The sequence below is a fragment of the Electrophorus electricus genome, chromosome 2 (assembly GCF_013358815.1).
Source record: "Electrophorus electricus isolate fEleEle1 chromosome 2, fEleEle1.pri, whole genome shotgun sequence".
NCBI lineage: Eukaryota > Metazoa > Chordata > Actinopteri > Gymnotiformes > Gymnotidae > Electrophorus > Electrophorus electricus.
Window position 1 is genome coordinate 35,738,090 of NC_049536.1, and position 69,910 is coordinate 35,807,999.

At 40.1% G+C, this 69,910-nt stretch overlaps 4 protein-coding genes across 5 annotated transcripts in view; all 4 read left to right on the plus strand.

The window, feature by feature from the left end:
* Positions 1-6,946: 6,946 nt before the first annotated feature.
* On the plus strand, positions 6,947-16,425 carry rbm44 (RNA binding motif protein 44). The gene is made up of 20 exons (XM_035535812.1): positions 6,947-7,085; positions 7,268-7,322; positions 7,463-7,569; positions 7,717-7,791; positions 7,899-7,959; positions 8,059-8,189; positions 8,314-9,000; positions 9,162-9,460; positions 9,544-9,567; positions 10,142-10,302; positions 10,419-10,584; positions 10,677-10,723; positions 10,816-10,924; positions 11,246-11,285; positions 12,042-12,182; positions 12,274-12,344; positions 12,496-12,566; positions 12,754-12,991; positions 13,285-13,553; positions 16,314-16,425. The coding sequence occupies exons 1-20, from the start codon at positions 6,947-6,949 to the stop codon at positions 16,333-16,335; spliced, it is 2,913 nt and encodes a 970-aa protein (XP_035391705.1). The 3' UTR covers positions 16,336-16,425.
* Positions 16,426-16,913: 488 nt separating this feature from the next.
* itgb5 (integrin, beta 5) lies at positions 16,914-42,676 on the plus strand. Its single transcript, XM_027009591.2, has 15 exons — positions 16,914-17,591; positions 17,815-17,900; positions 18,189-18,396; positions 18,572-18,821; positions 19,496-19,664; positions 20,438-20,599; positions 21,341-21,436; positions 21,549-21,638; positions 22,798-22,932; positions 26,210-26,639; positions 36,403-36,625; positions 37,195-37,295; positions 39,760-39,879; positions 40,150-40,316; positions 41,384-42,676. The coding sequence occupies exons 1-15, from the start codon at positions 17,519-17,521 to the stop codon at positions 41,477-41,479; spliced, it is 2,406 nt and encodes an 801-aa protein (XP_026865392.1). The 5' UTR covers positions 16,914-17,518; the 3' UTR covers positions 41,480-42,676.
* Positions 42,677-49,617: 6,941 nt separating this feature from the next.
* tnfaip6 (tumor necrosis factor, alpha-induced protein 6) lies at positions 49,618-55,222 on the plus strand. The gene is made up of 6 exons (XM_027009585.2): positions 49,618-49,819; positions 51,000-51,137; positions 52,209-52,370; positions 53,370-53,598; positions 53,748-53,788; positions 54,773-55,222. Exons 1-6 carry the CDS (start codon positions 49,720-49,722, stop codon positions 54,892-54,894), a joined length of 792 nt encoding a protein of 263 aa, XP_026865386.2. The 5' UTR covers positions 49,618-49,719; the 3' UTR covers positions 54,895-55,222.
* A 298-nt stretch (positions 55,223-55,520) lies between these two features.
* Positions 55,521-69,910, plus strand: part of rif1 (replication timing regulatory factor 1) — a 15,494-nt gene continuing 1,104 nt past the window's right edge. Inside the window, exons 1-33 of one of the 2 annotated variants that reach the window (XM_027009571.2) lie at positions 55,521-55,674; positions 56,997-57,118; positions 57,269-57,347; positions 57,471-57,567; positions 57,684-57,814; positions 57,907-57,998; positions 58,219-58,408; positions 58,680-58,772; positions 58,866-59,004; positions 59,218-59,369; positions 59,477-59,594; positions 60,010-60,192; positions 60,341-60,451; positions 61,639-61,701; positions 61,810-61,913; positions 62,171-62,257; positions 62,373-62,446; positions 62,710-62,890; positions 63,003-63,110; positions 63,499-63,648; positions 63,767-63,866; positions 63,952-64,219; positions 64,330-64,369; positions 64,647-64,849; positions 65,046-65,139; positions 65,248-65,379; positions 65,469-65,611; positions 65,793-65,882; positions 65,972-66,032; positions 66,144-69,122; positions 69,207-69,326; positions 69,406-69,492; positions 69,681-69,796. In XM_027009571.2, the coding sequence (XP_026865372.2) occupies positions 57,006-57,118; positions 57,269-57,347; positions 57,471-57,567; positions 57,684-57,814; positions 57,907-57,998; positions 58,219-58,408; positions 58,680-58,772; positions 58,866-59,004; positions 59,218-59,369; positions 59,477-59,594; positions 60,010-60,192; positions 60,341-60,451; positions 61,639-61,701; positions 61,810-61,913; positions 62,171-62,257; positions 62,373-62,446; positions 62,710-62,890; positions 63,003-63,110; positions 63,499-63,648; positions 63,767-63,866; positions 63,952-64,219; positions 64,330-64,369; positions 64,647-64,849; positions 65,046-65,139; positions 65,248-65,379; positions 65,469-65,611; positions 65,793-65,882; positions 65,972-66,032; positions 66,144-69,122; positions 69,207-69,326; positions 69,406-69,492; positions 69,681-69,796 (6,698 nt within the window). In that variant the 5' untranslated portion in view covers positions 55,521-55,674; positions 56,997-57,005. The remainder of the gene's footprint in view (positions 55,675-56,996; positions 57,119-57,268; positions 57,348-57,470; positions 57,568-57,683; positions 57,815-57,906; positions 57,999-58,218; positions 58,409-58,679; positions 58,773-58,865; positions 59,005-59,217; positions 59,370-59,476; positions 59,595-60,009; positions 60,193-60,340; positions 60,452-61,638; positions 61,702-61,809; positions 61,914-62,170; positions 62,258-62,372; positions 62,447-62,709; positions 62,891-63,002; positions 63,111-63,498; positions 63,649-63,766; positions 63,867-63,951; positions 64,220-64,329; positions 64,370-64,646; positions 64,850-65,045; positions 65,140-65,247; positions 65,380-65,468; positions 65,612-65,792; positions 65,883-65,971; positions 66,033-66,143; positions 69,123-69,206; positions 69,327-69,405; positions 69,493-69,680; positions 69,797-69,910) is intronic. The other variant, XM_027009572.2, reaches the window with a different exon arrangement.

The following is a 69,910-nucleotide window of genomic DNA, read 5'->3' on the forward strand; positions in this document are numbered from 1 at the left end:
GATGTTAGGGATCTAATATTTAGTAATCTTAGCTTTCGATCAAAGGTACTGGTAATGTTCTGTGAATCATTTACTTTAATACTAATTGTATAATTAGTACTAAATTAAAATTACATTAGTACCAATATGTAATTAGTACTAATTTTATATAATTGTTTTGTTGTTCTTCTGTCTATCCCAGGGAACAGACAGTGTCAATATGGAGAAACTTGGGGGTGTCTCATAGCAATCAGCAAACAGTTGGTTTAGCCTCTGTCTGCTGCCTGGCCACCTCTCTAGATTGTTATTAACTATGCTACAGGAAAGGAGAGCAGCACCCTCCCGAGAAGGACAGAAAGCATCCTGTTAGAATTTCCCACAATGCGAATCCTTTTTCTTTACGGTAAACAAGACTTTTCTATCAAGATTATTAAAGATCTATCATGTTAGCATGTGTATTTTTAGATATATGAAAGGCTATGTAAACTATGGTCTGAGCTAATGACAGACAGCTGTCTCATTTTTGATACTGCATATTCAAGTCTGAACATGTTGCACTTGCTAGATCATTTACATATTTCCTCATACACATCTGCTTAGCCATCTATATATTTACTCATCTATCTCTGAATAAAGTGTGCATGCCTCTCAGCATCTCTGACTCAGTGTCACTCATTCTGAGAAACATGCCCCAGGGCCCTGAGGAAGGACAACCAGGCCAGGTGAGGCAGACAGTGGGACCAGTGGGACAGGTTAAGGAAAATAGGGACATTTTCCTTGCACATCCTGTCCTAAAAACACCGGGCATGTCTTCAAAGGTAGCCCAATTATCTATGGACCTCTCATTGTTTTGTGAGCACCACTTGGATATCCAACAGTTCACAGATGATACCCGGCTACATGTTATATCACTATGCTGCATTGGAATGGGCCCAGAGCATCCTACAGCATCCGATTAGTCTCTGACAAAGAGAATACCAAGTGTTCAGGGATTCTGATCTGGGTGGAGCTTTGGGGACGCTTGTATGGCAGACAAAGGCTTTACTATAGAGGACATGCATGAGAATGTGGTAGCCAGACTGAACATCCCTCCCCTTCAAAAGAGCAGCAGAAGTCTCAAAAGCAGAGACAAAATGCACACAACCAATAGCTCATCTCAGGATTGTGATGGACAGAACCTCTGACAAGATCTGGGCAAACGGCTGTTTAATGGAGAACTATCAAGGATCTATAAGATGAGGTTCTAGTTTAAAATATTTTGAGTCTCTGTCAGAAACTCATCAACCAGTTATTTTACTTTTGTAATGAGTATTTTCAAGAATGCGTTCAAGTAAGAATAAAACATTAATTTGAATAGTGTTAAATTGAATGATTTGTTGAATGCAATGTTACATATGCAAAATATTAAAGATTATTTTATATTTATCACTGTCAGAATTTGTTCAAGCATACATCTCTTACATTCATCCTATTTCAAACTAATACCATATGTAAAAATATCATTTGCATACTCATGACTAAATACACAAACATGTAAAAGTTATAACCATGTCATTTCCATTTTAATAGATCTAATCTTAGAGCCAAGATAGACAGTCATATTAATATTAAATTAAAGAATATCCAGTTATTTCATCATTAGGGTAATCAAGCACTAATCTCCTCTGACGTGCTCAATGGTGAGAACAGTTTTGGTGTGTTATGAAATTGCATCAACTTAGACTTGTTAGTGCCAGCAGACCCTAAACTTGCCAGTAGTCCTTGTTGTGCTTGTTTAAGTTGTGCCTGGCAATTACCTGAGAGTTGTCCACGTCAGGCACTTAACTTTTTCCAGTCCAAAGTTTTCAGCAGGTTCATAGACTCTGCCATCAGGGCTCATGGCAATGTATGCCACATGATTAATAACAAATTCACATGGAAAGAAATTCAGATTTGTCATGTCTGAGTACTGGAGCAGAACATTCTGGTTCCAGATTCAGTCCAAACTTTATGGCTGAAGTCTGATGAACCCCTTTTAGAAGATGGATTCTCCTCTCACATAACATGCCTCACAGAACCTACTTGCAGTCAGCCATGACTTCCGCATTTGGCTACACAGGGCACACTGTGCTAATGTGACTAATCTGTAGTGCCTTCATCTAATTCTATGCTGAGATTATGGATAACAGCCAAGCTTTTATGGAAGTGGAGCTCATGAAAGTTAGACAAGATGTCATTTTTGTCCACTTTGAAGCCATTTAGTTGTAGCTTAGAGAAGGGAGACACATCTATATGTTTAATGACATACCTCGACACAACAGTTGGGCACCAGTCCAAACCTTCACTCCACTAAGTTCATTTCTGACATGCCATGTAGGATCTTGAAAATCAGTGTATATAGTCTGATGCTCCTCAATGAATCAGCTGAAGACAGCATAAAGGGTCAGGAAGTGGCCCCACTATAAATAAAATAAACAAAAGCTCAGCCTTTTTACCTTATGTGAACACACTCCATTTCTGGTAGACAGGTTTGGCTTTTTCACCCTGAACTGCTGAGAGTTGCTTCTTCTGGATGGATTCCCTGTAATCACAACTTTAATAAGGTGAGAAATGAGGACTTAACTTCCCTATGTATAACTGACTGCTAAAATCACATACAGATTATTTGCAAAACCTGCCCTTGGCCTGTGCCGGGTTTGCAAAACACTTGTGTTGGGTAGCTCTGGTGGTACTACAGAGTGAATTATGAAACAGCAAGCCCACCAAATTATGTGACAGCAGTCTGTTTACATTACCACATTGTTCAGTTCCATTTTTTTGCCTATCATGACCTGTATCTTTTAATGTAAAAGCATTTGTCCTCCCAGCAACATGCATGCACACTTTCATTTTTGCCCAAGTCACCTGCGTCATCACTACCAAAAAAACATAATTGTGAGATGGCTATTAAAACAAAATTAAGGTGCTAGTAGCTCATATATGCAATGCATTTTACTGTGGGGTATGGCCAACAGTTTATCATCTTTAGCCTACATGATCAGGTCTAGAAGCTGAAAAAGGCCAGATGGCTAGGTTTTTGTTTTTGCAGCTGCTGCTTCCATTCTCCATTGTTGTTTTGAGAACAACTGTGCTAGTGCATGAATTTCAAACTGACCGTTCTCAATCAAGTGACATGACCATGAATCAGTTACAGATCCAGTCCAGGACTTAAGTTACTCAAATATGATTTGAAACATGTGTTTACACATTCCTGAAAAAGACAGATTTGAGTAACAAAGAAAAGTTGGATCTGAGTCATTTCAGTAACATAGCCACTGGGAATAAAGCTTAAATCACTGATAAATAGGCACATAAATTCTGTGGTTAAGGTACCTGACTTGTAATCGGATGGTTGCTAGTTCAAGCCCCATTGCCAGGTTGCCACTGTTGGGCCCCCTGAGCAAGACCCTTAACCCTCAATTGCTCAATCTGTAGGCAGTCATAATTGTAAGTTGCTTTAAATAACAGCATCAGCTAAATGCCATAAAATATAAATGTCACAAAGAAGATTTACAAATGTCCCAAGTCCAAGCCCCCAGTGAGCAAGCCAAGGGTGACAGTGGCAAGGAAGAAACCCTAGAGCATGAGGAAGAAACCTTGAGAGGAACCAAGACTCAAGGGGGGGGGGGGGGGTGCATCCTTCTCTGGCTGACAATGGTCACCACAATAATAACAGTTTATAGAGAAAAAAAATGAAATAAGCAATTAATATTTAGTCCAACTTTCTAGAGGTACTAGTCTTGTCCTGAGGTGTGCATGTGTGTGAGACCCAACCTGCAAGAGAGTGTCCATTAAGGGCAACAGAGAGTAGTTGGCTGGGGTGGAGGTGTGGTGCGCTGCAGCAGGGGACATCAGGGGGTGGTAGGAGTAGCCAAGGCAGCTGTGATGGGATGAGGTTCAATTTCATCACAACATCAGGGGTAGGTGTACCTTGGCAGAAAGAGAGGCTAGATTAGGCATGTCCAGGTATGAGGGTGTGTAAATTAGGGAACTATAATGTGCAATGATGGACTCCGGCAGATCTAGCTATGGCAGCACAGCTAAAAGGAAAGAACAAGAAGGAAACACAAGCATGAGGGAATCTCCACTGCTCTCTCTCTCTCTCAATCAACAAACTTCATAACTCTCAATGCCCATGGACCCCCAGATTTACATCTTTACCTAAGATGGGAAGTAGTTAATAAAATGCCTGACTACAGATAGGTTTTCAGCCTAGCCTTAAATATTGAGACAGTGTCTGAATCTAGAACATTTACAGGAAGGTTATTCCATAGTGTGGGAACTTTATAGGAAAAAGCTCTGCCCCCTGTGGTAGATTTTCTTATTCTTGGTCCTAGTAAAGAGCCTTCACCTTTTGATCTAAGCAGACGTGGCGGATCGTAATGCACTAAGAGTTCTCTAAGGTACTGTGGGGCAAGAGGTAATTAAAGGTATTTTATAATCAATACAAAACTGGGAGCCATTGTAAAGTAGTTAAGATAGCAGTGATGTGATCGATTTTTCTAGCTCTAGTAAGCACTCTGGCTGCTGGATTTTGAACTAGCTGGAGCTTGTTTAGGCACTTAGTTGTGCAGTCTGATAGTAGGGCATTACAGTAGTCTAGTCTTGAAGTAATAAATGCATGGACTAGCTTTTCTGCATCATGTGAAGAGAGCATGTTTCTAATCATTGGAATGTTCCTAAGGTGGAGAAAGGCAGTCCTAGAAATATTATTTATATGAGCTTTGAATGAGAGACTGGGAACCAGAATAACTCCAAGATCTTTAACTATTAGGTAAGATGTGATTGTGTTACCACTAAGGTTCATTGAGTAATTAGAGCGTGAGGACCTAGCTGTCTCTGGGCCTAATAGAAGCACCTCTGTTTTGTCACTATTAAGTGAGAGAAAGTTCCTAAACATCCAGTGTCTGATGTACTTTATGAATTCGTCAACAGTACTAAGCTGAAACATGTCCTCTGGTTTTGCTGAGACATATAGCTGAATGTCTTCAGCATAGCAGTGGAAACTAGCACAGTGTTTATGTATAATGTCACGTAGAACTAGCATATATACAGAAAAAAGCAAAGGCCCTAGAACATATCCTTATGGGACACCATAGCTTGTTGTATGCTGAGAAGTCTCTGTTTACATCAACAAACTGGTAGTGAACAGCTAGGTAAGATTTAAACCAGGAAATAGCTGTTCCCCTGGTCAGAAGTCAACAACAGGTCATTAACTACTTTAATTAGTGTTTTTTTTCCCTCCAAACTGTGATTAGGTCTAAAACCTGAATGAAAGTCTTCATGTATCTGGTTCCGATTCAGATATGAGCTTAGCTGCTGAGCTACAGCTTCTTCTAGGATCTTGGAAATAAGTGGAAGGTTTGAGATCGGCCTGTATCTTGACAGCTGACATGGGTCGAGGTTAGATTTTTTGATAAGTCGTCTGATTACTGCTAATTTGAACGATTTAGGAACGTTCAAGGAGGAGTTAACTGAATTTAGTAAAAGTTAAATTATTTCAGATAGGACTTCCTTAAGAAAGTGTGTGGGCAGTGGATCTAGTAAAAAAAAGTGTAGGATTTTGAGTATAGTTCTTTATTATAGATCAGTGACCTCTTTTCTATTTTTGTTTCATTAGGATTTCATATTGTTTGGCAAAGAAACTAAACAACTCACTTTTGATTATTTATCATCATCATTATGACAGTAAAAACTACTTGTTTTTCTGGTTCTTTCTAGACATTGGAACGGTAATTAAATAACATCCACGGTTTGTTTTTTTGTTTGGGTTTTTTTTTTTAATTTTTTTTATTTTATTTTTTTTTACTTTTTGAAGCGGAAGTAGAATAACCAAAAAGCACCCGGTCCCGCTAAGAAGACGTTTAGACTTAGAAACGAAAAAAACAATTAATGACAGGATCACAGACCATATATGGAGGGGTAACCGATAAAGTTATCAATATTTCACTTCCTCTAAGGCATCTGAACTTCAACTTGTGAAATATAGTTGAGGTTTAGCTATATTTTGGTGGTAATAGTTCCTTCTAGCGGCAACATTTTACTATTGCATCATGACGAATGAATAATTCTGGACATTTTAAAATCAATCAAACAGCTGCCGTTACCAAAGAGTGGCAATCTGGTTCAGCAGTAAGAAAGTGAACAACTTCGGTAATTAGGTTATGTGTCGCTTCGTGTTATATTTTGTACTGATCTGAAACAACATAACAAAAACGGCTTTAAAACGTTATGCTGACTCTTTTAGTGTGGTCGATAAATTCTTACAATTGGTTAAGATGCTATTCAACTTTACACTGTTTGGACGTTAGATGATTTAGTTTTTCTATTTACGATACAAGTTTTTTTTAAATAAAAATGCTTCCTCAGGATTAGCAAAATAAGAAATAATAACCAAAATATTTAACCTGACCAAGTATCAAAAGCGTTGTTTCAATAATCTGGCTAGCTAGCTAACTATGTTAACGTTAGTTTAAAAATGCACAGCTAAGCTAGTAGGCTGATTATCGTAGCTATCGCTAGCCAGCTAGCTTCCTTGTTTGGTTCTTAGCCTGTACTAACCTTAACGTCACGTTTTAGGACCGAGCCTCGGATGATTCTCGTAACCGTTTTTGAAAGGTTCGGGAATTATGGCTGTTGATTTATAAGTGGACATTCATATTAAATATGTTTTGAATTGGCTGCTTAATTGATAGAAAAATCTTATTGGTGATTGGTTAAAGCCATTTGCACGTGCACACTGTGTTGGCTCGCGCGCAGTTTTTGGAGATGCGTAAACCACGGTAAAATAAAACCTTTCATTTGTAGCTATATAACTAGTAAGTTAATGGAGTCCGCAATACAGCCAGTGGGTCCGTTGCATTTCTTAAATGAAGTTGATTCATTTAGAACCGCATGTATTTTCACAATCTGGTTTCCAAATAGTTGTATGTCCAACGTTTTGCAGAACATGTGGTACCCACCTCCCGCCTTGGTACCGTTTTACTTTGAGCCAAACTCGCGCAGCTCTTCAAACGTGTATACCACCATGATGTGGCAAATGATACAATTTGACCAACAAGTGTGCCTTGCTATGAACGAGGTGGTCGGTAAGTTTATTACCACATTAATTCAGAGTCAGCATGCTTTTAGTCATCGGCCACCTGGTTTCAGGAGCGGCTTAGGTGTGTTTTTAACTTGTGTCGTAAAGATGGGGACTGTCTAGCGAAGGTTTCTTGATATGCAAGTTATGAGTTTTCAGATAATAATGATGTGTTGCATATATTCCAAGGCGATCTGGGTCATTCCTTGTCTGTCGATGATGGAAGACAATTCCTACTAAATAAGTAGGTTATTCACACATACAAGATTCAGGGGAAACGATTTTTGGGACCCTTTTTAGAAATGAATGAATAACTGCAAATTTATACACAGTAATATGTGTACATTAACGTTCTAATTGCGGGCGGAATTATGATTCTTTCAGATCTGTGTTTGATCTTGTTGGAGTCAGTCATTTTCTGGAGTTAAGTGATCCAAAGTTGCTTAGTTGGTATCTCTCCTTACCAGTAGAAGATAGGCAACTGATAGAAGGTAAGACTGATATGTTGGATGCTGCACATAGTGATATTGGTGTAAAAACCAGAGTTGTCTTTTTTACTTTGGATTAAAATTCTTAATCGACTAACTGTTCCTGGCCTGGAATATGAGCATAACTGAATAGCACCGTATTGTCTGCAGAACAAGGGGGGTTTCTTCACTTTCTACAGAGACATCCTGCTCTTGAAGTGTCTAGCCATATTGTTCGTTTGAAACGTAAGTTGAATTGCTCAAGTTTCACTTACGGTGATTCTAGATTTTTCATAAATCGTCTCCATGACTATTGAAGCACACAATTTTATGTTCTTTTAATACCCTTTTAGAACAGATTGTAGGAAACTGCCTTCCCCTTCCAGGAACAGATATGTCATCAAAGCTGAACATGTATGATTTAATTTCATGCCCTAATACACTGGATGTGCTCTTGTACAACTGAAGTAGGTTATAAGCTTCTATTGATGTTGCAAACACATGTTTCTCCAGGTCACGTCAGCCAATGTTTTATGGTGTGCTTCACTGTCTGAACTGTGGTACTAGTTGTCCATCTGGTGCTAAAAAATGCAGACAGTGTAACAAGCTCATCTTAAACCCAGAGGAAAGTGTTGGCATATTGGGTAAGAGATGCTGTGTATATTTGGATTGCTCAGATGATGTGACCTTAAAGAATGACTTAATCTGCTTTCTTACTAGCCAAGTTAATTCTAGGATACCTTTTAACATTTGTATGTGCATTTGCAGAAGAGGAAAAAACACTCAGGTTGCTCCCAAACAATGTGAGAGAGGAATTAAATCTGCTAAAAGCCAGAAAACAAGAAGTGTTTTCTGTGAGGAACCCTGAGCAGTTGGGTTTTGATCAGAGCACCTCAAATGAATCACCCAGCCAGATCACCTCTGCAAATGGATCCCAGCATGCCTTTGATGGCAGCTATGCAGCCCAGGCCTGTCCAGACCAGCAGGAATTACATACCACAAAAGCCCAGCTCCTATCTAGGATGTGGGAGGGAGGAGTGTGGTGTGGCGGTACTGAGGTTGCAGTCTTTCAAGATCCTTCGGCACAGGCAAGCTTCTCACTCGATGTTGAGCTTGATATGCAGAGCCACAACCAGATAAGTGGCCAAGGCCAGAGGCCCATGCCAGCAGGCACTCGAGCGGATCTCACCAGGCTGGAGCAAGAGACCTTGCCAGAGTACTACAGTTTTAACAGTACTGTGCTGGCTCATGGTTCCGCTCAGTGGAATGATGTTACTGAGTCGCATGAGCCATGTTGCAGTGATTCTATGATGGCCACTATGGGCAGCGCTGAGGTTTCCACTGTTGAACATGTAGAACGCTTTCCTGATTCTGTGTCTTGTGTCAGCAATTTGTCTGAGTGGACTGGCTTCACAGAGGATTACCAAGACCTCAGCAATGAGGATGAACTGCGAGGTGAGCCAAAGCTGGATGAGTGTCACTGAAGGAGGTTCAAGCTTGGTGACTTGTCAGTCGGGTCCTATGCAATCCAAAATACATTAATCCTCAACTGGCACTATTCAGCAAGGATACTCTAGAGAGAGGTTCTGTATTCAAGGAGTCTTTTGTGTCTGTAGGTCAACACAAGCTGCTTGTGGAGAGCACCACACAACGTGAGGGATGTGATGTTTCTCCTGTGGCCTGTCTCATGAGCCAGGCAGTGGATGTCAGCAGTGACTTTAGAGATAACTTTACATCTAACCAGGCAACAGAAATGAGTCAAAGCTTCTTTGCAAGGCCTTGCCGAGATGTTGCTTCTGGCTCTGATTCATTTACTATTAACCATGAGCAAGAGACGCAGACAGTTCAAGTGTCTGCTTATGAGAAATGCACCATTACTGAGGTTTACATGTCTAACTTGGATGCTGTTTCTGAGGTACTACATCTTCTGTGCAACAATATGGATTTTTTTCTTCATAAATGTATTTGCTGACGCAAACTGTTCTTGTTTAGGAAAAGAAGTTGAAGCTTTTAAAGGATACTGTGGCAAGGTAACTCAAAATGTTCAGTGATGTATAAAATAACATATATAATGTTTTATTTCCAAGTCCCGTCTGGTATGTTCAAATCAGATTAGATTATTTTGCTGCCTCAGATCATGCTGGTCATCCCTTCCTCCCCACACATACACACAACCAGATTACTGGTTTAACTTGCACCCTATACTTGTTGGGTGTTTTGCAGTAGAGGTTACAACTGAAAAATCTTTGCCGCTTTGAATTTTTGCTTTTTAGATTTCAGAAGCTGCTTTTTCATCTGTAATGTGTGGTGTTTTTTGTTTGTTTGTTTTTGTTTTGTTTTTTAATTTCTAATATGTGTAGTCTTTGTAAATGTGTAGTATACCTTTTTTTAATTATATGCTTGTAAGAAATTCAAAAACATTTTGTTGTGATTGTGCTCCATATCAGAACCCAGAAGCTGAGAATTAGTTTTTATACCTTTTTAAAGGGGCAGATAGATGGGGAATATAACCAGGCAGTCTGAACAAAACAGCTGGCTTAAATGAAGCCCACATGTTTTAAATGTGTGGTGTGGCTACAGTAGAGTCTGTGCAGAGGAAGCTGGTGGTGAGAGGCAGAAGAGGGCCTGCGCATGTGATGCTGTTCAGCGTGCCCAGCGTGCTGAACTGCGTCTGCTGGCTCTGCAGTTCGCCATGTGCCTGCAGCACTGCTGGAGACGCTACTACACCTCGCCACAGGGCGAAGCTGCACTTCACGGGTTGGTACAGAAATCAAGCAGAGCTCAATGGTCATAATGGAATCGTATAGTGATCTTACTGCTGAGAGGTTAAAGTGAGTAGAAATTGATTCAAGTGAGTGTCCCTGGGATTGCAGAACCGAAGCACTGCCTGATGTAATGGCGCAGACTCTTAAGTGCTTGGAGGAGGATTACTTTGAGGCAAAGAGGAAGATTCTGGCAGGGGTTCCTCTAGAGAACCTCAAGCCCTTGTCGGTGGACTCTCAGAAGATTGCTACAGGAACATGCTATTCTCCTGCTTGGGTATGTAGTTTACACACTCCTGACAAAATCCCTGAAAGGTCATTGTATTTTCTTGTAGAACCTCATTTCAATCTAATTTTGTTCCTTTACAGATATCTGAGGCCTATTTAGGAGACATCCTACTTGAGGCTTCATCCAGGTAAGTTTGTCTTATTGAGAGAGTGAATTCTTATTTGTAGTGCTTATTCTCACTATACCGTGCTGATTTCATACTTTTGGTTTGGCTGTCAGAAGCCCCAGTGGTCTTGAACATGAGGGCGAGTTTGGCCAAGCTGAGGGGATGAGCACGGGAGGAGCAGAGGGAGGACTACAACATACCAACAGGACAACACCACCTCAGGTTTTTACTGTAAACATAAATATGCATAGAAAAGATCTGGGAGACATCAAGGGTCAGTCACATAGCTGAAATTGAGACCAAAGCTACTGAAAAATGCTTTCCTAAGCAAAGCAGTATTTCGGCAGTCAAAGTTTTGTTCAACTCAAAATAGAAACCTAGGCTTTCTTTGCTAGTATACAAGTGAAATTTAAATTGCTTTGAAATTTAAAAAGCACAAAAGTCCTTTTGTAAGCTTTGTATAATTCATGAAGTGATTCTGAAACACTGGTGTTTTGTGATGCCTTTCTTCCTTACACCCCTGCACCTGTATAACACTGGCAGGATGATGCTGGCCCCCAGTTAGATTATCAAGATGGAGGTGGTAAGAAAACCAGAGCTGTCTCTCCTCAAACAGCAATTCGATGTCTCTTGTGAAACTAAGATTGGTATGTTTTTAAAAAATGTTTAAAAGCCAGTTTATATTGTTGGGTACATATCTGTTTTCTTTCCAAAGCATTAAATAATTAGCTGTGAGTAACTAGGCAGTGTTTTTTTAAAATAGTATGTAGATTCTGACATGGCATTCAGATTCACTAATTGTAGCTTAGAGAGAAGGTATACTAAACACTGAGTAATTTTACTGGGGAATCATGGCAAGATTTAGATACGATCTATGCAGTGATTTAATACATGTGCAATTAACAATGGATATCCTGTAAATTGAATAGTTCAAGTTGTTGTTATTTACATTTGTGTAGTGACTTTCTCAGGCACTATGGACACTTTACAGACAGATATCAGATGAGAAGTGTGCAATAAAGCAATAAGTCATTTTACCACCAAAAAATAATGTGATAGTTTTTTTTCTGTAAAGTGCAGCTCATATGAGATTAAGGATCGAATTTCTTTGTAGCCCTCAAATGAACCAGTTTATATTCCATCAAGATGGCCATGTTTTAAAAAATAAATTTAGTACAGAATCTCTGAAATATCCAGACCACTAGGTGTCTGTATAATGGATGTCACAATGTGAAGAAGAATCATTGGGAAAATGACTTCTTGCTCCACTAAATGGTTAAATAAACTAGGTACAAGAATGAAGGTCTTATTTTTCTGAATTGTGTATTAACTTGTACAGGTATTTCAAAAGAGATGAACAGCAGTGAGGCTTGGTTTGATGCAGAGGAGGAACTTGTATCTTCTGGTCAAATTTGTAAAGAAGAACAAGAAGCAAGATGGAGGGATAAAGGGAAGTTGAAGATGAAACAAAAAGGTGTGGGTATGTAAACAACTGGTGTAAAGCTTTTATTACAAAACCAAACAGCCATCAAATAGATCTACTGTCTTGATGTACTTGTACTTTGTTCTAGAGGATGCAAATGAAAAGAAAAGCCACACTTCCTTAGTGTACGTCACAGGCCTATCAAGTAATGTTACTGAGGTGGGGCTCTGACATTTTAAAATATTTGAAAAGTTCTTGTACATCAAAGTTATCTTGATTTTTAAAGAAACAATTTTATAACATGTCATTGTAGTTAATCAGTTTGACCTCCAGAGAGCAGCATCACTCACTAAATTATTCCACATTGTAGTGTGATTTGCTGCTTTGGTTTGAGAGATATCATGCCAATCAAGTGTGCATCACCAGTTTCAGCAACAACAGGTAAAGCCTAATGCCATTTTGTTTGAATATTTAAAAACAAGCAAAGGTGGTGATGGTCTGGTAGTGTGCACAATATCAGAACTGCATGGGAATATTCATTTATTCAGGAATATGGGAATATTCAGCAAGCATTTGTTGTAGTTTTAGTCTTGACAAATTTCTTTGATGTTCCTGCTTTTCTCTCTAGTGTTGCAATAGTGAGTGTAAGAAGTCCCACAGACGCAGAGGCTGCAGTGAGGGAGGTAAGTGGGCGATCTGTTCAAGGCCACACACTCCATGTGGAACATGTCCAACAGTCCCCAGCAAGTGGTGGGAGACCCATAAAAGAGTCCTGCAGAGACCATCCCCCAGCTGCCCATAAAACACGGTCCACAGGTCAACGGCCGAGCACGCGTGGCTCGCAAAGCAGCATCCGCTTGTCCGGAGTGAGTATAGCAAGACACTCCCAAGTTTAGAGGAAGTGAGATCTTGGCTTCCGATTTAAAATTGAGAAGTTGTTTTTGTTTTTGTTTTCCTCACATTGGGCTGACCGAACAGCAACATCTTTGTGAGGAGGAAAAAGTAACATGATAAAGTTGTACTTAATAAATATTTCAGATGGAGTACTTGATTTAAAAAAAATCAGTTGATGTAAACCTCTGCAAAAAGTGAGATCCATTAATTTATCACTGTTTTTTATTCATACAATGCTCCCCCTTCTCTGCCCTTCTTTATACAGCCCCTCCACTGCAGTTTGGACAAGCTTACTAACATACATGACACACCCACTGCTTTGGGCACTTGCGTGCCACAGCACTATGCCACCATGGGCAGCTTTGACACAATCATATCCCGCTTGTCAGAGCGCCACCCAGAGGTGGGCCGGCAGAGGATTGTTGGCGCCTTGCTGGCGCTCCGAGCTAAGCATCAGCATGTCCTCAGCGGCCTGCCCCTGAGACAAATAGTGGACATGACCTCTGAGCTTCTGATGGCCGAGTCCACAACAAAGTGAGTGGGAGAAAGTCACTTTCCTCCTTCAGTCTTTGTAGGAACAAAATATTATTGGTTCTTTGTAGGTACAAATGTTGGTTTGTGGCATGTTGTTTTTGTTCCCTTGCTTGTCAATATTCTGGAAGTACCATTACATGGTTAAGTTGATTTCTGTCATAGTCTATTTACTTTCCTTATCATTTTGTCTTCAAATGTTACCTTTTTAGTGTAGTTTATATGATTACCTGTGAACTACATATTGGAAAGATTTAAAAATCTGTTCAGACTGTTAGATCTTAAGTTCAGTTGTGCATAAAGTTTAGCAACCAAGAGAATTGTAACATTAATGTGAAACTTAATTACACTGGTTTTTGTAAACAATTTTGTTCATGTTTAATCAGTAAACTCTTTCAGTATTACTGGAATGTTGTCAAGTGACATGAAATGATTTTGTTTTTAATGTTCGCAGATGCTCCTATTCAGTTTAAACTGCATATCAGTCAGTAGGAAACTTGTGCGCTCTCAGGGAATCAACTTTTAATGTTACTAGCACTTTGATCAACCAGTTGAACTACAGAAGCACATGGAACAGTGCTCTTTACATCAGTTGGAGCAAGCTGTGATACTATTCCTTTCCAATAAGGGGGTGCTTATAATTAACAGTTTCACTTTTAATTATTTTTTTGATTTCCCCCCCCCCCATCTAATTTGTGGTTAGGCCTACCACTGGTATGATTTACAAACTTCAGTAGAGGATCACTGGAAGCACACTTGTATGCATTTTCCAGGCTACTAAGCCTACCAAGAGAATGGAATTCACAGACATGAGGGTGGTGTATTGATTTATGTAGAGAGACATTTAATTTTAGCAACAGGATATTTGACAATTTTTTGGTGTTAGTATTACACCCTCATTTTAACGTGCGCACACTGCCTAAGTTTTTGTCTATGAAACTAAACTGAACCAAGACATTTACAAGAGCTAAATAAATGACTTACTCTGTTTATAGTCCCATTTATCTGCCCAGAAGCATATTCTTTTAAAATGGTAAATATCCCCTTGATGCAACAATGTTTACCCTTATGTAAGTTAAAACAAACAAACCAAAAACTGCAATTAGGGATGTCTCTTCACCAACAGCACCACCACCCCACCCCCCAAATCTTGTGCAAAAACTGGGAACTAGGCGTGAGTTTATGACTCAACTTAAGTTTATGTCTGGATTTCCCTCAAATAGTCACACATTTCAAGGATATACTTAGGTCAACCTTATGACCTTTATGACAATCAAGCCACACTGTATGTGGTCACTAGTTTGACTAGCAGACTTGGACTAATATCAAATTAGTGTTTGTGTAAATGTAGCGGTTGTGCCCTCATTGTAATTGCTTGAGCATCAACTGTGAAGGATGTTTAACCATTTTTCTAAACGATGGAATTACTCTTTGTGTAAGATTTTAAGTAAAATTGTTAGGATAAATGACACAATTTTAAAAATATTGCCTAGCAGTTTGTTAACTCAGGTGATACATTGCTCAAACCTAGATTTTTTTATTATTTTTTTATTATTTTTTTATTTTATTAAACCAGTTTGTGTAACAATGTACAATATTGAATCATAGTCTTAATTTAATTACTAGACAGCAGAATGGCACAATATAAAAATGGAATGGAAAGAGTAAAAAAAATACCCCTAGCAATCTGCATGTATGGAGAAAACCAAGCAATGCACTTAACCTCATTAATACCATCCCTTCCATTTAGCATATTCAAATATGGTGGTGGGAATGTATTTCTGCAACAGGGGCTGGGAGACTAGTCAAGATGAAGGGAAAGATGGAAGCAGAAAAATATAAAGCAATCCTGGCTGAAAACATTTCAAGAGTGCCCAAGATCAGGTTGGGGTGATGGTTTACGTTTCCACAAGACAATTACCCTGAAGCATACCACCAAGAAAGCATAGAAGTAGCTTGGAGAAAACTCTCTGCAGTGTCTAATTCAGAATCTGGGCCTGAACCCAGAAGAACATATCTGGGACTCAAACATTGCTTTGCACTGACCCTCCCCATTCAACTTGGTTAAACTTGAATGATTCTGGCACAAAAATGGGAGAAACAATGGTGTGCCAAAGTTAAAGGTTCACTCTCCAGAAGACTGGAGACAGTCATTGATGCCGAAGGTGCTTTAACCAACTACTAGGTGAATGATCTGAATATTTATGTGAAAGGAATATTTCTGTTTATTTTTCTAACAAATGTACAACACATTCCAAAAATGTTTATATGATGTATTGTGTGTAGATGGGAAATTAATCCATTTTAACAGGTACCTAAAACTTACCAAAATGTGGAACATTTGAAATGGTCAGAATTTTCTGCCTGTGCTGTATGTTTTATTCTCACAATCTAATTACTTATTCAGATATCTGTCTGGTTAAGGGAAGTTCATAATATTGCCCCCACATCTTTGACTAGCTTTGTTCAGCTTCCTTTAGAATCTAACAAGAGGTCTGGGAGACTAGTATTCCAGTACAAACTCAATGGAAGTCAATGGAATATGTTCCCCACTGATCTGAAAACTCGCAGACTTTCTTGTAGTTTTAAAAAAAAGAATCGTGTAGAAGTTCATTGGCTTCTATTTGTGCTCTCTTTGTAATGTATATCATATAGGTACTAATTAATGTAGGCTTTTGTGGTGGATTGTGGGAGATGGCTTTGTTTTATTATGTTTATGGGTTGTTTTTGTCCTTATTTGTATTGTATTTGTTGTTTCTTTAGTGTTGACCTTCCCGGGGACTGAAGAGGGAAATTATCTAGCTAGGTAACTGTAAGCATCTCTACTCATTTAAGTGTGTTTGGTTTTGTACACGGTCCCTGACCAAATAAACAAACGAATATTTAAAACTGTGGTGCATTAGCTAACTGATCTGTAATCTCCTCTTTGTTTAAATTATGTCTCTAGACAACGGTTTAGCTTCTTTGTGACTTTAATAGTGGTGAAGTACATCTGATTTCCAGAGGCCGTTCGAGACGCGCGCCTTTATCGTTCTGCTTTCTAAAAGATGGAGTCAGATTAACATTAACTCTGGCATGACCGAAAGATTTCTGTAGTCACCGGTACTTAATAAATTCTAAGCACTCATATGGATAACAAAAGCTCTTCTGTGTTAAGACTTTAGCTTTAGCATTTAACAGGCGGCTGCCATGTTAATAAGGGTCACATGACTGATGACTCCGATTAGAAGGAATATTCCGATATCTAGCCGTTAGTGTAATGGGTTTAGGATATGGGCTGTGTAGGTTGTGCATGAGCAGAATCTAAATACAGGGCAATTAATAACTATCTACAACCTTGACTAATCAAGCATTTAGAATATGTAGAGTCACTATAAATGCTATGCTATGCATTGGTTTTGTTAAAAGTGGTTAACACTGGTATTGCATATGTGTTTACAAGCTCCCAACGTTCAACTTGCAACAAAATGGAATATAATAAAAATGCACGACAGGGTTAAATCGGACTGCCTCCTCGCGCTTCGCGTTCCTGTGGGCGGAGTTAATGGAAATGCTGTGGCCAAACTTCCACGGGGAAAACAACTTGAGAGCGGATCTCGACGTTTACAAGCAAAACATTTTCTGGTTTTCGGACTGTATTTTATGAGTATTTTCCAGTTACCTGTAATGCAGTGTGACTCACGCAGTTTTAACGGAATTGCCCGCCGAGAAGGTGATAGTTACTTGATTTCGAACCAGTGTGGATTAAACTGCTTAAAATATCAATATTCTTATTCGGCGGATCTAATGCAATGCAGCGACTTGTGAAAGTTTGTACACTGGGTGCTTATCTCTTTGTTGGTCTTGGGATGGACCGAGGGAAGTGTTTTCTGACCCACGACCTAAAGAACTGTGTATACCATTCATGATTAAATGCATTTTGTCGCAACTTAAGAGCTCGAGGTGTTTCCCAAACTTTTCTAAGCATAATGTGGTATTGTACCTACCGCGCGGCTCTAGTAACGTCCATCATATTTCACATTCTCAGCCACACCGCAAGAGGTGAGTTTTATTGGCTGTGAAATAATTCAGTAATTTAAAGCAGAAATTCGTATGAAGCTGAAAGATGAATTGAAATTTAACCTTTAGTGTGCCAGTATCGAATATATTTCTCGTAAATGTTTTAGACGGTTTTCTAACCCTTGTTAAACCTATTTGTCAGATTTTCTTGTTTATCATACCATCAAGTTTTAAGTTTTCGTGTTGACGCTGTTCGCGAAACTAGGTCTTAATGTTTGTATGAGCGGTAGTGCCACATCGTGCGAAGAATGCCTTCTTATTCACCCGAGTTGTGCCTGGTGCGCCGAAGAGGTAAGCACATGCCACGTTCCATAGGCACTCATTTATTATGTACCATTGCCATGAAGAATGCATCTAGGCACAAAGATGAGAAAATGAAATGCAAATTAATAAATGTATCTATTCATTTATTTATAATGTGTATAAAATATATAATATATTTTAAAATAGTTATCTAGTAAGATTGTATAGCCTTGGCTCAATTGACTTTTGTTACAGACACTGATAAAGCCTTGATGTTGCTATATGCCACTTACCTCCATTCACACAATGGTAACTATCATGTCTGTTCTTTTTCAGGACTTTGGGAGGGTAGGGACACTCTTCTCACGATGTGACCTGAGCCAGAATTTGATATACAGGGGCTGTGAGGCACAGTTTATAGAACATCCCAGGAGTGTCAGTTCCATCCTTAAGAACACACCTTTGAGTTCCAAAAGTTCTGGGTCTACCCAGCATGACGTCATCCAGATACAGCCGCAGAAGATCTCACTTAGCCTCAGGCCTGGTATGCAGTTACTCTAGATATAATGTTTTGTGTCCAAATATGGCTTGTTGGTGCTTTTGTTAAATGTCATATCTAGAGCATAATCTAAAAAACCTGTCATCACAGTTTTCAAAGTGTTGACATTATACATTGCTGCTTCAACAAAACGATCAGTGAATTTTCAAAAATGTCTCAGGCGATCCAACCACGTTTGAAGTACAGGTGCGACCAGTTGAAGACTACCCTGTAGATCTTTACTATCTGATGGACCTGTCACTGTCAATGAAAGACGACCTTGACACCATTCGCAACTTGGGCACAAAACTGGCAGAAGAGATGAAGAAGCTAACCAGCAACTTCCGTCTTGGCTTTGGCACGTTTGTGGATAAAAACATGTCACCCTTCTCATACACAGCACCCAAGTATCAGGAAAACCCCTGCAATGGGTAAGTGATGAACCCTCTAATGTTCTAACGATTTCTGTAGAAGCCAAATTTTGAAATACAGAGGCTGGAATACAGAACCCTCTAATGCGCACATCTGCTGAAGTCTCCCTGCCTTAATGATTAATTGCTCTTTGTAATGTTGTTATAATTTACATGTTCATAGTGTTTCTAAACTATGTGAAAAGGAGGGGCTTTTAAACAGGCAGAATTCAGTGGTTTAAGAGAGCTGACAGATTGTGTTTGCCCTAGAGGGGTGATAAAACCATGTTGGTGTACTCCACTATGCATCAGTGCCCATGTAGGTTATGTCCCAAGTCCTTCTGTGTGTTGCTGTCTGTACCACCAAAGAAACACATTGGGGGTGGGAGCTGTTAGGCTTTTACCCACAAAACACCTCTTTTCTCTCCCATGTAGCTTTTCTAGTTACCATTACAATGGTGTTATAGAGCATGAATGTGAATGTTGAGTTCCACCTTTGTTAAAAGATTAATAACAATAATAAAAGGAAATTCATAACTTTTTAAACAGTTGTTGTACTTAGAAGACTTTATAGGATAGTGTGTTAGAACAAGAAAATGAATTGCTATCATCTCTTTTACTTCAGATTCAAACAATAAAAAAATCTCTACATCCTTGATAATAAGATGTTTTCTCTCACTTTACTGCCATTTCAGATACAAGCCATTCCCAAAGTGCATTCCTTCATTCGGGTTCCGTAACCTCCTCTCTCTAACTGACAAGGTTGACCGTTTTAATGAGGAGGTGCAAAAACAGATGGTGTCACGCAATAGGGATGCCCCCGAGGGCGGCTTTGATGCTATTCTGCAGGCTGCTGTTTGCAAGGTCAGCAGTCAGTTCTGATGGTCATTGACTTGGTTTGTCTTTGATGTCTGTCTTTTCTGGATTACTAAAGCAATAAACACAAAATACTAAACAAACACTAAAATATCAGCTTCTGAGCCTTCTCGCTAGATAAACAACCAGTCCTCTCATCCACACAGCAACAGGATTTATACACTGTCTTTGGTCTGAGGCTTCTCAAAAACATTAGAGATGTGGCTTGTACATGGTTAGCATGTCTGCATGGGAGTGACTTGCATGCATCTCTTTGTAATAATGCTTTGCTAAACACTGATGGCTGCCTTATTTGTCTTCCTTGTGAAAGGACAGTCTGTGTAGCTGTGCTGCGGTCACAGAACTGTGAACAATAACCAGATTTATGTCTTTTATCTCCTCTTCCTTTCATAATTTGATTGAGGAGTATGTTGGATTAAAGTGTATTTGCTCCTTTGCTTTTATCTGCCACGAGACTCTTAACTTGTACTTGAGGTTTGTTGAAAATGCTGGAAATGAACTTGTTATACAGTTAACTTTTAATATTGTGTGTCATAGAAAAATGTTTTTGCTTATGGGCAAATTTTAAATTGCTCTGTGATCTGCATCCAAATAAACATTTCTCATAACTGCTCTGTGCAGAGAGTTTTCTCCAAAAGACACATTCCTCTTTTGACCTTTCCAGTAAATGCAAAAACAAGATACTGTGATTGTGATCTCATGGGGTAGGACCAAAAAGGACCAAAAACTATCGGGGATAAACCGTTTACCGTTCCTTGCAGGAGAGAATTGGCTGGAGGAAAGAAGCCTATCATCTGCTGGTTTTTGCCACAGATGATGTTCCCCACCTGGCTTTGGATGGAAAACTGGCTGGGCTTGTTCAGCCCCATGATGGCCAGTGCCATCTGAACGACAAGAACGAGTACAGTGCTTCCACCAAGATGGTAAGTGAGCCACATAAATTAACATTTGCAGTTAATCACTCAAACCTTATAAACCCATTGTACATAAGCAGTGGAAACCTGAGTTTTGAGCCTCACATGTGGAGATGGCACTTGCTGACTGTGCACCCAGCTGAGTTTTAAATGACTTTATTGGATACTTATTTACTGCCTAGCTGGCCAACCCTAATCCATATCATCTATAATGCATTTATTGTATGTCTGTGAGGTTAAATACCAAAAGTGCACAGGAATAGGCACAAAGAAATGTCACTGCCTACTTGCAAGTTCTTTTTTGTGTTTAGGATAAATTTAGCATAAATTTATTTCTGCATAAACTTAATTGGTGTTTTTCTTTTCTCTGTAATTGACTAAATAATTTAGCTACAGAAAGAAAAGCATTTTTCTTCATTAACTGTTAACTGTGCTATAATTTCTAGTATGCTGTTTGTTTGGTTATTACCTCCTCATAACTGCAGCAATGTAAACAGGGATAACTGATTTCAGATCAGAATTCCCATCATGAGATTTTTGTTAAATGTGGCCCATTGTATAGAACAAGACCATTCAGCTATTTGGAAAAAGGAGTTGCTGGGATGGGAAGTTTAAACAGTGAAGGAGAATAGGAAGAGCAATGACTTCCTTTCACAGTCTGCTGGACAGGAAGAGCGGAAGGATAAGCAGTGCAGGCGCGTATGCATTTGGTATTCTCACATATGGCTTTGTGTGTGTCTGTCTCTGCAGGACTACCCTTCACTGGCTCTCCTTGGAGAGAAGCTGGCTGAAAGCAACATTTTCCTGATCTTTGCAGTGACCAAAAGGCACTATGTTCTTTATAAGGTATCAGAAGTAAATTGGCTCATGGCCTGAGGAGGCACATGCATCAGATCTCCCCATTACAGCATCTATGAGCCATTACTGTTAAGATTCACAACCTTTTTCTTTTTCCTAGAATTTTACTGCACTGATCCCAGGAACTACAGTGGAGATTCTGGATCAAAGTTCCAAAAATATAATCCAGCTGATTGTCACTGCCTACAATGTAAGATAATGACCTTTCCAGTAAATCTCCAATCAGAAAACTACATGCAGTTCTTCCTAACATCTTTGAACATCTTATTTAAGTACAGGTTTTGAGCACAGGTTTTCTGTGATTGAGATAAATGGTTTGGTGTTGGCTGTTTGTTGTGGTTTGAATTTAAGGTCACCTCTCCCACTGTGAAATGAGCACGTGAGAAAGCTGGCTGCTGCAGTTCTTTTTCTCTCTTTTTTTTTTTTTTTCTTTCTTTTTTGGATGGTTTTGTGACACCTCATATCATTCACAGGGCCACTCTGCGTTTGCTCACTTTGAGCAAAGAACATGGGGTGATTGGTGGGGGTGTTACTGGTCCCTTAATGACTGTCACACTGTGCTGTTACTTCAAAACACCCCAGTGAAAATAGCGCAGCACAGCTGACCTGCTTTATATGCACCAGATGTGTCAGGTCTGCCCCTTTTATTATTCTCAAGGTCCCCAGACTCACTCAATATATTATTAGAATGATGATAAGGCAGTATTGAAGGACTGAGTTTTATAAAGCAATTTGGAAAAACACTTGGAATGAGAGGAACAAAAATCCTTCAAACTGGTGTTCAGACTAGTAAGATGACCAGCATTAGATGAGGGCATTTTATGGTTTGTGTAGTGTGTAAACTCAGGTTTCTACGTTTCACTGTACTTTGAGCTAGCAGCCAGTGATAAAATTAAGCATAATGTATGTTTTGCTCAGACCATGAGTAGGGATCTGCCATATTTGACAATCGTGGTAAAAATCAGAACAAGTCACTATACAGAATTCAAAAGGCTTCCAGAGGTCTTAAAATATAATGTAAGAATCTGGAGGTGCAGGAAAGAAACCCGTTGTAAACCAGGCTAAATAAATTGCCGTATGATTAATCTGAATAGTGGTTACATGCTTTGATTTTTGGATGCAGCAATGTCATTATAGGTTAGTTTTTACTTTTTCAGCGCAAGAGCCATATTTAATTAGTTTTTCTTTTGAGTATTTATTAGTAGCTAATAGTGAACTAACATATAGGCTTAGTTGATTTAGTTTATTATTAGTTTATTTGAGGTTAGTTGAGGTCCTAGTAAAAAGCTCTTAACACTGGATAGTTGCCATTGTTAATTTTAACATTATTTGTTGTTTTTGGTGTGTAGAATATCCGGTCCAAAGTGGAGCTGAGCGTGTGGGACCACCCTGAAGACCTCAGCCTGGCCTTCACTGCCATATGTCAAGACGGACAGCCCCTTCCGGGTCTCCGCAAATGTGCAGACCTAAAGATCGGAGACACGGTGAGTTGATATGCTTCTCATACATGGCTTTCACAGTCAGTATTACTATTGTCATTGCAATAAATGTGTGGACTCGGGACTAGTTTAGCCTTGGGTTTTATTACTGTGTTGGGTTCCTTCCAGAGGAATCATCAGTGAGGATTAGAGGCCAGTGGAGAAAGCCAATGGTGAAATGGAATCTGTGTGACCTTTTCATCTTCTCACATGTATAGTTCATGTTGGTTTAGATCCAGTGGAAGGATTCTTTTTCCAAAATTACCCTCAGTGTTAAATGTGCAGACATTCCTATTGCTTAAAAGGACTTAAATAGAGCAATAGAGAGAGAAATACATTTTAAAAAATTGCAATATGGTGCTCTTATGCTCTCAACCTGCTCTTATGCTCTTATGTATAAAAAAAACAGAGTTTTTTGACGTGCATGCAATGGCCAAGACCTCAGACTTGCGTTTATTATGGGAGTCAAACTGGCCTTTTGCACAAAACCTGAGTGCATACAAACAAAAGTAGATGCCAACAAGAGTTTTGGTTTTCCTAGAGCTCTGTCAGAGGAACATCCTGTCCCTTTGGCCCAAAGGCTCTTGCCCCAGAGGGTCATTTTGGCCAGTACTAGTTATCGTGTAAGTGTGCTTTCCGAATGATGTGTATGACCTAAGCAGACTGTCTTGAGTCTGCAGAAGATGAAAGCCAGTGTTTTAATATGAAGTCCTGATACATTTAATAACTTAGTTTTAATATTTTGGTGCAATATAAAGAATCTCACCATTTCCAAACAAACTAAAAATGAATATAAGTTTGAAACATAGGTGAGTTTAACTGCCCGAAGCATGGGCTTATAGAATTTGGGGTTTTTTTTTGTTGGGCTTTTTTTTTTTTTTTGCTTGTTTCCTGAAGGTCTTGGATAGCTACACATGTAAATTGATTTTTCTCTTATGCAAAGCCTTCCTTGCATTCCTTATTGAGGAGCTATTGTAAAGCCACTTGGTACATGCCACCATGTGGTGAACTGGCCCTCAAAAATTCATCCCTAAAGCTCAGGGTCCTTTTCTCCTGCACCTTTAGGCTGCCTGAGTGTAGGGACGAATTGGCTAGGGAAACCATAGTGTGAATCTCCCCAGTGAAAGGCAAAGCATAATTTTGCCTAGCCAATGTAATTGGCTTGGCTCTTGTAGTCTTTTTTTTTTTTCATGTGGGAATGTGTAACATTGTGCCCAAGTGCCAATCTCCCGTCACTAAAACAGTCACAGCATAGGCAGAAGCCCATGCGTCACTTGCAGGCCTCCGGCCACCTCTTGGAGAGTCTGATGCTGCATCTCAATGGCCTTGGACAATAGCACAGAGTTCTTTCTACACAGAGGAACTGTGGAACAGGGAGAAAAAAAAAAACCAAGAGCCTTGGTAACAGAAGCGCTAGCTCAGATTCTAAAGCTAAGCTTGGATCCATTTTAACAGAGCAGGATTTACCCCCCGCTCAAACCCCAAACCCATCCCCCTGAGGATACTAAAAAGTCCTATACATTGCAGAGTGAACTAATTCTATATCGAGTTCACATGTCTCTTAGGATACATCAGGTGGTTGTTGTTGGGTACCTTTTTGTTTCATTTTGTGCTTTTTGTGTTTTCCACAAACACTTTTTTGTTTTTTATTTATCTATTTTATAGTGGTTTGGCTGTTCTTTTAAAGTTTGAAATCTACTATAACTTACTTTTTTGTTATTCTTATTTTGTTTATGAATATTATGTGGTAATTTTGCTGATGTTCAGAGCTTTTCCATCAGCAGGGGCACCAGCCATTTACAGTTTATACTCTTAATTAGTCTGATCACACCAGGTCTCAAAATCAACAGAAAGGCTCCTTGTTTTTAAACTGATAGTATGGCACTGCACTTCTATTGTCATAGCTGGTTTTACGGCTGACTGCTGCTAATACATCGTTTCATCTTGCCTCTGACACTCTTAAAATGAGCTCCTCCAGTTATTTGTTTGTTATCTGCCAAATTAAATCTCCAGTCGTAGGCCATGTGGAACTGGTCCAATTAAAACAAGCTTGCCATAGCCAATCACCATAGATATGAAGATGTTTTTCTAACAGCACGTGACTCACCCACCGAACTTGGCCGACCCACTCCTTTTGTCCAGCCACTCTCCAACTTCTTCTCCTCGTCTTTGTCCTCATTCTGTCTCTGGTCCATGTCTCGCAGGTGCTGATGCTATGTCCACGTGATTCACATGCCTCGCTAATCGGATTCTGCAACTCATTAAGTTGTTAGGGTAGTACTGCTGTTGTCCTCTCCTTCCATCCTTCCTTCCTTCAGGGCCTCTCTTGGGTAATCATGTTTTCTTGTGAAATTAACCACGTAGCACAACCAGGCAGGTGAGGGAGGGGCATAGTCCAACAGCCTGTAACAGAAGGTTCAGCAGAATAGCTAACTGTTATTTGCAGACTAGTTCTAAAAATGAGGATACAGCAGAGGAATCAGTATTTTCATTCCTCTTACAAATCTGTCGTATGGCATATGCTTGTCATACGCTCCAGATCCTTTCAGAATTGTCTTGCACTCCACTTTCAGATCATGGCATGAAAGCAATAATTTCCCACTGGATCACAAGCACTGACTGGAAAGTTTGATAATGTGGCGGTTGGGTTGAAAAGATGTTTTTTGCCTTTGTTCCCCGCTAAAGAGAAGGATGACTGATGTATAGTCTGCCAACACCAATACTGCCACTGTGGCCAAATATTTAGCCGGGGCCTCGGCGTAAACACAGGACATCCCACTGTGCAGAGACCTTACATCAAAGACTCAAACGGTCAACATGTTGAGCCTGTCCTGTTCCATGCTAGCTTTCACAGAGTAGACATGTCCTCTAGTAGGTCTCGCATGTCCCCTCAACGTCTGCTTTAATTATGAGTGGTCTTTATATTTTGGCCATGTTTTGCATCTGTCAGAGAGCTGTTCTTGATCACTCTGAGAGAGGTGAGATAAGGCCATGCATACAAGTACTGCTTGTGTCACACAGAGTTGACATTCAGCCAGTAACAAATTCCTAAATTTAAGGCTACATATTTTTTAAATGAATTATTACATTTTCCTTTACTGGGGGGTTCATCTGGTTTTAGCTTATGCCTTATGATCAGCATGGTTAACTAATAAGTACATTTGATCGATTTACATGATAACATACCTACTTACTTTTTTTAGTTATTCTTACTGAACCCAACATTAATAAAGTATCTTGAAACTGACACCGACTTGAAGCCAACTCTTGCTGTCTCCTTCAGGTCTCCTTCAACGTGAGCATTGATGCTCAAAACTGTCCTCCTCAGGGAACCCAGAAGAGCTTCACCATCAAGCCGGTGGGTTTCAAGGATCGTCTGGAGGTGGTCGTGGACTACCGGTGCAGCTGTGGCTGCACACGCCTCACACAGGCCAACAGCAGCCGCTGCAGCTCTGTCGGCATATACGCCTGTGGCACATGCCGCTGCGAGCCAGGTTACCGTGGTGCCCACTGTGAGTGTGGGGAGGGTGAGGTGGGCACAGCTAACCTGGCTGCCTGCCGTGAGGCAGACGGCAAGCAGGTATGCAGCGGGCGGGGCGAGTGCACTTGCAACCAGTGCTGGTGCTTCGAGTCGGAGTTTGGCAAAATCTACGGCACCTTCTGTGAGTGCGATGATTTCTCCTGTGCCCGCCACAAAGGGATCCTGTGTTCAGGTGAGCGGTGTATGGCAGGCCTAGAATGTCTGGGCTGAGACAGACTGAGATGCATGCTTTCTGATTTTCTTGTTTTGTACAGCATCAGTCCATGTTTTATTAATACTGATAGTGTTTAGTAGTAACTCTTAGTATCGGGCTTAGTGTTGCTTTCGTATTCCGCTTGTGTTAATACAAAGAGGAGAATGAACATTGAATTTAAGGTGTGTCTTTCTCACCTGATCTGCTCTGTCTTGGAATACTCAGTTACAACAATCTGATGTGTGTGTGCTGGGTAATGCTTAACCAATTGAAGTGGCTGAACCAATCTTGTTACCTTCTGACGATAAAGTTGAAATGTTGGCTCAATATGACTGTATTAAAGATGCCCTACTTTAAGTCCTAGATCCTGTTTTGTTGATGGAGAGCATGTGTTTGGGCCCATCTGAGCCCTAGTGAATGGCAGCTGGTGCAACCACTGCAAGAGTTTGGCGTCTTGAAATGCCAAACTCAAGCCCATTGCCCATCCCACTCCAAAGCTCTCATCCCACCATGACACAGTGAGAGCTTTGTAATGAGATGCGTTCTGTTTATCCCCCATACACAATCACTGCTCTATAACCAAAAAAGATCTGTGTTTTCCTTCAGTCAGCAGGAACTGCCTGGTCGGCACAAAGTGGTCATTTGTTTGAGAGCGGGCTGACAGCAGGCACATATGAATGCTGATGACTGGAGAGCAATAATTGAACACAAGAGTCGCATATGGGCAGCTGCTTTCCTGCCACCTCACCCATGGCAAAACTCTGGGTTTCATTAGCAGTGATGCCATAATTACTCTAATCTTGAGAGTTCTAATCTTTCCCACCTCTTTGCCATTCGGAGTTAATTAGGACAGGTTGCTGTAAGCCACTTGATAACAATTTTGAACTAGTTGCTGTCAATGGGAACATTCTTGTTTCTCTCTTGTTAAAAGCCTTGCAAGTGTCACAGGACCACGCCCTTTGTAAGTGCACGCACCTCTACGGGGTTTAATGTCTTGTCTTTTGTCTATTTAAATCTCTGATGGTGTGTGTACTGTGTTGGTCATCGTTAGTCTGTTGTTGAATGTAAAACGTGTATGTAATCTTCGTTCAATGTTATTAGAGTCTGTGTTCTGTTACGTGTACGAGTCATGTCTTTCATTCATGTTGTATATGAGTGCCACCGTTCTTGTTTGTGTCTTTTGTTAATAAATGTCATCTCATCGAGGGAGTCTGTGCGTCCTGCTCCACGCCCACCGGCACTCGGGCCAGCAGATCTGTTACAGCAAGTGTGCTTTTGGGCCTGTTTTGGTTTTGCTTAAGTGGGACCAGTTTAATGGTGTCTGAGGGAGGAAAAAGGTTAGGATAAAATTTCCTAATGTAGAACACTCGCAAAATGATGCAGGATTGTAGAGGAACAATAACGGACAGGGTTTGTTCGTTTATGCAGCTTTCCCACTCTAATAGTTACTTCTAGTTTTTAAATTGCTGCTTAGCTACAGAAATTTGGGTTTTATTTGTGCAAAAATGCAGCCAATTTTTTCTTGTGGTTGACCATTGGTGGGTTTATCATCTCAGCATTATATTATATTAGCACTAAATGGTATGTTGCTATGGCATTTTTAGTTAAACCTGCCACTGGGCCAGAATCAAAGCAGTTTGCAGAGAGACTGACTCCTGCTTAGTCTGTAAAACAAAGATTTACAGTAACAAGCTATTTTTTTTTAAACAAGCTGTTGTGTTATTATGAAGAGTAGTATTTCTCAACTCTGTGCCAAGGTTAGTTTACATTTAATATTTAAGTAAATATTGCACAGTCTCTCTGATTAATGAGAGAATTTGTGGGTTTGAGTAAAAAAAAAAGTGATTAAATATCTTTATTCAGCCTGCTTACTGACATCAGAAGGAGGTTTTTATGCAGGCCTCCACATTACTTTATTCACCATCTCTTATCAACTGGTGAGAGTACAGAATATTCCATTTGAGTAACAAATATCATTCTGTTTTGGCTGTGGTCTCTTGGCGCGTCTGTGCTTATTTGTAAATCTCCCTATGTCCAAGACTTCCTGCTCCTCTGCCTGTGCTGTGACTTTCACTGCAGGAGACAGGAGCTCGGCCTTGCTGTACGCCAGTAGTCTGTGAGGCCGGAGCAGCAGACGCTTCAGGCCGTCTGCTGTTCAGCGTCCCCTTAAAGGGGGTAGTAAGAGAGGCTGGAGGGGCGGGGCAGACAGGCTGACGCTGCAGGATGAGTTGTCTGTCTCTGTCTTTGACTTGGACGCTACAAACAGGATCAGACTGGCATAAAAGCCTATTCTTAATCTGACACTATGTGCTTAAGTGGTTTTCCATTAAATTTGTGCAGAAGCAGGCAGGAATTACATGGTAGTATAAGGCTTTTATCTTAAGTGTTTGGGGTAATGAACTTGTAGCTTATATGAACTCTTCTTGTCTGCTTGTATAGGCATGTTTGTGTGCAAGTAATCTCAAACTAATGCCTTTTTTTTTGTAAAACTCTGACTTTGTAGCACATTGCCACATCTGTGTTTTATTTGCAGAATAATACTCGACCTGTTAGTAATGCACAAAGACCAAAATAGAATATCCATCTGGTGGTGGTGACCATGTGCACTACATTGTTGCACCTCTGAGTACTTTTATTTGCCTCCCCATCCTCTCCCACCCCAGCCTGGGCATGACCTCAGCACCTGGCAGTCCACTGCTTATGGTCTACTCCAGTACCCCACCAGTGCTGTAGACCAGAGCCTTGCTTTCCTCGGCTGCCGTGCAAATGAACTTCGGTGTTTAAGGTGGAGTGAGACACCGTATATGAGACCTTAAACACATGCGTGACTGTTCATAATGGAAGTTAAAATGCACAAATCATAAATAGCACGTGAAGGATGAGCTGCTTTGCGTAGCATGTATAGGCCTGATGTGTTGTGCTAGTGCAGTGACAGTTTGACATGGTACCTTGTGTCCTAACCTAGTTTTCTAGTCTCCATGTATAGCCATTCCAAATCATGGATGTTTGCATGTAATGTGCTGTGTTTTTGGCTCTCCACAAAAGCATACTAAAATATTTGGTCAAATTTGAGACAAAGATGAGGCCAGCACTTCATCTTATTTCCTAGCCAATCTGAGAGCATTTTTACTTGCATGGCTGTAGAGTTTTCTCTCTAGTCCTTCCTGGGCACATACCAAAGAATCATGCTAGACTTGATGGCAGTAACCTTATGGGTATGCAGTCTGCATTCTTGCTGGCATTTAAAAAAAATAATAATAATTTTAACATTTAAATCTGAAGAATCAGGGGAAAAAACTTTTTTTGAGAAAAAACAAATTACAGTGCAGTACTTTTTCAGGTACTTTTATGATATTTCTCTGGACACCAATCCTCTACATGGGACTTTATAACCCAAAGGCAACCTATTTTGTAGTAGAAAAATAAGAAGTCCAGCTGTTTAAACCCTGCTTAGACAGAGGGAGACCTTCTGTATGCCCCAGGCTCTGTATTAGCATGCTACTGAGGAAACCGTAGACGGCACCCTGCTCCTTTTCACTGAGCTCTGAGAGGATCGTACTCGTTGTGAAGAAGCACGACAGAATTAAAGCTTTATGAGGGTGTAAGCCTTGAACATTTTGAATAGCAATTTTAATATTTGTATCATTTGTTTATTTATACTATGTCTGTGTATAAGTTTGAGTGTGTGTTTGTATTCCTAGCTATGATCTGAATCACATTTTAAGTAAGAGGCAAGAACGTGGAAGAGCAGCTGTAGCGGCTTCAAAATCAAAACACAGCAGTACACATTCCACCATCTTGGAGCCAGGACAGAAAATGGTCTCAATGCTTGTCGTCCATGAGACCTGAAGCAAGGTGTTTCAAGCCGAGCCATACTTGAGGCTCGAAGTACTCGAGGTACGGATCGGGCTTTGACCATTGACCTCGTATGAAGGGGCTGGTCCATTTTTGGCTTTGTAGGCAAGCATCAAGGTTTTAAATCTGATGCGTGCAGCTATTGGGAGCCAATGAAGGGAACGCAGCAGTGAAGTAATGTGTGAACTTCAGAACATTGAAGACCAGTCATGCTGCTGTATTCTGGACAAGTTGTAGAGGTCTGATGGCTCTTAAAGGAAGATCAGCAAGTAGCGAGTTGCAGTAGTCTAGTTTTGAGAGCACAAGAGACTGCACAAGCACCTGGGTAGCTTCCTTCAAAGGGCCGAATCCTTCGTATGTTACAAAGTAGAAATCTGCAAGACCGGGTTAGAATGTGCCGGTTTATAGCCAGACTGATTGGGATCAAGCAGCTGGTTCTGGGTGAGGAAGAGAGACAATTGATTAAAATCTGCTCGTTCAAGGTCTTTTGAGAAGTGATACAGGTCTGTAGTTGGTAACATTGGAGCCGTCAAGTGTGGCTTTCTTGAGGATTGATACCACCCTGGTGGTTTTGAATGCAGTTGGTATGTATCCAGAAGATAAGGAGTTGTTGTTGATGACAAAGATGAAAGGAAGCAGATCACTTGTGATTGTCTGGAACAGAGTGGAAGGAATTGGATCCAATGGACATGTAGTCAGATTGCTGGAAGTCAGGAGTTGAAGAATTTCATCTGAGGAGAGAGGAGAAAAATAAGTCAGAGAGTTGGGTGTTGGGGAATGCACATTGGTTGGCGGAGTGGGAACAGAGGAAAGACTGGCGGATTGCTGCAACCTTCTCCTCAAAGAAGGTGGTGAAATCCTCAGGAGTAAGAGATGAGGGGGAGGATAAAGGAGAGAAGAACAAATAGTGAAGAGTTTACGTGGACATCTAGGACAGTTCCCCAGCATTTTATGGGGAAACAGGAAACAGTTAACAACACTGTAGCCAGTACAGTGTCTGTAGTTATTTAAGTCTTAGTTGGCACTATACGAAGTCATAATTATAGCTCAGGGCTGCATTCTTAGGAATGTGTAATGTCTCTTGTCCTTCTCATGCTATTCCGACTTACCCGTACTCTGTCTATGCCTCTGGTTTAGTGAAAATACATTGTAACACATACATTTGTATAACCTGTTTACCAATCCCTGACACCTGCATGCGTTTTGCTTGGTAAAAATGATCATTTTTGATCATAGAGCTTTTTTAATTTTTCTATATATGTTTTTTAAAGCAAAGTTGTGGTACCTGTAACTTAACCTTAAAGATTTTTTTTATCATCAAAAGACTCATCTTTTACTCACATTTCCTCCTTTTTTGTTTGTTTGGGGTTTTTTTTTTGGGTGGGTGCAAAAAGAGCTGTTTTAGTTCTTGTTAGCTGATTTTAGCTCTATGAAGCATGTGAAACACTGTTTCTTGACATCCATGCTGGTTAGAGAAACAAAACTAGTGTTCACAGTGATTGCATACTGTTTTTGGGGGACCACTGGAACGTAGTACAAAGGAGTCCTCATGATGGCTGTACATTGCCTGTAGAGAAAGCATGAGAGAGTCTTTTGGATAATTTTGACTGGATGACAATATCAATGATGTGACTCATGCCAAAATGATTTTGTCTCAAACTCTTTATTCAGTGTAGAACTGTCAATGTAGAGTGTTAGAGGTTGTGTATTCACTCCCCAAGATTTCATCATTCACAGTAAACCATGCAGAGAGTGTTCTCACTATAAAATCAAAGAAACTGGTTGCACTTAACAGCAAAAGCAATGACATGCTGTGCTGAAGCATGACATGGAGGTAATGTGACAAACGTTATTCGTCTTGACCCAGGTGCCCTTTCTGTGACAGACAAAAATTTGAGATCACCTTGTTAGAAACAACGGTTAGGGTCAGGTTTCCAGCCCTAATTAATACAATCCATGTTCATACTGTTTGTGTAATCCTTTAAGTAGTTCTCAAAAGTGTGTTCACACATGCTTACTACCCACATTATTAGAATCGTTTACATCTTGAGGGTTTGCAGTTAGAGACGATCACCTTTTTTGTCATGCAAGGTTTATAATCCATTTCTCCCCAATAATTATACACCTGTAAGGCTGTGAGAGAATGCTCCAGAAAGGATATAAGAATGGTATGACCTGATGTGCAATATTTGTCCTAATCTTGATTGTTGATCCTACATGAATCAGGCCACAATCATATTTAACTAGGCTTCATGTATTAAGTCTAAATGAAGTTTTCTGTATTCTTCCCCTTCCTGAGTGCCCTACACAGAAGAGCACTGCTCTAGTACTGACGACATTTTTTTTTGACAGACCTCTATCCCCCTGCTACTTCTGCGTTTGAAGTGGGGTCACCAGTGGTTGCTGTGGTTAGCATTTGCGTGCTTGCCGTTCATTGCAAATTAACTTGGACTTAAATTTACTTGAAACTATTTTCAACATTTTTGTCAATGATTATAATTGCCAGTAATAAACATTGCATATAAACAAAATATTCTAGTCATGTTATAGTGATTGCTACAGTGAAGACTTTTAGGGAGGAAAAAATCTAGTGGCAAAGGCACCTAACCTGCAAAACTTTATTTATTTATTTATTGGAATTAGGGTCCATGTTTGGTGTCTTTTTTTTTCAGGTCTAATTGAAACTTGCCTTCATTTTGCCCATGTGCCAAGGACATGTATGACTAGTTAAATAGTAGTCTGTGGACAAACAGGAAGAAATTTGATTCTTTTCACAAAATCCCCTTCAAGCTGTGGTGGCAACTTTCATTTCTTGTCATTAGTCTGCTGTGGCAATGGAAAGATGTACTACCGCATTTGTAATGGCTGATTTTGCAGAATTGTCTGTCATGATGGCCACAGGAAAAGCCACAATGTCATGTGTCTCTTTGTCCGTTGCTAGTCTGCAATCTGCAGTCTGCAGTCTACATGTCTGACAGTGTCATCAGAAAAGTTTGAATACAGATATACATGTATGTATGATTCATTAGTCACATGTATGAAATCTTTTCAAGTGGAATGCTGAAGACCAGTGTCCGAATTTTAAAAGCCACCATGTTTTGACTTTTCTTGGGAGAGAAAACTATGTAGCGCGAGTAGCTCTTGTGGAATGTAAGCAACGAGGATGTGGATGGGTGTATAAGGCAGAACGAGTATATACACTATAGGTTCATGCAGGAAACATCTGAGAATGTGCTCATTCCAGATTTCAGATTAAAAAAAAATTAATTTGCATTTATTTTATGAAAGTACATTTCTCAGAAGCTGTGTTTATCTTTCCAGTGTTAGATTTAGAGTACTATTTTTAACAGCTGAGCAGCTAACACACAGTTGATGTTACATTTGCATGATTCACTGTTAAGCCTTTTACAGGAAGGGATTGCTGGTATTTACTTGTATTTAATTGTTTTTTTAACTTAGTACATTGTGGAAAAAATTGCTCTGTACCAAAGGGTATTATTTTGCCATTTCGGATGCATAAAATACCTGGGGTTGTTTGTTTGGTGGTGTGTTTTTTTTGTTTTTGTTTTTCATTTGTGGGTTTGTTTGTTTGTTTTTATTGGGGGTGTATCTTTAAATGCCAACAGTCAGAAATCATCTCCTCTGTGAAACAAAACACCCTGCAACCAAGCTAATAGCTGAGGTCTGCTGTAATTTCCATCGCTCCACGCTGCTGGGGCTTTGACTGTCCTGTGGGTGACCTTATTGGGTCTGACTCTGTCTGTGGGTGAGCTTAGTCTTGTCTGTGGCTTTGACTACCCTGTGGGTGAGCTTAGTGGGTCTGACTGTGTCTGGGGTGGAACCGGGAAAGTCTCTTTCCCAAAGGCTTTTTGGCATGATGCACAATAACTTGGTGACCTAATTCAGCCGGTGTACAAAATGCAAGGAGGAGTGTCTTTCCCTGCCCAAGATCTGTGGTGTTACTCTCATCTTATATTCAAACTAACATTTTATCCTCATAGTAATGTGAGAGTAATGTATTGTGCATTTTCCCTGCACATAAAAGGCCTGACATTTGGAATAAACCATGGTACACTGTGAAATGAACATACTGATCTCAAACATGTTAAAAGATTCCTGCTATGTTAGCACTGAATTTCATCATTGTTTTTGTACCCAAACTCAATTTCATTCGCAACACCACACACAAACACATACACACACACTCATTCACTCACTTACTTACTTTTTCTCCCTCTGTCATTTTTGATGGGGAATAAGGAAACGGGTGTGTTGAGAATGCATGCCTGAACTTGCTTTCTTAAACTAGATCTTTAAGGAGTTGAACATGCAGACAGAATTGTGGGAAGTATTTTTTCTGACCTGCCATGCCCTGAATAAATGGCACCTTCACAGAGTGACTCACCTCTGCGTTCATATGAGACTCTCCCTTTGCGGTCCGGTGTCACAGGAAAAATGATTGTGACCATTGTGGGGTGTGGAGCCTTACAACAACCCAAAAATCGATTTCATGCCAGCAGTTTCACAATGCTTTCTGTACTTTTCCTCAGGAATTCTATATTTTGATGCCAAACAAAATTCAGTCAAATAAAGTCTTGACTTTATTTATTTATTTATTCATTCATTTATTTATTTATTTTAGCTTTTTTTTTTTTTTTTTTTTTTTTTTTTTTTTTTTTAGATTAAACATGTATAATATTAGGTTCTTTAATGAAGGGATTCAGATGTTTAACTTGGATTTAAGTTTTACGCTCTAAAAGGTCCTCTGTAAACCAATAGTGGAGTTTCTCGGACTTTATACCCACTCAGAGTATATGAGCACTGCTCTGCTGTCAGATGTAATCTGGCCTGGTTCAGTAAAGGTGTGCACAAGAGTGAGCTTTCTCTCTGTTGTTCTGTCTTCACAAGCATTAATCCTCCATTTGCTTTTATGAACAAGCCCTGATAGTTTCAAATCCTGTTGCATAAACATTGTATACTTCCATTATGTCAGTTTACAAAATCTAGATTATACTATAATTGGAGGCTGTAATTGTAAGTTGTTTTTTTTTAATTGCTTTCTGGTCTCCAACTGACAGTCACTTGTCCTTATTAATTGCCGGCACATAGAGAAGCTGAAGAATTCTACACTCGGGGTGTTTGTCCTGACTGCCACTTCATGTTACACTGCGGCTGTACTGAGCTGCCCGACGTGAGAATGTTATTGTTTAAGAAACTAGGAAAATGTGTGTTGAACATAGCACAGATCCTGTTTAGAAGAGCTGTCTACTGTGCTATGAAAGCTTGTTTTGTTTCTGCTCTTTGCTGAAGCCCCAGGCCTAATCGGGGTTTGAACAGTGATCATCAGTGCTATAATCTCAGTTGATTTCATTCTTCTCCAGTGGACACAGGAGTTTGGATAAAGACGTGAAAGCCGAAAATCTGCATGTAGTCGATCCAGTTGTTTCGCACTGGTCTGGAATGTGGGCAGTGGTTTCTCCTGGGACAACTCTACTTTTATTTTTTTATTTATTTATTTATTTATTTACTTATTTTTAGATTAAGAAATATAGCTCAAGGGCATTCATGGTGATATTCAAATTGGTAAATGCAAGAGAGCTTTTCACCTGCAAATGCGGTGACCTCAATGTTTGTAAATGTCTTGTGTGTGAATTTGCTTGCCGTGAGAGGTATCGTTTTAGTGATCTGTTTTTTAACCTGGGTCTGTTTTGCACTGGTTGTTTGACAAGTACCCTTTGTTTTCAGGGAATATAAATGAAGTTTTAGTTAGTTCATTTTAGTTATTGTTTTGTGTGTGTGTGTGTGTGTGTTTGCACGCTCATGCGGATGTGTGTTCGTGTGTGTGTGTGTGTCTGTGGGTGTGGGTGTGTTCTCTCCCTTTCTCTAGGTCATGGTGATTGCCATTGTGGGGAGTGTAAATGTCATGCTGGCTACATTGGAGATAACTGCGACTGCTCCACAGAGACAGCCGCCTGTGTGTCCGAGGATGGGAGGATGTGCAGCGGGCGGGGCAGCTGTGTGTGTGGCCGCTGCCAGTGCACTGAGCCAGGGGCATTTGGGGACACATGTGAAAAGTGCCCCACCTGCCCTGACGCCTGTGCAACAAAGAGGTATGACACAGAACTGTCCTAGGGACCGTGACTCAGCTCCAAGATTATTCATGTTATTCAACAAGTGATCAGGCTCGTGGATCGGCCTATAGTTTCGGTTTGGCTCTTTCGGTAGCTCAGTAGTGACCCGTGTGCACCAAATTTCCTCAGCCTTGTTATTGTTGTCTCTTAGTGATGTCTATCACAGTGATGAGTTCTTTCGTCTGTCCATTACTAATGCATGGCATGTGAAAGTGATATGAACAAGGTTCTCATTCCTTGTATGACCCCTGCCCCTTAGAGTTCTTAAAAAGGTCATGATCCTGACCCTCTCATTGCTTATTCACTGGTCCCCATGACGCCTGGGTTTGGCTTTTTCATCCAGTTATGAGATTTATCTTTATCGGCATTTGATGCTCCCTCTGTGCCCGTCTCTGGAGGCGTATGGCCCTTGTCAGTCTTCAGAGACTGAGCTCTTTGAGCAGACTCGCCCACGTCTATGAACTCACTTTAACCTCAGTGCCAGTCATGCTAATTGTGTGGGGAATGTGGGTGAGTGGGCGGACAGTGAACCTCAGGTCTCTCTGCAGGGAGTGCATTGAGTGTCACCTCTTCAACACGGGGAAATTCACAGACAATGACACCTGTCAGCGCATGTGTAAGGATGAGATCATCATCAAAGAATCACTGAGTAAGTAAATGCACAGGAACATGGTGAATGGTGACTTGGAGTAGGCCTGTTAGTTTGATTTCATGTGTAGTATTATGGTGTGAACACTGCTCTGAGGAAGCTCATCCATTCCTTTCTTGAGCCTCAAATCATTGCGCTGAAAAATACAATCTCATCGGTTGAATTACTGCTGTCCCCACATGGGCCTTTTTTGTGATGTCACTGAGCCCAGGCCTAGTTAGCTCACCTGAGGTTGGACTACTGTTGTTTTACAACTGCACCTAAATGGGAGTGAGGAAAAATGGATATTCCTGATAAATAAATGTCTGAGCTGCATGTGGGTGTACTGGAAAAATCCAGACTCACCTTGAGATACTGCAGCACACTAGCATAAATACCAAAACAAAAGTCAGTTAAATCATTACAATAATGGTACAGTAGTGGACCACCATAGATGATGAACAGGATTAAAAAGCCTAAAATTTCAATAGTGCAGTGCAGTTAAGGCTTGTAGTTCAAAAGGTTTCACACAACATGGCAGTTTGAGCGGCATTGCAAAGAGAATTACAGCTCTTAGAATATTAGAAGTGGGAGGTAGAAGTCCTAGCATCCTGAAGGAATGTGAAAAGACGGCTGCCTCCTGGCACAAGTGTTGCTCCTTTGTCTTGCTGACTGTGGTGTTCTCCACTCAGAGTTCTGACTCCTCGTTGTCAGGCGCATGACAGTCGGATCATCAGCAACTTTGATGGAGTTTTTGCTTGCTGACCCATTTTTTATGTGACTTGTAAAGGGCTGATAACAACTGCTTGTACTAATATATTGTGATGGGTATGTCATTAATGGCCTGTGCTTCAGCTGAACCAGATCCTACCTGGGACAAAAGGAACAGACTGTTTCTACTTTTAACTGTCACAAACTGTTCTGTGATTGAGTTACTGCTCCCCGATGAGCACAAAGTGCATCGTCTCTAACCTCTCTGGCACGACGCTTCCTAAAGTGTGCTCACATGGACAAAGCTGTTTCCTTGGCACTGTGTTTAAGAAAGAGCCTTGCGTAACAGGCCTCTCTCAGTAGCAGAGCTGCAGTGTGCGCACACACACACACACACACACACACACACACACACACACACACACAGAAAGTCTAGCTGTAACTCAGCTCCAGTACTCACTGAGGTCTAGCCAAAGAATGAATCAAACTTTTTTTTTTTAAAGGTAATTTGGGTTCTTCCCTTTTTGGTTTTCTGTGTTTAATTAGTAGTCAACTGGTTAACTGCTTCTAATGTGGTAGCATCAGACAACTAGTCTGATAGTTTGAACCTGCTTGGAGCCCTCCGGTATACACACTTTAAATATATACCAGTATTAGGCAGGGTCCGTTTCCTTGTGAGAAAATACTGACAGGTGCTTAATTTTTGTTATTGTTATGATCATGTGACGGGTGTAACTGATCTCCAATTAAATAGGCATATGGCAAGGAGTCATTCGAAGCGTAGCGAACAAGCGTTAAGCGCTTAAGTATCGGCAGTGCCTCACTGAGAAACACACGGTCAGGAGTGACCTTGTTGGCTCTGCTTATGTTATTATGTCAGCCAGTTATAACGCCCCGAGCCTGTGAAAACCATCACTTAATTACAGAGGTTAGCCCTCTGAATACACTCATCTAGCTCTGTGCAGATGCTTGCTATTACCTTGCTATGACATAATTAGCAGGTGCCTCGCACCGTTAAATATATGCTCATGCTGAATATTTTAATTAAGGTATATATTTATTAAAAATGCATTTGTGGTGTTAAAGCACTCAGACGTGTTTTAAAATTCCTCTTTGAATTGTTTGAGTAGTCTGTAAACAAACCAGGATGTTTCTCTAGGCCACCAGTTTTGTGCTCAAACATCATAAACTGCTTCATTCCTGGAGACATTTTCCAGTCCAGGAATGTATTAAGAAGTCAGCCTTCTGCAGCACTCTAAGGCTTGCATGCATGACTGAAGGTCTAGAAGATTCAGGGCCTCTGTGTGCCCCAAAGATCACGGAGCTGCTGTTTCACAATACTTGGCGGCTGTTTTAGCCGATGACTTCCCTAATGGACTCCACATGTTCATTCCAGAAACTTTCAGAACACTGGAAGAGTGGGAATTGAAGCGAGATGGTGTCTTCTCAGCCCTTATAACTTAGGACATGTCCAAATAGATCTAAACTGTTTTTTCCCAACTTGTATTATTAAGTCTGGAATGCAAGTTTTCAATTTTTTTCAATATCGAGGGTCTGCATGTTTTCTCTTCATTTTGACTTTGTGGCTGAGCCCTTTTGTCCAGCTATTTCATTAAAGATCTCTCACTCTCTCTTCTTCCCCTTTCTCTCTTTTGCTCTGTCTCTACCTCTTTCTCACTCCATTCCTCTCCTCACTATCTCCACTCACTCTCTCTCTCTCCTATCTCCTCCCTCACTCTCTTCCTATCTCTCACTCCCTTTCTATCTTTCTCAGACTCAGATGATCCAAGCACAGTGCTGTGCCTGTATAAGACAGAGAATGACTGTGTGATGAAGTTCACCTACTCGGAGCATGCCAGTGGCCAGTCTGTCCTCACTGCACTCAAGGAGCCAGGTCAGTGTGCACAGGTGTCAGCCTCTGACGAACCCCTGCAAACACCACACTCCCTCTGCTGTCAAGGTTCCAAGAGGGTAGAAAAAGGACAGATGATAAGATTTTAAATAGTTTGGGTTCAATCTGGAGATGTATGTATGTAGGACTGTTTATAAAAATATCAGTCAAGCTATGACTATTTTCAAATGAAGGTGTCCATTTTGTGCGACCCTTTGTGTGTGCACTAAATGTATGTATATTTGGTGTGGGTGTGTATGTGTGTGTTTTCAGAGTGTGCTGCTGCCCCTGATGCTGCCACAGTGCTGCTTGCAGTGGTTGGCAGCATTCTGTTGGTGGGTATCATGCTGCTGGCCATCTGGAAGCTGGTGATAACCATTCATGACCGGCGTGAATTCGCCAACTTCCAAAGCGCTCGCTCACGGGCACGATACGAGATGGTAAGGGAAATAAAATATGTTTGTGACACATCTGCAATTGTAGGAAGGGCTAACGGAACTCTGGAACAATCTCTAAATAATAACTCTGGAATAAACAAAATATTTCGCTTCTTTGGTTTTCCGAGTTCTTAATTAGCTGCTCATGAATAATATATATTAAATATAGTAATATAATCTAAAATAGTTTAGCTGTATTCAGTGACTGTTATTATCTTCTGCCACCACCTGAATAAAAACTTAAAAATATAGACTACAACAGAAGTTTAGAAGCAATGCTAACTTTGTCCAAATAAACATGAAAATGTATTTTTGTCATGAGCAGTTAACATAAAAAGGTTTTAGTTTATTTGTTTTGTTTGGTTTTTTTCCACATTCATCAAAACACTTTTAGATTTAAGGACAGCACAATATATTCAAAGTATCCTTTCATGGTATTTTAGAATTTATTTCTTGCTGTTCTGACATTCTGAGATTTAATTGGTATTTCTGGAAGTCCTTTTTTTTTTACTGGTGAGCATTGCGTTTTCATTGAGTGGTTAAGTTCATCCTCTGGGAGCTAAAGTTGTGCCAGATCCAGTGACTGTGGAGTTTCCAGAGGATAGCTTGTTGTGCTTTCCTATGTAAATGGATGTCATAGATTTTATTGTAGGTCTTGAATCACTTTTCTGTTGTATAATAATAAAATTTTGTCCATTTATTGTCAGCGTGCGTGCGTGCGTGCATGTGTGTGTTTTTAACTTTTTCATGTCATTCCCAACATTCCAGTTGTGCTCTATTGTATGAAGCAGCCAAAGAGGCATACTGTTTGTTAGGCCCTTAACTGTAAACAGTTTTAAGCTCCAGCCTTAAATTCTGAAATGAGTGAAAGCACTATGCTTATTGAAACCATACGGCTCCCTGGACTTCTCCATTCATGTGGGAGAATGGCGCGTCATAGTGGGCATTCACAGGCTCTGGTCCACAGCCTCTGGATGATCTTCCCCACGACCATGTACATTTCAATGAATCCATGTGACCTAGTTTCCTCTCTGACTCCTTTCTTCTGTCCTTTCCTGTCTTGTTCCCAGGCCTCCAATCCCCTCTACAAGCAGCCGATCTCCACTCAGCCAGTGGAGACCGTTTTCCAAATGCATGGCAAGTCATATAATGGAGGCGTTCACTGATCCTTGACCTGCTGGATGGGATTGGACACATGGCAGAACTGGTCCAGTAGGCACTGTTTACATTTCCGTGGAAAAGAGTGGAAAGACTTTGACAACAAAGTATTTTATTGCCATTAGAGTCTGTTCTGGTTGATGTGGGGTTGAGAAGTCGGGACCTGGACATTTGTGGTCCTTTCTTGAGGTCTAATGACTGAACCACCATTGTATAAATTGGAGAGTTTTGTTTCTGGAGTAATGGACACCCATGCATTGCTGATTCTGTGTTTCTACAGTTCTAACCACAATTTCTCCAAATTATGGAGGATGCTGTATGAATTGCATTGTACAAACAAATGAGGCATTGATTATGCACATATGCATTTTTTTAACATAAGTGCCCTTCACAGTCACCTAAACCTGCATTCTACATAGAAGGAGATTGTTTTACTACATGGACAGCTTTCAGTCCCTTGAAGATTTTGAATTTGTAGAACAACATAGTGTATTTTTACTGATAGGTTTGGTACTAATAGAGCAATAACTTACATTTTGTTTTGCACAGTGCATATTAAATTAAGGTTTATAAAGTGAAAATTGAGAACACCACTCTTACTAGTTTTTGTGCATAAACTGTATTGTGTTTGCACATTTTTTCCTCAATTTGAAGGCCGCCAAGTGTTTTCCGTGGAGATGCAGTAACACTGTACATTGATCATTGGGGAGTGTTTTATTTTGTTAGGGAGGGATTGAATCAGTGTGGTGGCTGGGTCTGAGTCACATTTACACACCCATCCCAATGGAAATGGAGGTGGAGAAGGTATAAAGCAAAAAATTATTTCTGAGTTTAGTCCCACTCATGAAGATTGTGGATATAATGATTAAGCAGACCTAAATAGACTATACTCAGTAATCAAAATTTGACTATTACATGATAAGCCAGCTGTCATAAGGATTCCATAGGTGGCTAGTTTAGGCTTTCTTTCACATTGCAGTGAAGGCCAAATCCACTTATTTTCCACATCTTTAACTAATTTTGTTTTATGCATGCTTCTGAATACATGCCCATGTGCAGAAGGGAAAAATGTGATTAATTACATCCTGTAGCCAAGCCTAGAACACTTATTAGGCCCCCCTGACTGGGCACTTTGAAAGGTGTGTGGATCTCTGGCACAAAAGGGTGTTTTTGGGGTCTGAAATAAATAATGGGAAATAATGCAGGATGTGTGTGATGAAGTCTTGTTCTGATGTGTTTCAACACCTGTGGACTATGTTGGTGTGTTTTAAAAGACTAATCTTGATGAGCCTTATGCATAGCAGAACATGCATAAACTGCCTTAGTAAAGCAGATAAAATAAGTAAACAGGAAAAATAGTTTTTAATCAGTTTCCAATATAATTTAAAATTGACCATCATTTTAACAACATCGGCATCACTCAGTTATTGTTACTTTTAGTGAACAAAATAGCATCTGCACATCTTTGATTAGCAGTTGAGAGGTCATTTCTGAAGTAGACATTATGCACACCAGCCACTTTATTAGAAATGTCTAGTATGTAGGAACACCTGGTAAGTGAACAGTTTAAAAACTACAGTCCATCTGTTGCCATGGTCTAGCCATTGTTTACCTTTTCATCAGATGTCAGTTTCTGGCCATTACACTGCTATTGGCTGAATAGTTTTGGATGACGGACCACTCTCAATCCAGCAGTGACATTGGCGCATGTAAAGATTACATCTACCAAGCAGTGACACTGGCACATGTAAACATCTTCACTGCTGTGCCAAATAAATATGTACTAACTCGACGCCCACCGCCATACCACTACCATGATGATGTTCCTGTTGTGTTCAGAATGGTCCAGCAAATAATATCCAGTCAGCAATGGGCATACGTGCTTGTGTACCTAATAAAGGGACCTGTGAGGTGGATACAAGGTAAGTGTTTCAATAAAAGTGGCTGGTGAGTGAGTTGATCATATCTTTTGGAGGTGTAATCACCATTGTACATCTTAAAATATGTCAGGACACTGAATGCCTGCATGTCTGTTATAAGTGATTGCGTGTTATCAGTTTTATTACAACACTTATACTCTATACATTATAAAAGTCACTTTTGAGAAAGCTGACAAGCAAGCTGTGTGATATGAAAAAATGATGTTTATACAACTTGAAGACAGAGGGAAAAATAATTTAGAGGATGTCTGTAGCAGCTTAGTTTTGGGTTTGGACAAAAAAAGGTCTGGTATCTCTGTCCTGATTCAACATAGCCAGGAGGTCATGTAAGGGTGTGAGAGACAGACAGACGGTATGTAGTATTTCCTTCCGTCCACCCAGCAGTACCCGTCTACTTGCATGTCATCACATTACATACTAACTTACTTAATCTAGAAACACTTGGTGTTTGTGTTTGTATCTTAAACATTCTGAAAAGAAAATTTGCACCCCCAACATTCCTGTGCATCAAACTTTTCATCACATTACACTAAAACACAAGAAAGGAAAATGAAGAAAGTGTGATGTTAAGTATTATTATCAGCAAGAATATTCTTGGTTTTCCTTTGTAGACTATGCAACAGCTCCCACCCAGCCATCATTGTCAAAAATGATGTGACTTTAACGCCACAGCTCCTGGTCCTGAGTGATGTGAAGGGTATTAAGGGTGAGTCTGCTAACCTCACATGGAGACCTAAACATGGACATCTGGTAATGGAGTTTTGAAGACTCTACCCTGTGTGTAAGCCAGCCCTGTACTTAGGAGGTCTCTTCTACTGCTCAGGCAGTGAAGGCCAGTCTTTCAGAAAGAAGAAGTGAAAGTAGGTTAAATTGTTAGACGCTCGCTTACAGGGACATTTGCGCCATCTATGCACAGCGGTATTTTACATGTGGAAAAGAAGGTGAAGGTAAAAACATAACCTTTCAGTTGTGTCATTTATTATTGTTTGACGTTTAATGTTTATTAGCATAATACTGTTTGGGGGGATATAAAATAAATATATTTTTTCAGTAGCTTAATTACGACAACATATTATGAGCTAAAAGGATGACGGACTCGTTTGTATTTTAAAAATTTAAAAATGACTTACCTTATACATACCACTGAATCTACATATATTTAGCGTTGGCCATTCCAGGACATATCATATTACACAGTACAAATACACAGTAAATAGGTGCAAGCAAAGTGATGATGTACAACATTGAGTAATGAAATCAAGCATTAGGAATCCACATGCTGACACTGAATTTTCTTGACTTTGTGTTAAGTGACATCACTCTGAAGTTAACATGCATTCATACAAATGTCTATTTTATACATATATGGTCTGGCAGAGCTAGAGGAACAAATGAATCAGAATTCATTTTTGTTTATTTGCTCGCTTGTTTTCACAGAACAGAAAAGATTTCCAGTGCGAGGCTGAGCTTTTTCGGTTGCTTTCTCTTGTTGTGACAGTTCGCTTGTATCAGACATAAACGTGGCAGACATGTCTATTTTTTTTAGGGACTCTTACTTTGGCATGAGGGGGCTGGAGATGTTAGTGGTTCCTGGGTGCTAAAAGCAGATACATCAACAGATGATTGAAGTGCTTATGCCAAGTGCGTCTCAGGTGTGTGTGTGTGTGTGTGTGTGTGTGTGTGTGTGTGTGTGTGTGTGTGTGTGTGTGTGCGCGAGAAGGACATGTTGGGGTCATTCATTCATTTCCCCTGATGCCTTGCTGTCTTCAGTGCATCTTTCCATCACCTTTCATACTCCTTTCTCAGTACCCCTACATTTTTCCCTTACTAGGAATTCATTTTTTTTCTCTACAAGGTTAACTTTACAAGGTTGCTTTATTCAATCTATATATACATGTCTTTGTATATGTGCATGTTTATGAATATATGTAGTGCAGTCACTTTACATAGTCCAATATAACTTTTCCAAATTAAATGTTTCATCTGGAGGGTTAGGAGTAAAGCGTTTCACCATCTGTACAAGGCCTAATTTATGACTGATTTTAAATTGTGCTTGACCAATCCAAATTAACATTTTTACTTTGAGACTCTCTTTATTTCTGTTTCTTCCTCACTTTAATCACCCTCCTTTTTGTCTTTCTCTTTTTCATCCTTATGCCTATATGGTCAGTGCTGATGTCTTTATATGAACACAGATGTATGTATACATAAATCATACAGTTTATACATCTTGTACTGAAATATAAAATAAAACTAAAACACTCTGGGCCCTCTTTTTCTGTATAAATGAATACATTTGATGCACATTTCCTGATTTCGCATTAAACTGATATCAGGTTGTCATTAGGTAAAATAATTATAATGTTAATGACTTTATCATATAAATATTTTTTCAAAAATATTTCCATGTCTAGTTTCTATGTCTTGATCCTTGGACAATAACATTGGAGATGTGTATGCAGTTGGTGCTGACTGCACTCTACCAGTGATGCTGGAATTGAGCTAAATCTGCTGTGATTTGTTTTGACCTAGTGCTGGATGGTCTTTTTGTGGCATACTCAAGACTTTTGTTTTATTCACTATATTACAGTGTGGAGTAAGGTTCTGCTTAGTGTTACAGTACTAGAACTAACTGTGAGATTCTATTGTTTAACTGGTTGTAATTCATAATACTTAATGAAGCATCTAAAAGGTGCATGGCAAATGAAACTATTAAATACAGTGACAGTGAAATTTCACAGAGAAGTCATATTTCTGAAGACTCTCTCACCTTGAAGTACTTATATAAAACTTACAGAAATGACAAAAAGCATCATCCTTTTTGACCTTTTTTTTTAATGAAGGTCAAAATCTTCAAAGCACCTGTCGGAGTAGCCGGACTTTGACTGTCACTGATGTGCTGAATGAAAAGCATTTGAAGTACTTCATGTTTACCAAGACTGAATGTTTTGATTTGTCAAAGTCCTCAAAATGATTACTGACTATATTTGGTGACTCTAAAAATGGATGTTAACTGTTGGAATGTAAGTCAAGAAAGTGATTTCTGTGTAAATTTGTACAGCATTTCACAATTGCTTTTCTCTCAGCCCATCAATGGCACACAGTCCTGGAAAATATCATTTTCCATGTTACTTTAAAACCATCTATCTTTAAAAGATTTACAATTTGCATAAAAAACAACCAAAAATAGTGTCAAAGACATTTTTGTAACCAGAAGACAAATGCTTAAATGATGCCACCTACTGGATAAAAATGGTCTGTTTTCTACAACAGTCAAGGGTTCTAGATATAACAAAATTTGTTTGTGGTTCCACATTATGCCCTTTGATGCCACTTTCCGGATGAAGAACACCAATGAAAAGTCTGTCAGTTATGATTTAGAGACTGCGTCTAGTGAATAAAAATGTTTTGTCCTATGTTGATTTTAAACACTTTTTAATTATATAATGTTATTCTATAATGCAAACACAAATATTTTACACACACACACACATATATAAAGAGCATGTTTTTTATGAAAATGACTAATGGTCAAAATAACAAAATAGTTACAGAAATTTCAGACCACAAATAATGCAAGGAAAACAAGGTCATATTCATTTATAAACAACACTGTACTAATATTTCAACTTAGGATGAGTTGAGAAATCATTATTTGGTGGAATAACCCTGATTTTTAATCACAGCTTTCATACGTCTTGGCATGCTTTCACCAGCCTTTCACACTGCTGTTGGGTAACTTTACCCCACTGTAGCTGTTGTTGTCCCATGTGTTTGCTGCTTGACCTTGTTATGAACTGCAGTTTTTGAAATTTTCAGGATAGAAGCAACCTGATGCTCACTGTATCCCTCTGCCAGTAAGGCTACAATTGAACCCTTCTTTTCCTTATTAAGAACATTTCTTTTAATCACTTTTGGCATGGTCTGTAGCTATATTTTAACTACACTTAGCACTGACTACACTTAGCACATTGGGTAGTCCTAGCACTGCTTTTCCCTTCCAGCTGGTTCTATAACAAGAGACCAATGATAGACACAGTCTTCTGCTGAGAAAATGATTCTTTCTGTAGGTTTCTAACAGCATTGGTAATATTACTGGTAAAAATGTAATAATTCCCATAGCCGAGAAACACTGAATACTAATGAGGTATGATGGAGCTTTAGGTATGATGGAGATTTGTATTGTATTAAAACTATGGACTATTTACACTCACAAGTCACTCATTAGAAACACTTTTATTTACTGGCTACTTTATTTGGGACACCTATCTTATTTTATACAGTGTACAGTTAAAGACTGTAGCCAATTTGATGGCATGCAGATTCATCAGCTACCCTCTACACATTTTCCCATTGTTTAGTTTCAGACCACACAGCCACTACGGACCATATATTGTTGGATGGACTATTCTTAACCTACCATTAACACTGACAGTGTTGACCTGGTAGAGGTTTATAAGCCAAAGCAGTGCTGCTAGGCTTTTTGCATGTGTCAGTATCAGTGATGTATTAGGAGTGGCCCAGCATTCCCAAATACCCGGCCACCAATAGCTCTGTGGTCAGAAACTGACCACTGCTGAAGGACTAAGGGATTTCTGCATTGCACAATTGTGCATGGGCTACAGACTCTAACAGTCCACCTACACTTACTATACACTCATTATACTCTCACCTAAATTACACATATACTTTAACATCTAAAGTGGCTGATGTGTGTAGCTGAGATAATTGGAACTCTTGAAAAAGCTAACTATAAAAAGGGAGACAGAGGGAGGGAGGGAGAGAGCAGGAGAGAGTGAGTGTGCCTTAGGTGACTTAAGCATTTCTTTTTGTGTGTGAGCTGTCATACACAGACAGAACACCATCTCTAATCTGGCACATACTTCCAGATGTTAAGTCATAGCATGGCAGCTATAGCACAACACTATAAAAACAGTTTAGTACAAAGGGGTCCTTATCCATGGCTCCACTCCTGTAAAGGCCAAAGATGACCAAGCATCCAGTGAATGTGTCTGAATGTCCCTCTGCTCTCTAAATCCTGAAAACATACAGTTAATAGTTTTTTGGGTTTTTTTTGTCATTTGATGTTATTAATTGTGGTAATCACTAAATTACTAAATCACTAAAAATCACCAAAACAAAAAAGATAAATTTGATATTTGCATGTTTGTTGTCATCATTTAAAATGGGATTTTCTTACAAATAGTAATTTTTCATATAGTAAAAAAATGATTTCATAAAATGAATGGCTAAAAACATTAAATGATGGATTTTGGCACAGAATGTAACTTTAAACATATGCCAAATTCTGTTCTAGAATATAATATTTTTATAGTCCAAGTTATAACCATCTGGAGTTTATGAATGGACAGTGTGTAATAGTTTTGGAAAAAACGATTATTCACTTATGCTGCATATTCTTGAGTGTCTTCTCCACTCTCTGCCATATGGTATGTTTCACCATTGGAAATTCTGAGCAATAGAGTACTGTAAGTAAATCCAGAAATACAAATTGATCATGTCATGGGCCTGTGTCTAATATAATTTACTGACTCAGGAGAGTGGGATGGAAACCAAACAAAACTTTACATCTTGAGAAGTATTTGGAAGATCATTCAGCACATATAATATTAAAGTATATTGAATTAGATGCTCAGAACCTTTTGGAGAAACTGTTACATTTGTCATGAATGTAATATCTTACTGTTAAAAGCTGGCCTAAACATAGCATATAAAACATACTAAACCCGATGCCATTGTGCTATTATATGTCCCACCATAAAATTAATTAATTACTACTACCATTGATGATGATGAATGATGACAAATTATTATTATTATTATTATTATTATTATGTTATTGGTATGAATAAAGGCGGTGCCACAGGACATGGAATATCGCAGCATTAAGTAGCAATTTTTCATCAAATTAATACTGAAATTGGATTTTCTTTAGAAATATTTTAATACTTTAAGGAATAATTAATTTTTTATTTCAAGTGTGACCTGGCAAACTGATTGATCACTCTTCAGTGTGAATCGGAGTCTTCTTTAATATTTTTTTAACAAACGTTGACAAGTCGTCTACAGCGTAAAATGAAAAAAAAAAAAACAGTATTGCCGTTGTTTAGAAGTAAGCACGCTGACCATGGTGCCACAGTCCGTCTTAATTATAATTGCAGTCTCCTCCTACCAGGAGGGACTGCTGCCACTACTTAACGTTGACTTGCAGACATTCCGATAAGAACATCGCGAAAGGTGGAGGTTGTTATCGCTGAAGTGTTCGTGCTGGTTTAGGGACGATAGCAATGCATATTTTATTCGTCGCGGTTGCTTTAGGATTCGTACTGAAGGAAGCTCGCGCTTGGGGTTACAAGAATGGAATACTTCACAACTCCATTTGGCTTGGTGAGAGAGAGAGAGAGAGAGAGAGAGAGAGAGAGAGAGAGAGAGAGAGAGAGAGAGAGAGAGAGAGAGAGAGAGAGAGAGAGAGAGAGAGAGAGAGAGAGAGAGAGAGAGAGAGAGAGAGAGAGAGAGAGAGAGAGAGAGAGAGAGAGAGAGAGAGAGAGAGAGAGAGAGAACGAACGAACATATGGTTATGTTTTCTCCTCCTTTTAGTTTTTTTTGAAATATATAAACTTGGCAACATGCTTACCTGTATAATTGATCCAAACAATGTATTGCGGAAGCACACTTGTGTATTGGTGGACGAGCATGTTGCTTATGTAAGGAGAGGCATTTATGACCTCAGTACTGACAGTCCACCTACCTTTGAGACTATCTTGTAAACTAGGGGAAATTACTGTACTTTGCAAAATGCAGCTCTGTAATTACAGGAATGCGATGTGATAATTACCTCAGAATAATCAAGTCATTCAACTGTGATTTGAAAAGTTAATGTTACTGAAAATATGTTTCAGAGCATTAGGCTTCCAATTCTAGGAACGAATTTTGTGTTCTTAAGATTGCACAACCATGTCTGTCTCTAAAAGTTGAGTAGTTATATCTAACTTTAACAAAAAGCTATTTTAATACATCACCCACTGATAAACATACCATGTTATTTTTTCCACTACAGCACATCTGGAAAGCAGCAACAAGCAGTTTAGTTATGCATGATGGGTCATTATGTATATTCCTGTATTTCTTTAGAGTGATGGGAGTTTTGGCCCAGGGGATCTGTTGTTCAGAAGCACCTGGATGGGAAAAGCCAGAAAAAGCTTATGAGTAATCTGAAGTACAGTTCAGCTTTTAACGGGTCATGCATGGGTTATGCCAACATGGGTCAAAAGCAGCTTGCTGATCCACAAGTCAGGGGAAGTGTGACACAAAACATTTGACTCAGATGTTTGAAATATCCAAAAGCAACTTATTTTTAAACATTGTATTGCACTGTATCCCTCACACAGTCTTCTGCTCTAACAGATGTTTGTTAAAATATGTTTCCTGTTTTACATCATTTTTTGCCAGCCAGGTAGATTACCGAACAACTGACATTTTAGGACATTCAACAGACCCTACCAAGTCCACTTGTGGTTTGTCTCATCTTGATAATGGCACTTTCTGAGATATGTTCTTCTTTCCACAGAGCAAGCAGCTGGAGTTTACCACAGGGAGTCTCGTAAAGGAAGATACCAGCTGACATATAAGGAGGCCAAAGCTGTTTGCAAATTCGAGGGAGGAACAATAGCTACTTATGATCAACTGGAGGCTGCCAGACAAATAGGTCTCTGCTGCCATTTCTGGTCTAGCACCACTGAGAAGGGAGGAGGAGATTTTGGCCCATAGTTAGATGTTAAAATGTGAATACATCACTTGGTATTTAGCTGTACATACAAAAAACAGAAGGAGTTTAAACTCACAAATAATTCTGTGGTTAATCAGTATGGTGGTCAAGACTTTCAAAATAGGAAGTGTTTTTTGTGGAAGCTTTCTCCAACTTAACCACTTGAAGTGGAGTGGCTTCATGGTTAGCACTTTTACCTCTAAGTGCTAGGGTCTTGGGTTCAGGTCTCTATCTGGGTGGAGGTTAGGTTAAATTGCATACCCTAAAAATTGTCCTGGTACGATTGTGTGTGTGAATGACAGTGTTCCTGCATGTCTAGTGATGTATGGTGCTCTGTCCTGGTTGTTATCCTCTCTCCCTTTACTGTGCCTGATTCAGTCCCCCAAGGGGCAGGGGTTTCAGGTTAAGAGTATGCTGTGAGCAACTATCTGCTGCTTGATTGGTTGTAAAAGCTGTGTGTTGATTGTAAAGTGTCCCTGGGTTCTGAGAAATGTATGTAAGTGTAATAAGTGTAACTTCATTAATTCATAAAAGCAGAAAAATGGCATGCACTACGTCACAGCTTGTGTGACTAAAGAAGCAACATCTGGGTGGATCTTTTTCCCACTTAAGCTAAATTTGATGATATGCCGGCCCAGACTGCTAAGACAGAACTGTGATTAGAACTGACTTTGCCTGGGAGGTCTTTATCTCTGTTTTCCTCTTTCTTTGTAACCCTTAAATTGGGTCAGTATGCCCTAGAACACAGCGGGTCTTTATTCCTCGTATCCGCTGCAATCTCATAACGGATTTCCTACAATTATTAATTTCCCTACAAACCTGATTATGTTCTAAGGAACTCTTAAGAGTACTTATGAACTGATTGCCTTCCTAGAGTGTGTGGTTAATAATTAGGTTATTTGAACATAGTAAAACGGATTAGATTAATTACTGGACTGTCATTAAAATGATATGAACATTGATGTTTTCTTTTAGAATGATGCAAGAATAATATTTCTCTCTTCCCTAAAGGCTTCCATGTGTGTGCAGCTGGATGGTTTGACAGAGGCCGTGTGGGATATCCCATTGTCAAACCTGGTGCCAACTGTGGTTTTGGGAAAGTTGGAATCATCGATTATGGTTATCGGCTAAATAAAAGCGAACGATGGGATGTGTATTGCTACAACCCTAACTGTGAGTAAGACTTGGAGACAAAGTGAAGTAATTCTGGAAGGAGTGACAAGGAAATCACATATCATAGGCCCTGTTTCAAAAAGTTTTTTACAGTTTATTTGAAAGCTCTTCTAAGTAGGCTGGAGTGCAGCTCCGCTAGTGAATGTAGTAAACTCTCTGGGTTAATGGATTTGTCTTTAACACAGAATAACACAGTCCTTTCAGCTTTTGAAATCATGTTGATTTGTGGTCTGCCCTGAGAGTTATACACCGCATGAGACTATGAACCAAGGAAAATTTGACAACTGTTTAATCATACCATGCCTAATGTGTGGTAACATCACATGGTGAACTTCAGCTGTACAAATGACTTGGGCTCAGATCAAGCGTATAACATAAATTTTGTAGGCTTCAAGACATATGTACAACATTTAAAAAAACATTTCCACACTAATTTGTCATGATTAAGAATCGTAAACTAACAACAATGTCAAAAAAGTCCTGATAAAAAGATTGCTGACAGTTTTAAAAAGCTTGGTGGGACTGTGTTCTGATGACAATGCACTGACAGAAAACCAACTAAGCTGAGTTTAGAATAGAATAGATTGGACAGGATGTTGAATTGGTATTATTATGGCTTCTTTTAATTTAACATTAGTATAACAATTCCTGATGCGATGCAAGAAGTAAAAATATGAAAATGTGTTTAAGTGGGTGGGGGTACTAAGGTAATGGTCATTTAGGGTTTAGATAAGACATGTATTGATTATGGCACAGAATAATTACACTAAATTGCCAAAATTCTACAAAGTCACTACATCTAAGAGTTGGAATGCAATTCAATAGACGAGTATAGACCAATACAGTGGTACAGAGTAGCTGAAGATTACTTCAGTTGATCTATCATGGGAAAAAAAGTAATTTTTACCACAGATCTCTTTATTCATAGTTGTATCATGTGGCATGAGAAAGTATTAAAAACTGGCTTTATTTAAAAATGACCTGTATGAACTTTTGCAGCAAAAGAGTGTGGTGGTGTGCATACCGACCCGGTAAAGGTTTTACAGTCTCCTGGTTTTCCAGAGGAGTACCTTGACGAACAGATATGTTACTGGCACATCCGCTTGCGCTATGGCCAGAGAATCAGACTGCATTTCCTGGAGTTTGACATAGAGGATGACACAGACTGCCTCAGTGATTACCTGGAGATCTATGACAGCTATGATGACATCACAGGGCTTGCTGGACGGTGCGGCATCAACACGTTTTTAACATCTTTCTCATTTTAGTAGCTTTTAGAGGTCTTGAAGTTTTTCTCACAAAGTCTTTACAATGCAAGTCTTTACAGTGTATATACCATACAGTTCTTATTACTTCTAATGTGTTTGATCTCTGTAGGTACTGTGGGTATGAACTGCCTGAAGACTTTTTTAGCACAGGTATGATGTAATGATTTTTTTAGACACATTGTCTAGTAATAAAACATTTATTCGTGGGTTCTTGGTCCAGTCTTCCTCAGAATTGGTTTTCTAATTTGATACAGACGAGCACTGAGATTTTCAGGAAGACATTATTTACAAATCTTTCAGGACTCTGTTTTGAGTCCCAGCTGGCCTGTGCGCTCACTTTTGCCAAAAGTTCCTGAATTGAGTGAGCAATTGATACTACCTTCATTTAGAAATGACTGGATTATTTCTTTCTATTTGGGTGGTGGACTAATCATTCAGTCATGTATGGCAGATATGCGGAATTGTGCAAATATTTTAGACAACCCAGAAAATTGTTTAGAGTTATTAATCAGAACACTAAGTGTTTATTCGTTTAAAAGTGATCCCAAGTTACATTTTTCCCAAACTACTTATTTTTACTCTGGATCCTTTTTGTTCTGTGCAATTGATCCTGTGTAACTTCATCTCTGCACTCTGTGTTATTTTTTGTATTTCAGCATGTTTTGAAGGCATTATGCTAAAAGGTTTTACATTTACATTTAGCTGATGCTTTTATCCAAAGCGACTTACAATTACAACTGAGTACAACTTGAGCAATTGAGGGTTAAGGGCCTTACTCAGGTGCTCAACAGTGGCAACTTGGCAGTGGTGGGGCTTGAACCAGCAGCCTCCCAATTACAAGTCAAGTCAACTACTGAGCTACCACTGCCCCCAATTGTTTTATTTAACAACTGAATAAAATTAGAGGTTTGGGGCCAGTCTTATGTATTATAAATTTAAAAATGAATGAATAAATATTGTGTTAATTAATGTTTACTTGCAATAATTGCATTTACATTTGTATTTTTGTATTATAGTGTTTCTACAAATAAACATTTACTTTACAGATAAATAGTCAATAATTTCTTGGCAGGCCTATGATTTTCACAGCAATGTAGTTTCGTCTTTGACATTCTCATCTTGTCATTTTTACAGGTAATGTCATGACACTGAAGTTCCGCTCAGATTCTTCTGTTTCTGCAGGAGGATTTCAGCTACAGTACATAGCTGTAGATGATTCTCTGCACTTCAGCAATGACAAAGATACTTTTGTTTGACACTGTCTTGTATTTTTTAAGTTATGTGTTTGTAATCCACCTTGTAAAGAAATGTTTAGTGTATTACATTTCTTTTTGTAATTTCATTTTCATATACTTTTTTTCTGCAAGTGGCAGCTGAATAAAGGTACTGCAAGTTATCATAAAACAACTGCAGTGATTTAATGAAAATTAGCTGACAAAACTTGTCCTTCAGATATTTTGACTCCAGTTCAGCCTCTTGTTGCTTGGTTTAAAATGCTGTTATGTTCATCACCTGGGCTAACTTGGGTTAAAGATCTTTATTTCGCTGTATTTTACAGAGTCTGCAATTAAACATGTGCATTAATAGCAGTCTGTGATGTTACTGTGAACAGGATTTGGGTTAGTTTATTCATAGTATTCCTCATGTCGGAGAAAGTGGTCTACATGATATCCAGAAAAAAATCAAATACCGTAATCCAGAAGAGAAACAACCAACACACTCAACAATTTAAAAAGTCCTGAAAATTAGGATGAGATAATTATTTCAAGTGTGACTGGCTTGAACTTTAGACACGCCGTAGTGGATTTACTGAATTATTCATGAGTGGGTGGTAAGCACGTCGGGTGAAAGGTGACGCTCAGCGTGGCTTGTTTGGCGCCAGTGTTTTCGCGGGGCTAAAGGGGGACTTCGCAGTAGTACAGTCACCTTTATTTTTTAGTTTTTAGGTTTTTTTTTTGCAAAAAAATCCTTGTTTGATTTGAATCATATAACTCCTTCGTTCATGCTGTTGTTTTTGTTCTTTTAATAACAGTGAGGTGAGAGAATGCTACGTTTTTCGTGTTTCCTAGTTAACTGGTATCTGTTTTCAGGGAAGGGGGTTGGGTAAGTTAGCTAGCTAGCTAGTTAGCTAGCTAGTTAGTTAACGCTAGCTGTCCTAATTAGACAACATGCTTATGTTATAAACTCCACAAATTAACGCTTATGCCAAAAATAAATAAGTAACCAAGCCTACACTAGGAGTTGGGCTGCAGGGTCAGGAAATGGCTAACGTTAGCTTGCTCGCTGAACGACAAACGTATTTTGCTTGCTCATTACAAAGTATAATGTCTAGCTGTGTGTGCTCATTTTGAACTGTTAACGCCCAATATTTGGGTTTTCTGGATGCATGTTATTAGCTATGTAGCTAGCTGGGTAACGTGTATTTACACAATAGGGCAGTTACGAGATAAGAGTGAGCTAAATGGCTAGCTAACGTTACTAGATTTATGCTCTCTTGTTGTAAACGTATAGCTGCATTTGGGGCAATGGGGACACGCATGATGACAGGCAAACCTCACATTTGTAAAAGTGGCGAACTAGGTAGTTAGCTGGTACTCTCATTGTTGTAGCTATAGCTGTGTCTCTAACCTGACCTACTTGACCGTTCGTTGGGCCTACACCCAGCAAGGATGGGGCAAGAAGTTAGGTAGCATAGCTACAAGCTAACCTAGCTAGATTCTCCGCTTATGTTTAGCAGTTCACTTTTTTCTAAATGACCATTTCTGCTGTCGGTTCCTCGGCTGAGAGTAATTGAATATGGATATTTTTACATAACACAATTGATCATTTCCGTCTTTAGCATCAGTGCCACCTGTTAGCTGGATGCACGTACCTCTGTAGCTGGTCTCTTGGTTTCTTTGTGGTTTCTTCCTCTCAGCCTTTGGGAGTATTTCCTACCACTGTCGTCTTTGGCTTGATCTATAACGCTACATATGTTCGGGTCAAAGCCCTAAAAGTTGCTTTGTGACAACAGCTGTTGTAAAAAGCGTGTATAACTGAACTTTGCTTTGCTAGCCAGTAAAGGCTAGCTATCTCGGTACACTGGACATCTACCCAACGTTGATCTTGTTGGATCCCTTTTCACGCACACATCCAGGAGTCTTTAACAGACAGTTTAGTTCCCTGTATGCAAAAGATCCCTGAATGCTTAGAAATAGAAAGCACACCTACACGTCCCTTTTCAGTGAAGGGCTTGTTAATTAGATGATCATTTCAGACAGGCATAGTGGAGGTAGAAAAACCATAATCTGTGCAGTACTGAGAGATCTTGAGGACTGGAGCTGGGGAAACACTAGTGTAAATGGTTGTACTCTGGCAGGGCGTGAGGATGATGGCCACGGTACCCCTCTCCAGTTCCAGCCTCCTCCCTCTCCTGGAATCCCTGGAAGACACTACTGCTGGAGTGTCTGAGCAGACCGACGCCTACCTCACCATAGCCAAGTGAGCGGTCCACTCTGCTTGCAGATGCCATTGGTCATGTTGGTTATTTAAAGTGTTATGCCTACTGTTGTGCAACCAAAGCCCATGCCATCCGTTAACATCCTTGACTCACCATCAAAGAGATTGTTTGTTTATGTTTATTATTTTTAGTCGACTCAGCGGAGAAGATGGACGGCAGTTCTTTCCTATAATCGTAAAACACTTTTCACGCCTGGGTAAAGCTTTTCAGGTAAGAGTGGGGCCCAAGTGCGATAGTTCCATAAATTATCCACTTCATGTGCATTCATTTCACATGAACATTTACATTATTTATGCCCGATACAATGATTCCTTTTTGTTCTGTTCCTGTCAGACTCACATATCCAGTGAGAATGAGGAGCTAAGCCAGGCTGCACTTCAAGCTCTGGGCTTCTGTGTGTTCAACACAAATATTGTCTCTGGCATCCCAGGTAAATTACAGAATTGGATGGAAAGACCATGGCTGCACTGCATGTCTCCTGAAAAATTGTACCCACTTATCATTTGTGTTTAGGCTGTTTTCCTATTTATTTCTTTATTTTTATAGCAAATTTTGCAGAGGAGATCTTGTCAGTGCTTTGTGCCCTCGTATTAAAGTCTACAGATAAGAACACATGCACTAGAGCATTATGGGTGATCTCAAAGCAGAACTTCCCTGCAGAAGTGGTGTCCAAGAAGGTTAGTAAACAGAACGCATTCGGTACTTTCAGCTCTTCTGTTTCCATTTCAAGGCAAGCCATATATACATTCCTTCTCCTCTTACTTTTCAGACACCAGAAATCCTCAAGACTTTAGACTCCATGCAGACAAAAGACATCCAGTCAATCCTAATGGATCATGAGTCACTTAATGTTGTCATAAAGTAAATATTCGCAAAGCTTTTTTTCTTTAGAATATTATAATTTTGTTGAACTACTGTGAACCACTTGCAAGTGGGACAACTTCAGGTAATCTGCTAACCAAGTCGTAGTTCTTGTACTGACTTTTTTTGGAAGAACCATTTTGGCTTTGCTCGCTCTCCTAAGATGTAATGAGTCAGGCAGGCCGTTCTTTTTCTGCTCATGGTCGAATGTCAATTGCAGATTGTTGGAGCAGGCTCCCCCTCAAATGACTGAAGGGGCTACATGCTGGGCCAAACTGATCATTCCTCTGGTGGTCCACTCAGCCTCGAAGGTGCGCTTGCGTGCAGCTGCTGCCCTCGAAATGGGAATGCCTCTTTTACTGGAGAAACAGATGGAGGTGGCAGCCATTGTAGAGCCCATGATGTCATCTGTGAGTTTCATTATTCTTGATGCATCAGATTTGCTGATGTAAGCCTTTGCGGCTGTGGTGCTGAAGCTCACTGAGCTTGAGGACAAACAGTAATTTTTCCAGTATTGTAACCTTAATTGGATCTCATCTTGTAATCTGCCTTGACATATTTGGCTGTTTCTTAGCAACTCCCAGGTTAACAAACCTGTCGTCTTTCGGGTAGATGGTTCATATGTGGAAGTGCATGAATGCGATACAATGCCACTTTCTCCCATGCCTGGCCTCTTTTCAGAAACTCATCCCGGAGATGCAGAAGCTCTTCTCTACCAAGAATGAGAGTAATGTGCTGAAACTCTGGCCGTTATTTGTCAGGCTTCTGGGAAAGGTAAGACGTAGCATGCCACTCATGGTCTCTTCTTTTATAAGCTTTTTTTCTATGAAGAGATAATTGTCGGTGCAAGTAATCTTCTCTCTTCAGTTGCTTCATAAAGGAGGCGCCTTCATAAACTCCCTGCTCTATTTAGAAGAGCTGGGTTTCCGCAGCTCTTCTCCAAGCATTAAAAAAATTGCCTTCATCGCTTGGAAGAGCCTCATTGATAACTTTGCTCTTAACCCAGGTAAGCAGATATCCAGACTATCCCATCTGAATTCAGTGCTTTTATTATTTATGTGCATGTATTTCTAAGATTTACACACGTCTGCCTCATGCCTTTTTGATATAGATTGTGTGAAACCTGTTCTGAGACTGAACAAGCCATGCTTTGTCCCCTCTGAGTAGTTGTGCATTAAAAGTCTCTCCTTCCTTCGGGTTGGCTGTTTATCTGTCTCAGACATCCTTTGTAGCAGCAAACGGCTAAAGCTGCTCATGCAGCCCCTGAGCTCCATCCTGGTGAGGACTGAAGCCCTGCTGCTCACCAAACTCGAAGTCTGGTGGTACCTGGTGGTCAAACTGGGCCCCAACCTGGCTGCTAATTTTGATCAGGTAAGCAAAAATGAGGAATGCCAGCCTGAGTAAAAGCAGGAACGCCGCTGTATTCTGTATCATCAGTTTGCTCTGTTTGATTAGTTCATCTGTCTTGATGGCTAAAGGTTGGTGTACCACTGCTGCATTGCACACTTCCCCCAGACGCTTCCCTGCAGTCCTCAGTCACGCCTGCTAGAGGTGCTAGCCAGAGTAATGGCATTGCCCTGTCCACTCCTAAAGCAGGTATTGTCAATTTCCACTTCTTCTTTACCAGTGTTTTCACATTCTTCTTCCCCTCGTGTAACCTATTTAATAGTAATATGTTTTATTTCTATAGTACTTCCTGAAAATCCTTGTTTAAAGATGTAGAAATAAAGTACTTTGATTTGGATATATTGCTCAAGTGCTAGAATGCCATTTTACAAACATTGCTTACTTGGTTCTTCCAGCTCAGGTTCTTGTCAAACACCTGTATTTTCATACAGTTTCTAGCTTTAACACCTTTTAATAATAGCGAAGTGAAACAATGCTTTTATTTTCACATTTGTTAACTGGTATTTGTTTTCGTATGTTGTCGTTTGTATTAATCATCCTGGCTAACTGAGGCATGTACGTTTGTCAGTCATTTTCCTACCTCTCTCTTTCTTCCATGGCTCAGTCTCAGGCGTCCCGTCGTGTAGCTCTCCAGGTGCGACCCCTCGTGCCAGCCTGGGCAGCAGCATGAACCTGCCCCAGTCCTACACCTCCATCCAGCTGCTGGGCCTGGAAATGCTGTTACACTACTTTCTAGGCTCACAGGCTGCCGCTGCTGGTGCCAAGAGCAAACTGCAACTCAGTCTCGGTGAGGACTACGACTGCGAGTTCCCCATGCTGAGATGCTTACATTCACGTTTTTTTGCTTTTCACTTGTCTGTCTGCAAAAGCCTATAGTTTTTGATAGAGTGGGAGCGTGTTCTTCAGTATTTTGAACGTACACGTTGCGTTTTCAGAGCCCCTGACGCACAATCTCCTGAGCAGCCACTCTTTCTTCAGCAAGCACGCCTCTACACTCATCTTAGCTGTTAGAGACGGCTTCATCACCGTGGGCAAAAGCGCGCCAGGTACTCGCCCTTTTTATTGACCAAGGGTTATAAGCCATTGTGGCACCCATGTTTTGTTCCAGCTGGTCCTTTTTTCTAGCACAGATTGCCCTTATTCTGTTTGGTTAAATTATGATGAGCCAAGAACCCCAAATAAACTTTACACCATTTAGCCTTAAAGCAGGTAGTGCTACCTCTTTGGGTTTTCGCAAAGTGCTCAGTGTGTACAGTGGTAGTCAAGCAGCACCTTAAGTGACTTGCATGCATTGCTTCTAAGTGTTTGAAACCTGCCACATTCTGAAGTCTGTTCATTTTAATCTAACTATTTCAGACTACAAAATGGGTTTTTTTGTCCTTAGTACATGCCTGAGTAATATCACTTGGCTGATTTTGCATTTGGTTCATGGGAGAGGCACAATGGTCCTATTGTAGAGGAGCCAACCTTTCTAAAAACCCTTCTACACTTTGTCTTGTTTATGTAATAAATAGTTCTTCCTAGCTGAGCTGTATTTCTTCCAGATGGTCCAGAGTTACTGGCAATAATGCTTAATTATTCAGCATCTAAGTATCATTCCTCCTCCCCCCCCCCAAGCTAGGTTGTCATGGCTGATGTTGTGCAATGCTGAACATTTGCGTGAATCGCTGGTATTTTTCTTTAGCATGTGGTTGCGCTCGCATCCTCTTTGTTGGTCATTAAGGTCTGACCCCCACCCCCCGTAGTGTCGGATGTATTTCTGTTCCACTTAAGCTGAATTAAGCATGTAAAACGCTGATTACAAGGGCAAGTCGGTGTTTGATCGCTATTATGATACTGGCTTTTGCAAATGAGCTCTCTACCAAGTAGGTTATTCTGTGTGTCTCCATCCTAACCAACCTCAGATGTACTTTTATGCTTTAATGCATGTGGGTGATTTCATGAATACGATCCACCAAATGTGAATAGTTATCAAAATGCAGGCAATTAGTTAATCCTGTTTAACCGTGTGTGTGTGTGTGTGTGTGTGTGTGTGTGTGTGTGTGTGTGTGTGTGTGTGTGTGTGTGTGTGTGTGTGTGTGTGTGTGTGTGTGTGTGTGCAATGATACTTTGTCCAAATCATGCAGCCATATTCTGCATTTGTTAAACTATAGCCTGCATGTGTTTTCAAAATTTTAGAGAGGAATAATTATAGCCAAAGCATTTCTTGTTCCTATTGTATTTCTTTTTTTAGAAGCCCTGCTAAGTCTGATTTGGAACAGCCTGGTTAACCTAGTCAGTACAGTGATAGAAGCTGGTAAGTGGCTTAGAAATTCATTCAAATACCGGAGTGCGTGTATACACATGTCCTCTTGCTGTCTAGGCTTGTGTACATCATTTATCTGTGTGGTATTCTCTGCTACAGCTGGCAATAAGAAGGAAAGGCAAGGCTCTGAGGTCCTTACCCTGCTACTGCAGACTCTGCAGGCCATTCTCTGTTCTGAAGCCCTGCCTATCCCACGGGCTCTGGTATGTCATCTCACCCCACAGACCATGGCTGGGGCTCATCTTATGTTGGAAGTGTTTAGTGTAATGGTGTTCGGAAGCCAACTAAGCCTTAATTACTTTGAACTTGTAGTTGTTCTACTCTGATTAATAAAGTTTGGTGAAATTAGCTTCGGAATTGCAAGCCTTTTCTGCTTTGTTATGCCAGACATTGTGAATAATTTTTGTGGTGCCATGTGAAACCTGTAAATTTAAACTTGCAGCACACATCTGTGTTGCAGCTTTTATTGGAAGCCACTGTTATGGGTATCCCACAAAAAGTACTTGGATCTGCTGCTTATCAAGTGGCTAACATGGATGTTTTGAATGTGAGTGTACGAGCTGTTCTGTAACAGGATCATAAAATGTAATGGTCATATGCTTCCTGTGTGTACGTTTCACATGTACCTTTAGTAAATGCCATTCTATGCATTTCTTTCCCAGGGTACTCCAGCTCTTTTCTTAATACTCCTCATCTACAACAACAGTCTGCTCTCCTCGTTTGTGGCCGATGAACGGTATGCACTTTAGATGCTGTTCAGTCTGTGTTGTTTTTTGATGCTTCATCCTACAGTAAGCCAAATACAAAATTAAAACTTGGAAACCTTACTGTGAGTATTGGATAGATAGAACATGTATTTGTTTAAACACATAATTGCTTGCCTCTGCTGATTACTGTAGTCTTTCAACATTAAGAAAAATGGCATAAGAAAAATCAGGTATTGTATAATTTGCTTTATATCTGAGATGTACTCAAACTGCACTCTTTGCCATCCTATAGGTTTTTCCAATGTTTGGAAACCCTTGTCAGCTGTGGTCTCTCTGGACCCACATCTCCTTTGGCCTTTGGGGAATCAGTTTTAGGAGCTGTCAGTCACAGTGTGGAGGCTGTAGAGAACAGAGAGCATTTATGGAGAATGTGGAGCGTGATGGTGAACCCTCTAACTGATACCATTACCCAAGTTTGTACTGCGGCTGCTGTTTTGCACCCTTTCAACATTTTACGGTTTGAACACTTACAAATCACTGTTTATATCTTGGGTAATGCAAGTAACGCACAGCTTTCTCTTGCAGACAAATGAGGTGAACCAAGGAGATGCCCTTGAGCACAACTTCAGTGCAATTCACAGTGCTCTGATGTTCCCAGTTACCCACCTTTTGTGTGGTTCAGCTCTTCCACAGGTCAGGGGCCAGCTGTTTCTTACCAAGTAACAATGATATGGAGAAAAAAGCTATGTTGCCATTATATTGTTGCATATTGAGTTTGTAGTGTGCTTTGTGATATATTGAGAACACGAGAGCTATTCTCTCATGTGATGTGATTTAAAGATTGGCCTGCAGTATCATTGCTCAAATGACTTATGTTGTATCCTGTGATTCATGAAAATACTCATTGAATGCTTAACTGCAATGTCCAAGGTTGGATTGAATACTCACAGCACAGAAGTGCAGTGATATTTGCATATTGTAGCCTTCTACTATGTCAGCATTGCAGAGGACAATATTGTGATGAGTGTATATGACTGTTGTTGGATTGGAATTCTTTCCCCCCCCCCCCCCCCTGCTGTAGATGACCCAGAAGTCCATGCTGAGCACATGGTCTCGGCTGTACAAGGCATTTGCTCGCTGTTCTGCTCTGGTGGCCACAGCAGAAGAGAATGTGTGCTGTGAAGAGCTGTGTTCCAGGATTTCTGTGACACTGGATGGTCAAACCCTGAAGGTGAACAGCTTGCGCAATGTGACCTTTTTAACAGTTTTATTTATTATACTTTTATCAAGTTCATGAAGCTTTTTGTTGTGCATTCACTAGATTTCCCCCCCCCCCCCCACCCCTCCAGAATTTGTCTCATCTTGATGGAATAGCAAATATCTTGCTCTTCATCATCGAGAGTGTGGATTTCTCTCCATTTACACCTCAGTTTCAGCAGAAGATGAAATGTAGGGCATCCTGTGTTCTCTTCAAACATAAACACGCAGCTTAAGTAAAGGCATTTTGATTGCCGCTCATCTCTTCCCTCCACAGCACCTCGTACCCCCCTGGGCCGGGTTCGGAAGAGGAGCAAAGCTCTGGGAAATCTATCCAGCTTTCATGTGCTACTGTTGCAGGCATTGGAGGCCTTCCTTAATTTGAACTCTTCAGAAGAAAACAGTGTAGTTTTAAGTAGCCTGGGGTCCACTCTCATCTCCATTGTGTGCAGCCTTTTCAACAATCTGTCATTACCCATTGCTATTCAGGAGTCTTTAGCATGCCTCATAAAACCTCTTGCACTTTTTTATGGACAAGAAGTAAGGTGAGTTTCTTGCTTTATAAATATTTTGGTCTTTTATGATATTTTAAACTTTAACAGTCTTTCTGAAATGGTACACCATAGCTCAATGGCTTTGTTTGTTTTCCATGTAGTTCAGACTGTGAACAGTCCCACCCTTTGCTAGGATCCAAGGTAATTATAGTTTAGGTGTGTAATGAAAGTTAATTCAAATCAGTTTATTTGGTTAAGAAGCATTATATATTTAGTGTTGTATTTGATAGCTATGATCATTTTACTTTGAGCTGCTGCTGATTTCTTGGTGGAAGACTATATTAAAAATGTATATTTGACATAACTAAAAAAGCAAATCTTGTGATGAGGTAAATTGCATTATGGCTGTGAATTGGTCACAGGGATGAGCCAATTCCTTCTCCTAATTGAAGCAGCACTGTTATGATTAACTTTGTAGTTGGAGAAGCTGCTGAGTGAGATGTTGTGCTGTCTCCAAACGCGCTCTGCTCTGCAGTATGACGATGAGCTGCTGGCAGTGCTCTCTCCGCTGCTCTGTGTGCTTTTTCCACATAAGAGCAAGCAGATTCGTTCAGTCATCACTCAGTTCTGGAACGCCACTTTTGGAAACACACTTATACTGACTTATCCAGAGATGCTCAAGTAAGTGTGACTAATGCAGATTACTGAGAACTTTTAGTTCTCAACTTTCGAAAGCAATTTTAACCTGAATCAACATATCAGGAAGAAGTAAAGTAAATCCTAATTGTTTTACAGTTTCCAGTGTCTTTTGTGATTGTGCTGAGGTACATGAAGTATAGTCTTGGTTGGGGGGAAAAAAGACAAATCTGTTTTCTAGGCCTGTTTTAAGTCAAGCTAAGCAGAAGGCTCCCTTAATTTTGCCTGGCTTTCAAGGAGTAGAGACATCTGAGGATTACAGTGGACAGTGCTCAGTAAGTTCTCTGGTGTTTTGGAGATATTAGGGAGGGGGGTGTGGCTGGATCTGAGGTGAAGGCACAGTCATCCTGACTGCATAGTTAATTGTTTGTTGATTTGAGCAGAGTGAATGTTCTCAACTTGATGCTGAAATCAGTGGGATAAAGGTGGCCTCGGTGGGGAAGAGGGAGTCCTTGCTTGCCAGAGCAGCGGAACTAAAGGAAAGGAGTTCTGCAGGTCCCACCAAACCTGTATCTGTAAGCAGATCAAATTAAATGAAAGACTGTCCACTTTACCTTGACTGATGGACTGCATGCTTTAGCCAATGGTGGTGTACATGTTCCAGGTGAAACTGGATTTTGGATCTCCTAAGGTTCCACGCCGAGAAGTTCTTGAGGAGGCGGCATCGGTAGATTTCGTTTTCATCCCACCTGAGGCAAAGGAGAGAGTGTTGACAGAACACCAGAAAGAAGTCAAAAGGACAAAAAGGTAAGACTAAGATTTTGCAGTACAACCTCCATAGTATGCTTAGCCTCGTAGCTTCAAGGCACTTTTGTTTGGTCAATTTGTGTAAGAGCATCTGTTAAATGCTATGAAAGTGTAGCAATGTGTTCCTCATATTTCTAAGCTTAGCTAATGGGTGTCTGTTTGTTTTTGCTTGTTTTCCCAGGGTTGATATCCCTACCATGTACAATAATTTGGATGCCTCTTTAGATACCACCATCTTTGCCCAGTATACTCAGAGCCAAGAGGAATCTTTGTATGTTTATCTCTTTGCAATTAGTTCCATTACCCAAACTTCTCTGCCTTTCACTGCTGCACTATTTACCAAAATGTGTTTGCATTTAGGGACACATTGCCAGCAGATGAACAAGCTGAAACGAACAAAGTCAGTACAGTTGAAACTGGGGTAAGAGTCAATATTTTATACTAGAAGGAATTTCATCATTTGTCTTCTGTATTGTTATATCACTTACAATGAGAGTGAATACATACAGAATAAACTTTTTTTTTCTTCCAGCGTTTAGAGACTGAAGAATCCTTTATAAGTGGCATTCAAGAAGCCCAAGATAATATCAGTCTAGAGACAAAGACACCAGAAAAAGAAACCAATCAAACTACTGAGATATCATTATCAGCAGATCTCTCAGTGTCAGATGTTGATGAGCATGACTCTGCTAAAAAGAGTGATGGTCAAGATGTGTCTGGTTCATCTGACATGATCTCTGGCACTCCACCAAAACCAAGCAGCCGGCGTCAATCCTTCATCACCTTGGAGAAATATGCAGAAGGAAGGCCTGTCAGCCCCATGAGTGTTACAAAATTTACTGGTCCACTTACTAGGACTTCTTATAGTCAAGACACGCCAAAGTCACAGCAGTTGACACCAGATGGCTCTTATTGCTCACTGCCAGAAAAAGATGAAGGGCTTTCACAAGCATTTGCCAGGAACATGAGCCAGGATTCAACTCAAAAGAGTGAAGAAAAAGACACAGAACTAAAGGCAGACTTGCAACCAGTGCCTCTGCATTCAAGTGAAGGCATCATAGATGATGTGATACCAGACACTCAGAGCCACGATTTGAATGTCACAGGTAATGGTGGTGAAAAGTGTTTGCACAAGTCCAACTTGGAGGTGGAAACTGAAATTGCCTCACTTGGGGAAGATTCAGAGGCTGTTGCTGCTTCTAGTCAAGTGGAACCAAGGAGGTCAGGCAGACGCAGAAGTAGACCTGTCCGACCCGGTGAGGAATCAACAGATCAGGGATCAAAAAACAAACAACAAAAAAGGCATTCTGTTAATGAGTTGACTTTGACTGATGCGCAGAAGCCCTCACCTTCCAAGCGAATGGACAGTGTTTTGCCTGGAAGAAGCAGAAGAAGCAAAGTTCTTGAGGAGAGCAACAGTGAAAATGGTAGATCGCAGAATAGTGAGCGTAAAGATGAACATAGCCAGACTGATTCACAAGCTTTAGCAGTGATTTCAGCTACAGGTTTATCGCAGGGAAGAAGTAGGAGAAATAAGACTAGAGAGCTTAGCCAGTCCGAGCTTGCTAATGATAAGCAGTTTCCTTTGAGTCAAACAGAAAACAGAAGAGAATCCCCTTTCAGTCAGTCACATAGCAGGCTGTTAAGGAGAACCAGAGTGGTTAGTACCATTGTTGAAATTTTAGGCAAGAGGCAGAGAGTTGAAAACTCCCAAAGTGATTCTCTAGCTAATATGTCCATGTTAAAAGGCAAAAATGTAGACACACAGTCATCTGATTCTGAGGTTTGTGGCCAATCACCTGGCAGACCAAAAAGAATGAAGAAGTCTGAGATGCATAATACACAAAACAAAGATCAGCCTGTCATTGAAAATGACCCAAGTCAGTCTGATTCTCAAACAGTGATTCCTGTAAAAGGCAGAGTAGGCAGAAGGAAAAAAGTTAGAAAGACAAGTGCTAGTAGAGATACCACCCCATCTAGTTTCCTCAGTACTGAATGCTCCCTATCTGATGAGATGCAGGACTCCTCTCAAAGACATGGCAAATACAAAACTCGCCGGTCATCTCAAAGCTTGCTGTCTGTTGAGAGCTCAGAATCTGATGCTTCTGACATCAGACAGGGACAAGAGCAAAAATCAAAAAAGGCTGAATCACAGATACTGGTGTCTGATTTGATTGCAAATGTGCCTGTTGGTGACACATTAGGATCAGTGTTGGGTGTGGAAGATGTAAATATTCCTTTAATTTCAACAGATGATTTTGAGAAGGATCCAAAAGGCTGCTTGGACATTAAGCTGCATGAGGATGGGGTCCTTACAACTGAATGCCCAGTAATCAAATCTGACATTTCAAATGCTGAACCATCTGAAGTGAAGCAACAAAGTGATGAATCAAACATGCAAAATGATTGCCATAAAGTGGAGCTAATTACTGCTACTATTGAAGAGGGGCCTGCTGAGGAAGAGGCAGTAATATCTTTGCAAAATAGCCTTGTTTTACCTGAAAAAGTGGAGCTAAAAACTCCAGAATTACACAGATGCCCACATACTAAAAGAGGTCGTGGACGCAGGCGCTCCACAAGCTGTAACTGCCTCCTAGGCCGTAGCAGTATGTGTCCACAGGAAAGTATTTGCAATGACTCCCATGTTTCTCAGGACCTTGAAGATAAGAACACACTTGAACCTGTAAGCTTGCTATCTGAATCTGATCTCGACATAATTAAGCCTGTCTTGATAGAAAATGAGTATGTGGCTCTTGTAGATAACTGTTCTGTAGATAATAATGAGCAGTGTCCTCCAGCCTTGCCCAACTCAACAAACACAGAGATGCCCACTAATAACCCAGTGAAAAATCTTGATGAGGCTCCTTCTCTGTTGTCTGTAATAAAAGGTCCAACCCAGGAAGACAAAAAAGAGAATACGGAAGATAAGCATCAAGAAAAGGAACCAAATGGCAGTGCCTCAGATAACACTTCTGATCAAGACCAACCCCAAAGTTCAAGTCCTCAAGATGACTCTTTAATCCGGAGTAAGCCTGTGGTGGATAAAACTGTAAGACAAGAACAACTGGAATGTCCCATTTACCAGGATGAAGTAACTGACATGGCTGTAAATGAAAATGTAGAAAAGCTTGAAATGCCAGAAAAGGAAGCCCTTGGGCATGGAATAGGTGGTGATATTATTTCCATCTCAGAAGGAACTGAATTAGATGGTTCTTCCCATTTAGAAGGGGATGATGGTGAAGAAACACAGTTAGGCAACACAGAACTTCAACCTAAGACTGATGAATATTGTGAGGCAATCTTGCCTTTACACTCTGCCATGACAGAAACGTGTCTAGATTCCCCACCCAAGCAGAAGTCCTCAGATTACTGCAGAGATGAAGTAGGGCAAAGTCCTAACAGTAGTGTAACCCGTGGTGTATGGTCACCGTCAGCTTCTCCATCTACAAGCATTCTTAAGAAAGGGCAGAAAAGACAGTGTGAAGAGGATTCTCCATCTCCTCTCCTTAAGGTAGTATTTCATGCATGGAATTAGCATGCTTTCCATTTTATATTTACAACAGGAATGATATACGGCAATGTTTTTGTTGTGCAGTCCAGGCGAGTATCCTTTGCAAACCCAATTTACCAGCAGGAAATGGCTGATGACATTGATCGTCGTAGTCCGGTAATAAGGACCAGCTCCCCAAGGTCAAAAGCTATAGGACAGCCTAAGGTATTTTATAGACTCATAAATCTGTACATTTATGGCCAAACAAAACCAAACTAGCCTAATCAAAAGTTATTTATTGCAGTATATACCAACACCTACCAAAGGCTTACTGACACTCAGCCCTCGAAACCTTCGCAGTCCAGGCTACAAGAGTTCAAAGAAATGCCTAGTATGTATTTGTTTTTGTATTTTGTATTTGTTTTCTTCCACATCAATTTTTTGTTTATACAGTTGGAAATTATTGAACTGGGACTGGTGTTACCATATAACTTTCTAAACCGCCGATTAAATGATTAATGCACGGTTTGGAACACAATACTTTTAACCTTTAGAAGTCATTGTTTAACCTTGCAACAGATCTCAGAAATGAATCAGGAGCCTCGGCCCATTCCAAAAGACTGTGTTTATCCAGCCCTGGTCAGCTGTTCTACCCCGGTTGAGGCTGTTCTGCCACAAATTTCCTCTAACATGTGGTGAGTCATGTTAAGAAGAGTGGTGGTGGGGGGGGGGGGGGGGGTTGTTTTGTGTTTTTGTTTTTATTTTAAATAGTGAATTGCATGGACAGAAAAGAAAATCAGCTGTCAAGT

What these genes read in the sequence shown, in the direction of transcription:
- tnfaip6 (XM_027009585.2), top strand. Translation starts at nt 49,720, where the DNA reads ATGCATATTTTATTCGTCGCGGTTGCTTTAGGATTCGTACTGAAGGAA. An exon ending in TCACAACTCCATTTGGCTTG is followed by an intron (nt 49,820 to 50,999) that starts GTGAGAGAGAGA and finishes TTCTTTCCACAG; the next exon opens with AGCAAGCAGCTGGAGTTTAC. An exon ending in GGAGGCTGCCAGACAAATAG is followed by an intron (nt 51,138 to 52,208) that starts GTCTCTGCTGCC and finishes TCTTCCCTAAAG; the next exon opens with GCTTCCATGTGTGTGCAGCT.
- itgb5 (XM_027009591.2), top strand. Translation starts at nt 17,519, where the DNA reads ATGTGGTATTGTACCTACCGCGCGGCTCTAGTAACGTCCATCATATTT. An exon ending in TGATTGTCACTGCCTACAAT is followed by an intron (nt 21,639 to 22,797) that starts GTAAGATAATGA and finishes TTTGGTGTGTAG; the next exon opens with AATATCCGGTCCAAAGTGGA. An exon ending in CAAAGGGATCCTGTGTTCAG is followed by an intron (nt 26,640 to 36,402) that starts GTGAGCGGTGTA and finishes CCCTTTCTCTAG; the next exon opens with GTCATGGTGATTGCCATTGT.
- rbm44 (XM_035535812.1), top strand. Translation starts at nt 6,947, where the DNA reads ATGTGGTACCCACCTCCCGCCTTGGTACCGTTTTACTTTGAGCCAAAC. An exon ending in ATGTCATCAAAGCTGAACAT is followed by an intron (nt 7,960 to 8,058) that starts GTATGATTTAAT and finishes ATGTTTCTCCAG; the next exon opens with GTCACGTCAGCCAATGTTTT. An exon ending in ACCAGTTTCAGCAACAACAG is followed by an intron (nt 12,567 to 12,753) that starts GTAAAGCCTAAT and finishes TTTTCTCTCTAG; the next exon opens with TGTTGCAATAGTGAGTGTAA.